Below are 71,881 nucleotides of genomic sequence, written 5' to 3'. Positions count from 1 at the left end.
ATGGCCACTGAACCAGCATGCACCGCTCGATGTGACGTCTGTGAAAACTACCTATAGCAAGCACTCAAACGATATCTGTATAGGTTGTGTGTCCTGATAACGCGAGAACGACGAAAGAAAATTGAACTTGGCGTTCCATAAAGGTGTATCCACACGACGGACCGGGCCGCGGACCGATTGATCACGTGATGCGCTGCCCGCGGGCCGCCCGGCTGCAATGGGCATCCACACGGCGGACCAAAAGAGCAGACGACAGAGCGAACGGGCCGGTCTAACCCTCGACCCCACAGCTCCGCCAAAGGCATGCAGCGAGCTGCTTTGAGGCTATTTGTAAGGAGCTAAGATGGAGGTTGAACGAAAGAGACGTTTGGCTATGCTAGCCACCCTAGTTTGGCCACGGTGGCCCTGGCGTTGACTATTGAGGACGAGGAGGACTTAAGTGAACCGAAAGAGGCATGGGGACATCTTTAGATAATTATTTGAGTAGTCGTCGCGACTATTGTCCCACAGAGCGGGGAATTGCTCCATGAGCGCGATGAAGTAAAAAGTTGCATCGTCCTACAACAAAAGGTTCGTCTTCTTCGTCTTCAACAGTTGGCGCCAAAAGAGAACGACTTTGGCTTTGGATTCCAATCCAAACAACAAAAGTCAGCTTGTTGCCAGACTTAGCGCTTGAATTATACTAAAAACGCCGCGGTCCGCCGCCAAGGTGCGGGCGAGAAAGTCGCTTGGCATTTCTCAGAAGCGCGGGCCGCGGACCGCCGGCGGACCTCAAAGAACGGTGACGTAAGATCACGTGACGCGCTGCCCGCGGACCGAAACAGCAATTTGGTCCGTCGTGTGGATACACCTTAAAGATGTGGCGAACATATTTTTTTTTTGTAATAAATGAATACACTGTAGGTTTGAAGATGTAGTTGTCCCCCACACTAGTTGACAATAAAACAGTGAATTATAAAGAAGCAATTTAACTTGTGCGGGAAAGAGGTATCAAATGCGTCCAATTATGTTAGTAATTTGCGCTATTTTTGTTAGCAAGTAGTTTACATGAGCGTCCCATAGCATGTCGGCGGAAAATATGATACCGAGACACCTGAAATTATCTGCCTCTTCTATACGACGTGAATTAAGGAAGATTTCTGGATGTGTAGGAACGGGCTTGTTTTGGGGTCTGAATATAACCGCCTTTGTTTTTCTTTCATTTACTTGCATAGCATTAGCTGCCGACCAGTTCTCGAGTGTTTTCATTGTATTATTACATCGATCTATAAGTTCATGAATGTCATGGCCAGAGAAAAATATGCTAGTGTCATCCGCATATACTATAAATTTGGCTGTGGGGCTAATATTTACAATATCGTTAAGATAAACGTTGCAGAGTAGTGGCCCTAATAGGCTGCCCTGTGGCACACCACAAAGTACTGGTTGCGCCTTTGAGCGCATATTGTTAATCTGGACAACCTGTTTTCGATTAGATAAGTAAGATTTTAGAAGCAATAAAACCCGTCCTCGGATACCGTAGCAGTTCAGCTTTTCAAGCAAAATGTCATGATTTACTAAGTCAAAAGCCTTTGAAAAATCTGCAAATGCACCAAGAACGATGGCTTTGTTTTCGAATTGTGTGGGTATATATTCTTTTTGTTCAAGTAATGCTAGTTCACTTGATTTGTTTTTACAAAAGCCGAATTGGTGCGGCGTCAACAAGTTATACTTATCAATAAATCCCGAAAGTCTCGAGTGCAAAAGTTTTTCAAATACCCTTGAAAAAACTGGCAGGATGGAAATTGCCGTATAATTTCCCAGATCATTTCTATTGAACTTGAAGTTCCGTTTTTTGAAAGGAGGTACAAATATGTTCGCTGTTTCCATATGACTATGTCAGGCACGTAAATGTTTTTTTTTGTTTTTTTCTAGGCTACACGCCTGTGGTCGGGCGGCGCAAGGCTTGTGAGTATACGCCAAGCGGCTCAAAAAGGATCACGATCCTACAGAGATTTTATGTACACCTAGCGAAGTGCTTTTGCAATTGAGGACGCATATCATCACCTTCGTCGCACGTAACCTTAACATTTTATCCTGTTTTGTTGTTCGTTTCTTTGATTCTTGTGTGAGAAATAGTGAGCAATTTCTTCTGTATTTTCTACTGCCTGTTGAATAAAAATTAACTCAAAAGAATTACAAGCATTGCATATTTTTTGTGTATGTATCCCTTTTGTTGCTTTGCTAGGTTTTTGCTGCTTTGCTGCTGGTCTCGCGTTTCAGTGCAGTCTTGTGTGCGTTTCAACGCACATTAACCAGCATTGAAACGCAAAAACCAGTCGCAAAGCAGCAGATACCTGGCAAAACAACACGCAAAACAAGCAAAAAAAAGAAAGAGAGTTACAATAGTTATTTTAAACTCTAGGTGGCGTAAGCTACCGCTCATTCATCCAAGCACAATTGCGCCGTAGTGCGGTTTCGTTTTTGTTTTCGCTGTGCCGCCTTGTTGATTTTCGTCCAGCCTCCGGATAATGTCCGGATACCAGGGGATTCACTTGGCGCTAGACCTGTGCGCCGCCGCGCCGCGCCGCCGCCGCCGCCTGTTTTGCTCTCGCCGCCTAGAGTAGGGTGCCTAGATGTCTGTCTGTCTCAGGGTGAAGACATCCATTGTTGTCCGGAATGTGCCAGCGCGTGACGCTCTCGCGCACTCGGTGCGTGACTTGGGCGGTAAGATGGCGTCTATGCATCAGCCAGAGCTACGCGCTCGAGCTGAGTGACACCGGATTGCGCGCACTTCAAAATGAATAAAAAAACGATTGGGCGGAAAAATGGCTGAGATGTCACCACTCAAGCAAAAGCGCGCGTGTGTATGAAGGCACTCTAGCCTAGAGCACTATATAGCTCCTACGGAGCAGAGTAGCGCAATCCTTTGAACCCCGTGTTTTGCCGACAACATGGCCGACAGAGCGGCTCGGCGCGAGTCACGTGGTACTCAGGGTTCCAGGAGGCGGCCCGCCCTATGGGAGAATACATGGAGATCGACATAACGCGGCTGATTAAAAAACTAACGGCGAGTTCACATTTTTCAAAACTAGCCTGTCGTGAAGTTAGTAAAGCGCTAAACACTTTATCAAAGTTTTAATAATATCGGATGCGTGTGCAAATTTTGAGAAGGCAATTTCCAAGGCAATGGCGTTTGGAGCAGACGATTTTTGCTCGCAGCGGAGATGGGCTTTTCGGGTTGGCCGGAGCGGGTCACGTGAATGGTGTGACGTCGCCGTGTCGTCTGCTGCATGACGCCGCTCAGGCAATTTTTAAAAAAAAGTTACGTCCTTGTATGGCACAGAACTTATCGCATATTATTCTAAAATGTTTCATTATTATGTCAAAAATGGTTTCCATTCCGCACATCCCCACAAAACTGAAGAAACAACGATTTTCTCACGTTCTCCTTGCATTTCTGACCGCAGTTGGAACCCTCCGGGCGTTCGCCGCTAGTCGCCGAGAGACGGCGTTCTAGATTGCGCTACTCTGCTCCGAAGGAGCTATATAGTGCTCTATCGCCGCCCTGCGCCACCGCCGGAATCCCCAGAGCCAACACGCCGCCGCCGCCGCCGCACAATAAATTCGGCGCGCCGCCGGCGCCGCCATCTTTTCTTTTCTTTTTTTTTTTTTTGGGGGGGGGGGGGGGGGGGGTATTGGTGTTTTTTTTTTTTTACCTCTGTATGAGTTTTACCTACTATATGATGCATAAAAATGAATAGATACAATGGTGTCTGTATGCTTTTTTCCCTTTCATTTTTACTCCTGTAAATATATCAATAAATGTAGAAGTTCCATAGAAAACGGAGACGCGGAACGATAAAAAAACGAACAAAACAACAAGTCTCAAACACAGTTTGTAGTTTATTTGAACAACGAACGTTGTTACATATACCTCGAGACCCTCACCACCAAAAAAGAAACACCTCCTCTTCACTAGGTCACCGAGAGCCGTATATTCAGACAGAACCAGGGACGCCGGAAGTATATCGTGAGTGGGGGGGCTAAAGCAATTGGCTAAAGCCATGTTCCTTTTTGTCGTTTTTTGTATGATGTACTTTTTTTTTTTTTTTTTTTTTTTTATTAAAAAGAATTTAAATATTACGATCTGAGTTTCGTTTGAGAGAAAGAGAAGGACTGCGGAATATCTTACCTTGAGAATCTCCGCTTCCTAGGCATGTACGCTTTGGGGCTGGTAGGAAGAAGCTGGTGATCTTCTTTGGATGGCCAGATATTGCATGTAATGCTGGAGTCGAAGAGACACTGACTGACGCTGACTGCATACGCCTCTGACGGGTTGGACCCTCCCGATGTCGTTGGGAGGGTAGGATGAGCCCCGATGATCTTGGAGCTTGGTGGCGGGCACGTTGTTGAATGATGCTCTGACTCGCTGCTTCTCGTAAACTTCAACGTTTATCTAAACGCATTCAACTTGGACGACCACCTCTCTGGTTCCGAGTCTAAGACGAACTCCGCTAATTTCATTTCTCGCTTTTCGCATCACAACTCTAACTTTCCCTCGCTCTCGAAGGAAGAGCCAATAATTTCAAACCTGAAGATCATCACGTGCTCTCGACCGGACCAGTCGCCGGCAAGGACATCTTGAGACCTTCCTAAACGAAAACAACCGTCAAAGCTCGCCAAATATGACAGAAAGCGTCCGGTCCGAGGCGACAATCTGGCGCCACACATGTCTCGTCGCAGTATCCCCCACGCTACGACAACAGCAACACCAACAAAACTATAATCCCCGGGCTCTAGAGGCCCCCATACTAAGCCCCAGTTGGCCCCCGCGCGCCACTCCCCGGCCTTGCCACGGGCAGATCGGGTCCAGCTTGCTCTAAACCCTCGTAGCCGCCGTGCTGATAAACGACAAACATTGGATTATTATTAAAAAAAAAAAAAAAAAAAAAAGCACGCTCTTGAAGTTAATTGTTTTTGTCTAAAATCTCTACGTGCGACAAGACTGTGCCTTGCTGCTCCGTGGCTTGCACCTAACATGGACGCACGTGATGCCTTCGTGACGAGCGCCTGGCTGGCGTTATATCCCCGAACTATTCTTATGAGGGCAAGGGGGCTGAGCCCCCCCATAAGAATACTTGGGGGGGCTCTGGCCCCCCCTGCCCCCCCCTCTTCCGGCGTCCCTGGACAGAACCCATATGATTCATGATTCAGGCATATCTAAATAATTCACACCAACCAGCCACCCTGATGACCTCGCTTGAGGGCTGACCAGCCACATGCGATAACAGGCAACTCCAGCTCCAGCACAGCCCTTACAATTCTTAGAAAACCCATAAAACAAGACCTTATAGACACACACACACAAAAAAAAAAAAAAACCGCTTCATATCACTGTCCAATGACAAGGACGGTGTGCTTACACAATTACCAGAGGTCAAAATACGCATGGTCTCCCTCAGAACTCTCCTACCACTGCTGATTGTTGGGCGAGTTGGTATTGCCGTGAGAAAACATGATTGCGCTTAAGACATAGACAGAAGAAGAACACCACAGAGCGCTTACTTTCAACTGATTTAATCCAAGAGCCTCAGCGTCAGGGACGCCGGAAGAGGGGGGGCAGGGGGGGCCAGAGCCCCCCCAAGTATTCTTATGGGGGGGCTCAGCCCCCTTGCCCTCATAAGAATAGTTCGGGGATATAACGCCAGCCAGGCGCTCGTCACGAAGGCATCACGTGCGTCCATGTTAGGTGCAAGCCACGGAGCAGCAAGGCACAGTCTTGTCGCACGTAGAGATTTTAGACAAAAACAATTAACTTCAAGAGCGTGCTTTTTTTTTTTTTTTTTTTTTTTAATAATAATCCAATGTTTGTCGTTTATCAGCACGGCGGCTACGAGGGTTTAGAGCAAGCTGGACCCGATCTGCCCGTGGCAAGGCCGGGGAGTGGCGCGCGGGGGCCAACTGGGGCTTAGTATGGGGGCCTCTAGAGCCCGGGGATTATAGTTTTGTTGGTGTTGCTGTTGTCGTAGCGTGGGGGATACTACGACGAGACATGTGTGGCGCCAGATTGTCGCCTCGGACCGGACGCTTTCTGTCATATTTGACGAGCTTTGACGGTTGTTTTCGTTTAGGAAGGTCTCAAGATGTCCTTGCCGGCGACTGGTCCGGTCGAGAGCACGTGATGATCTTCAGGTTTGAAATTATTGGCTCTTCCTTCGAGAGCGAGGGAAAGTTAGAGTTGTGATGCGAAAAGCGAGAAATGAAATTAGCGGAGTTCGTCTTAGACTCGGAACCAGAGAGGTGGTCGTCCAAGTTGAATGCGTTTAGATAAACGTTGAAGTTTACGAGAAGCAGCGAGTCAGAGCATCATTCAACAACGTGCCCGCCACCAAGCTCCAAGATCATCGGGGCTCATCCTACCCTCCCAACGACATCGGGAGGGTCCAACCCGTCAGAGGCGTATGCAGTCAGCGTCAGTCAGTGTCTCTTCGACTCCAGCATTACATGCAATGTCTGGCCATCCAAAGAAGATCACCAGCTTCTTCCTACCAGCCCCAAAGCGTACATGCCTAGGAAGCGGAGATTCTCAAGGTAAGATATTCCGCAGTCCTTCTCTTTCTCTCAAACGAAACTCAGATCGTAATATTTAAATTCTTTTTAGTAAAAAAAAAAAAAAAAAAAAAAAAAAAGTACATCATACAAAAAACGACAAAAAGGAACATGGCTTTAGCCAATTGCTTTAGCCCCCCCACTCACGATATACTTCCGGCGTCCCTGCTCAGCGTAGATACACACTGCGTCACCGCACCACATCTCAACCAATCCGTGGCCCCGCCGCGGACCGCAAATACACTATCTCTTTTTCTGCAAAGTCAATTGAAACCACGCATGACTGCAGGTGAAAACCATTATTTGCTTCTTCCACTGCTCTCGCTAGGCACAAAGATAAGACTGTCAGAGAGATAATTGAGGCGGACGCCATCAATAGTTCCGGCACGTGTTGTACACGTATTTTTTTCTGGCACCCCTGAGCACCACCCGAAAAGGAGGCTGACCTTTCTAATTTGTGCTGAGCTTTGAAAACTAAATTTACACAGATCCTCTCTGCCGCTGATATAAAGTTATGAAAGATTCCAAGGTAGTTGGGCACACACAAAACATTCTTTACAACCGGCTTTTTTTCCCACAGGAGCCGGATTAAACGTACGTTCCTCCTTCTACCTTGAGCACAACTGTAACAATCCCATCCTGGTGTAATTGTTAAAATGGTTGTGAACGAAAATTGGGCTTGGCAAAAGGTCTTGACGGTTTTTATCCAGAAATGCCCGACAGAAGTGGAGCAACAGTCCATTGTCACTCAAAAACTCTGAGCAATTGATTGAAATATTGAATCCGCATCATGGAAGAAGGTGCGATGTGACAACTGTAGACATCAAGAACTACTCTATGGATAAGTCGGAGCTCTTAATAAGGGTAAGGAGGTGGTGTGATTATAATCTAGTAAAGTTGCAGTCTGCCACTGGAATTGATGTAGATAGTTTTATCAGCATTCTGGAGTTTCATTTAGAGTCCACTGCCGTAGACTTTGATGGTTCTCTTTTTATTCAAAAACAGGGTGTGTGTATCGGGTCGTGAATTGCTCCAATGTTGTATGAGATTTTTTTTTTTTTTTAAACGAGACTTTTGTACACGTTGACACGGTTGTGCGGTCCTTGTCGATTGGACCGCACTACTCTGCCATCGCAACAGTCGAATTACGTACTTATAGACCTACTGTTGCACACGGAAAAGGGCCTGTGCTGGAGGTACGGCAAGGAATCAGCCAAGCCTCTATTGGCAGCTGACAGCTGTCACTTGAAAATAGTTAAGAGTGGTGTAATTGCGTCTGCGATGGATAACGCCTGTAAAGAATCCCGTATGTTTTGGGTTGGTGAGGCAGTTGAGTTGCAAAAGATGCGTCGTTTGGAAGCGGGCCTTCACCACGATGTAATTGTTAGAGTTGTGCTCAAGGTGCTAAAGGTTTAATCCGGCTCCTGTGGAAAAACCGGTTGTGAAGAATGTTGTGTGTGTGTGCGCCAATTACTACCATTGAATCTCTCATAAGTTTATATCAGTGGCAAATAGGTTCGGTGTAAATTTATTTTTCAAAGCTCAGCACAAATTAGAAAGGTCAACCCCCTTTCTGGTGGTCTTCAGGGGCGCCAGAAAAAAACATAAGAACCCAGATGTAACTTTTCGAGCAGGAGTGGTGTACGGGACCCTCTCATTTCGTCGAAACTCGTTTCGTGGAATACGTATCGCAGACAACTTTTCATGGGCACACGTTTCACGGACACACGTTTTGTCGACACGATCGTTTCATCGACAATCGTTAAGCGAAATGCACGCTGTGGGGGCATCTCGTCACGAGTGTATCATATTAGTAAGGGTTCTGATGGAGTTGCCTGTAATCGCATGTGGCTGGTCAGTCATCAAGCGGGGTCGTCTGGGTGGCAGGTTGGTGTGACCATGAATCATTTGGATCTGTCTGAATGTCCGGCTTTCAGTGACCTACACTCTAAAAAAAGGGTGCATTCTCACACCCTTTGTCCCATATAAGACACCCCAAAACTTCAGACGTCGATCTGACAATACTAACTTTCACGAGAGGCTTAAAAGCCATGTGGTACAACTTATTATCAATCAATCAATCAATCAATCAATCGTTTTATTTTTCAAGTCAAATACAAATTCGACTTGAACGGTCCGCTGGCACAAAAGGCAGACAGGTTGCCTGACGAGGTGCCAGCGGCCGGTAATTAAAATAGCTGATGTATGTTTTGCTAACTACAAAAAAAAATATATATATATAATAATCGGTGTTTTCTTGGCCCTACTGCAAAACCTCAGTGTTTTCTTTCTGTCGTCTTTGATACGTACTTCAGATATTTAATAAGTTAGATCGCTCCGTTATCAAGCCCCTCGTAAAATGTATGGCCGTCTGTGCGCTGTGCGTCGAACTTAAGTTTTGGGGTGCGTTATATGGGACAAAAGGGTGTATGGTGATACCGTATATTTAAAGAGTTATTTTTTGGTGGGTGAGGGTCTTGACTCTTGACGTATATATAAGAGCGTTCGTTGTTCAAATAAACTATACCCGTTTTTTCAAGAAAAAAAGAAAGTTTTGAGCATTTATTTATTTATTAAAGTACCCTCAAGGCCCAAAGGCATTACAGAGGGGGAGAGCACATACATGAAACAAAGATGTCCGTATACGCGACGCAAAGTCTTACGAGATTTGGTTGTCGGAGAAAAAAGTGATGATTTTGGCGCTGGAACGTGCACGTCTTTATTATATAGTAGAATCCAGCAACATATATCTTAATTCTCCACATAAAGGTGGAAACTAGTAATGGTTCGTGAAGAGTCGGACTCTTTTTACTAGAGTTCTTGACGTGAAAACGGGTAGTTGTGTTTGAGACTTGTTGTCTTGTCCGTTATTTTTATCGTTCCGTGTCTCCCGTTACTATGGAAGTTCTTCACCAGCTCGCCTGTTAAACGGAATGAACGGTTTTGTAGACTGCAAAACGATTTAATGAAAACTTTGTGAAATAATTTGATGCAAGAGGGCTATATTCGCGTCCGTTTTCAGGCTTCTTTCAAACGTATTTTATTTTGATCCACACGCCTGGCTTGTTCCTGTCACATCGTGTTTCTAGGGGTCCTCCTTTCTCGTTTTCACGCGGAGATCCAGCGTCGGGGGTCGAAGTCGAGCCCCCATCCGGTCGAGTCGGGGAGCCTCTCCTTACGGGTCTTTGCGCCAGCGTATTTGCTTACACTCCCGAGTTCAAAATCCTTGCGCCCTCGCACATTTTGTTAATGTTGTCACGATCCTCTCGTTATGCGTCTAGCCATCGTGGAGGGCGGCGTCGGCGTGATGCGCTTGTAATCGGAGGATCTGCCGCGGTGCAAGGCGAGTTGGTTGAAATCGACGTCAATCGCTGCATGTTCGTAAAAAAAAAAAAAAAAAAAAAAAAAGAAGAGCTATCGTGCGGCAGCTTGGCGGCAATCCGGTGTGCCTTGCGGGGTAAACCCGGAAATGTTGTAGGTTTGATTGTTCACGTTGGACGTTGGTGATGACTAATTAAGTGACAACGTACGGTCCGTGGAAAAGCAGGCCAAGTTTCGAGGTAGGAAAGCCGTTCGTGTACCATACCCTGTCCCTGACGCTGTATGGAGCTGGTCGATGTTTTGCATCGTAGGAGGAACGCTTCATGCCGTGAAGGTAAGCGAGGTTCGCGTTTGCAGCGTCGCAGTTCGCGCGGACGTCGCCGACCTCGTCGGGAAGCGGGGAAAATTCCATTGGTCGACGTGGGACAGTGTTGAACAGGAGTTCGAACGGTGATGTCTGGAGTCCGGCGTACGGCTGCTGGTTCACTTGAAAGCTGGTTGCCTGGAGGTAATCGCTCCAATGGTCGATGTCGCCGTTGACGTTCTTTCGCGCAGACATGGAAGGATTTTTCCGTTGGCGCGTTCAACAAAGCCGTTAGCTTCGGGAGTGTAAAGTACAGTGCTAATCACACTTGTCTATAACGCGCGAGCGTGCGGCTTTCTCCAGGGAGCGCTAGGCTGGTGGCATTCGCGGAAACAAAGCTAGTCACGTGGCGCAACATGGAACGGCCCGCTCGAGGGGTGTCCTGCCCACTCTATCAGCTTGATAAGCGATAAAAGTAATGTTCTTTATGATATATTTTTGTTTTTTGATGACGACATCGTTGATACGCCTTCATGCTTGTATATTGTTCAAGCAATGATGTTTGTAAAAAGCGTGCGAGCAGCCTTCCGCGTTCGCCGCCAGCTGATAGAGTGGGCAGCACACCCCTCGAGCGGACAGTTTCATGTTGGGCCACGTGACTAGCTTAGTTTCCGCGTATTCCACCAGTCTAGCGCTCCCCGGAGAAAGCCGCACGCTCGCGCGTTATAGACAAGTGTGATTAGCACTGTACTGTTAGGGGGGGTGGTTCTCATTTGAACCGGTTCGCATTTCTACCTTCTCGTTTTTACTTTCTCATTTCAACCCAGCGCAAAACAACTTTCGCGTTTCTCCCTTTCTCATTTAAACCGTTCTCAAAACAAACTTTCCGGTTTTGACCCTTCTCAAAACAACTTTTCTCATTTTAACCTTTCTCATTTCAAATTTTCTCAAAATATACTTTCTGGTTTTGACCATTGTCAGAAAGACTTTTCTCATTTCAACCTCTCTCATTTCGAACCCAAATTAATCCAACATCATGATCTCGCAATCTTTCTGCGGTATTAATGGCGAATTGGGGTAATTAATTGCCTTCGAGCCCTTGCTTGTGGCACCGGCGACCAAAAACGCGCCAGCGGCGCATCACGTGACGCTCTCCACCTGAATGTAAAGCACAATGAACTGGCGTTTTTATTTGACTGGGTCGCGAGTGATCTCTGTTAACTTCTTCGATCATTCTATGGTACTATGAGCACGCTGCATACGTCAACAACATAAATTACGACTCTTTGAGATGTGTGTAAACAGAAGAGGCTTCACAAAACTTTTCAAAATATTAGCATTACCACAGTCCGTACAGCTGACAGAATATAAAAATATAAAATCAATGAAAGGGCAGATGTATAAATCGGTGTGGTGCTGCCCGCACGCGCGTCAAATTTTAATAAACTTCGTTTGGATTTTCGATTAACTGTTGCCACGGAGGCTTGCCAGCGTCGCTTTCCATATTCTGTTTACCGTTAGTCGAAAGTTTTAGGGAGGCACTCACTTGATCGAATGACGTTTTAGCGAACGCCCACGTTTCATCGAACGACACTTTAGCGAATAGTCGGACGCCGCGAAGCGGCGTTTTCGGGTGGGCCAAGTGAGTTCATATTTTTGTAATGAGTTGCCGCAGACTGTCGCCGCGAAGCGGCGTAAAGCGCAGCGCGACGGATGGGTTAACGCGCGCCCCCGTTATTCGCTAAAACGACCATTCGCTCAAATGTCGCCGTTCGCTAAAATGTCATTCGCTCTTGTGATATGGACCCAAAGTTTTAGTAGGTCGTTCCCATGACTCCGATAACGATACCCGATACTCCGCCACCGCCTCCCTTGCGCATGCACAGTATCGTTATCGGGGGTATCGGAACAATTTACTAAAACTCTCTAGTACCTTTTTTTGGAATCCTCAGTCTTCTCATTGCACCCACCCTCCTTGAAATTGTAATGCGTGTTCAAGTTTCAAACTGCATCACTATGCATACTTTTTTTTTTTTTCAGCGGTGTAATAACTTGTTATTACAGAGTTGTAAAATAAAGTGATTTATGATGCAGCCCGTGTCTCAGAGCAAACATACCTTGCTCAGGCTGGATAAATTCTTCCAAAAATGTTGACTTTCTTTGAAACATAAATTATCTTTCCCTTCGTTGTTTTTGCTATCTTGTCTCAGAGCACAAAAGGGTGCCTGTCTCGATGTCTTCGTTTGCCACTCGAACCTGCTATTTGCCGCCTCAGCGAGCCTTGTTTCGTTTGGCTCCCTATCCCGATTCGGATGTTACGATACCGGATACAGTCTGGCAGACAAGCTGCCCGACCTCTCAGAGCTCGGGAAAACTGCTGCTGGTAAATTGCCGGTACACGCCTGAGAAGCGCAACCCGAAAAGCTTGCACCCGCCAGCCTTTGACCACGCGAACGCCCTTGCCGAAGATATGAGAAAACTTTTTTCAGGGAAAATGACCACCCGAATTGGCCATTACAAGCAATAACACACGACTAGCACAATGATCCATCCGCTCCACATGACGACATCTTAACGACATACAGTGACAGAAGAGAAATGAAGTACCGAATCTGCGCTAGCACTTTTGAAACGATGTCACTATGTGACCACGTAGATACGTCAACAGACTCGGGGTGGCATGCAGGCACAAGGAAAATTGTTTCGTGTGCTATGCAACAGATGGTGCCGCTTCGCTTCATCTTCAACCTTCATCCTTCAACTGTTTTTCCTTCTTTCTAAACCTCAGTACGCTGTTCAAATGACAACGGGTTCAAATGAGAAAGGGTCGAAACGCGAAAGGTTAAAACGCGAAGGACGTTTTGCGAATGGGTTCAGACGAGAAGGGTTCTAATGAGAATGGGTTCAAATGAGACGGGTATAAATAAGAAAGGGTCTAAACGCGAAAGGTTAAAACGAGAAGGACGTTTTGCGAATGGGTTCAAACGAGAAGGGTTCAAATAAGAATGGGTTGTTTCGAGATACACCCGTTAGGGGTGCTCTGAATGTGCCTGTCGGCGAAGTACTGGAAGTACCGCGAAGCCAAACGAGAGGTTAGGACCCTGTCGTTGTCGGTGATCGAATAACGTGCTCGGTCGACTTGTACGGGGCGCGCGACAAGCGCGTGGTGAGGTGGAACGCGGTGATAAAATACCTGTTGTCGTCGGTCCTCGTCTTGCGGAGGATCTTGGGCCGCGGCTGCCAGTCGGCGACATATTCTCTTACAAACGAGACTAAATAAGACGCCGAAGTACCTCATTCTTCTAACGGACGTACTCATCACAGCGAAGGCAATATCCAGAAAGCGAAGGCTCTCCAGAAAAAAATAAAATAAAAAAGTGTGTTTCTTTTTATGGTATTTGCATCTTGTTTTCCAAATTCAAACGACTCTTTTCTCTCCCTCCCCTCACTCTCTAATTTACACCCCTCCCCTCCCTTCCCTCTTCCGCGCCCATAGAGATCATATACTAAATCCTCCGCGCCACGCTGGCCACGCCGCCAACGCCGCCGCCGATCCGTTGATCCCCGCGCCGTCAACACGCCGCCGCCGGAGGTACAAATACCGGCGCGCCGCCGCCGGCGATTTCTGACCGGCGCACAGGTCTACAGTTGGCGCTGCGAACTTTACCAGGGTTTACCAATTCGCGTGCCATGGGCACTTCTCTGGTATCGCAATCAGCAATTGACGGTAATACTTTTAAAGTACTCGCTAAAAGCAAAATAATGATCGCCAAAATGATTTGAAAAATAGACTTCGAGCATATCAGTGATAAAGATATTTCGGATCGGCCAAAGTTCGTCTCGGCTGGGCTTGGCTTGGCTGTGGTTCGGCTCATTACCATCATCATCGGTTTCATCATTATCAATAACAACATAAACGAACTGGAAAAACCATCCGAATGCAGCTCCGGAGTTCCCGGTTGGGCCGATAGGGGCGCTGCGTCGCTGGCTTCTCTCTTGTACGTCCATCCAAAGAGCAGATTCGTAGGTCTACCCAGCCGACTCCGACCAAACTGTTATGCTCATATTCGCCGCTATGATTTTCAGCGCAGGTGACGTGTATATGATCTTCGCTACCGAAAGCGAAGCGCTCTGGGCTCTTCCGACCAATCAGTAAGAGCGAAGGGAAACGACCGTTTTTGTCTTTTTTGTTTTGTTTGCGTTCGCTCGTCACTCCAAGCTTTCAAACCGTTCCGCGCGTGCTAAAATCGAAAGTGCGGATTATACGGCAGTATGCAGTACGGTGCGACGCTGCTGCGCGCTTATAATAATTAGAGATGTACGTCTCTAATTTGACAGAGATTCTGCCGAGTGTTTTGCGTGCCTCATGACGGCGTATTACGGAGTCTACAGCGCGGCGAAGTAACCTCGGAGTGCTCATTCTTCCGCTTTCCAACAGACGACAGGTGAACTTCTATATCAATTTTTTTTTTTTTTTGTCAGCGTTCGAAACTCGACTTTTCCATCAGAGCATCGAAATGGATTGCGTATGCAAATCGCCAGGACTTTGGAAGCCTGCCCGGGCTGCCCGGCTTGCCGACGAGCAAGCTGCGCCAGCGTCGTTTGTGCAGCGAGCACTTCGGTGCTACCGTGTTTGCAAGTTGTGGGAAGATTCGTTTGTGGAAAAACGCGTGCCCCACCGTTCTTGTTACGAATCCGTTGCTGCAAGTACTTGCTCCTCTGGGTGAGTTGCTGTCAGAGCAATCTTCAGTTAATTTGACAGCTTCGTGTTTATATGTTAGGATAGAGTACCGATAAAGCACCTACAGTCAGAGATGTAGACACTCCAAAACAGTAGTTTCTTTCTTTCTTAATTGCATTGCCTATTGGCGAGTTTGTTTATGGTTTATTTATCGTTTATTCTTATGCAGCTCACCTGCAAGCCTTTTCCTTTATTTCGGCGTTGATTTGTTTGTTTGGGTATTCAGAAGTTTAGTTTGTAGGTGTTGTTTATAGAGCATTTAGATAATTCGATGATAAGTGCTTTTCTCTTAGTTTGTACATTAATGTAATTAATTTCGTTTTACATGTTTGACAACTTTACTGTGTTTACTGCCTACTACAGTTCTTGGTTCCCCTTTGAGGGCGGTGGACTGCCAACGGAGTTTGTAGATGCGTGTTTGAAGTACCGCAACTCATTTGAATGGGGTTCAATAAAAAAATACATTTCAATGAACGTGCTGTTTCTGTTTGATTGCACTGGTAATATCACGTGAAGCGCACTTGTTGTGAAGTATATCGCGCGCGGCTCGTCTGCTAGACCGGTGCCGTGCTGGCCGCTCACAGCGGCCGGCGCGGCACCAGCCTAGCAAACAAACAAAAAAAAACAAAAAAAGAACCCCGGGGGGGGGGGGGGGGGGGAAGGGGGAAAGGAGGAGGAGGACGGAGGGCGCACGCCAACGGCAGCGGTGGCGCCATCTGGCAGCCTTTCGAGACCAATTTTAATCTCCGACCAGACGTATGTTCGCCTTTCTGCCACTAGCGCCTCGTGGCGCTAGTTTTTCCTTACCATGGTGGAGGCTACAGCTGCACTCGGCTGGAAAAACTCTCAGGAGCGTCGTGTGGGATGCTGCAGTAGGCTGCCTTCTGCGGAAGCAGAGATCGAGATGCTGCATTGATAGCATTTAGTAGCATGTCGCGGTAAACGGCTTCTCGCTTTTGTGTCCCGGTTATGATCTCTACTTAGACGCCAAGCCGTGCCGCGCCTACGATGACATTGGAGCGGGCAAACCATCCCTAAAACCACACTGCCTGTTGAACACTTGGGCCGAACACAGCTGCACCGCTTCGCCAAAGTGTCGTCACGCTCAAAGCGTAAGTGTGCCCGAGTATGAAATTTCTTTCGTAGGGTAGCCACTTTCACGACACCTTAACCTGAACTTTCTCGCTAGTCTGAGGCACGATCGATCTTGTTGACGCGCGGACGTACGCGAGGTACGCAAACTCTTTAGCCGTGCGTCTACTCAAACAAACCTCCTCCTGTCACTTAAATGAGAAATATTTATTCGGGAGGTCAGCGAACTCAAATTCGGACAGGGTTGGGCAGGATAAAGGCATTCGCCTGCATCGTTCTACCCCTACGTACCTCCTTAATCATCGTCTTGTATACATATGCACCTCACAATCACAGTGGCCGCGGCGCCCGCTGACCTCCATGCTACGGCCGCTGTTGCCTTTCTGCGGCGCCACGGCTGAGCATACGCGGAGAGCAAGTCATCTGCTTCTTGTGCAGGAGTTGCGGTGGCGTCAAAACGACGCCGAACACTGATTAGCTTTGACTGAAAGGATAGTGGGTAGAAGACCTCAATGCTAGACGCCTCGAAGTCTACCAACTATTTTTTTCAATCAGCCAATAAGAGCTCGGCGTTTCGACATAATCAGAACCCTTGTGCAAAAAACAGACGACTTGCTCTCCTCATAAGGATTACTACTACTAAGTAACTAGCAGCTTAAAAAACCTGCAACGAATCCCGCACTCTTATGATCGCAGCCAATGAGATTACGGCACTGAATGATAAGAACGTCAAAAAATAAATCGCGAAGCAAAAAATGGCGAAAGTGATGAGTAGAGCCCTGCATATCCGCGGATATCCGCAGATATTTGCAGTGAACGGGCGGATGTAGATAAAAATATGACAAGTTTGGCGGATTGCGGATCGGATGCGGATGTCAGGGGCTGTGGATACGGATATCTGCGGATCCGGATCTAAATTTTTGCCCGGTGGTATTCAGTCCGTCGACTGACGTTTCATCTACAGATCGTTTTGTCGACATGCGACGTTTGATCTAAAGGCTTCTCGTGTTCGTCTCATTGAAAAGCTGAGACGTTTCGTCGCACACAACCCTGCTGTTTTCGTAATAAACTTTTTGCATCTCGCTGGATTACAGGGGGAAGGGGGGTATGGTTTGGTTAAGCTCGCCTTAGTGAATCACTTGCTAGCTTTTAGCAGCTTAGTGAAGAAATGCATCGTCAACAAAACGTCGCAGGGCATGTGCCCACAAAACCTACAGCGTCGACGAACCGTGTGTCCATGAAATGTATGTCTATGAAAAGTTATCCACGAAACGTATTTCCACAAAACGTGTTTCGTAGAAACAATAGGGATCCTAAGAAAGATCTGATTCTCGCTGAAGAACGCTTCAGTTAGTGCGTTTCCTCTCGTCAAAAATGATATTTATAGAAAATGTAAAGATTGTAGGGCATCAATCGTCCCGAGAAAGCTAGTACATTGGCAGGGAAAGAGCGGAAACTTTTTCCGGGCAAAGAAAACCTCAAACATACAAGTCACAAGAAAGTACAAGAAACATCCCCCTCTCTGCAAAGAGTAGTGTATTCATGATTCCGAAAACAAACGAAGTGCCTCGACATCCTTTTCATGCTCTTCTTCTGGGCAGAGTGTCGCGGACTCCTAGGACGATCACATAACTGAGATCATTTTTCCTTCGACTCGCAGTGTTTCGGGAAGGTTGATCGGTTTTAATATAAATAACAATGAAACAAATAATAATAAAATGACATCCCCTTTGAATGGTCACCCGAAGATTTCTTCGTACAAAGATAAGCAAACAGCTTAAAAAGTGCTGTTTTTATTATCTTTTTTTCCTTCTCGCTTGATGTTATGATATACAATTGCCTGGACTGTGAGTCGGATCTGGTTCCACATTTTGGAGATGCGGATCGGATACGGATAGAATAATGTAAAAAGTTTTCGTATGTGGTTCGGATGCGGATACAAAGTCTGCGGATGCGGATAATAAAACTGTTATTCGCGCAGGGCTCTAGTGATGAACCATGCTCTGCATGCCCTGCATGCCCTGCAAAAATTTCAAAAATGTTTTTAAAAAATTCATTTTATAATTTTGAGGTTTCCGGTTTTACAAAGTAATTATACACCCTAACACTAAATTTCATAACCATGCGCAAAATGGTTACGTTGATATAAAATATTTTCAACACATTGTGAGGCAGTAACAAAGTAAAGGAGTTCAATGTTTGAATGCATTTTTCTCAGTTCCGCTTTTTGCTGCAAATTGCATACGAAGGAATCTTTTGTTCGAAGGTAAAATTATTCAAATACCACAATCAAGATGTTTCTGAAATGAAATGTACTGGGGAATTGGGCTATCTACTTTATTTTGTTTTAAGTTTAAAGGGATACTACAACGAAATTTCGGTGCTCATTTTTTGGTCTATTTGTGTTCAAAGAAGCACCATCAAATCGAACATACCAATATCTTGTTAAAAAAGTCGCGAAAAGGAATTTTAAAACGAACTAAACGTTTAGCAAAGAGCACCTGGTGGATGTCGCTAACGCCTCGGTTGTAATGCCCGTCTAGCAACCTTGGCAGCTAGTGACGGAGGTTGTCTCGCCTCCGTCCAGGACGAGAGAAGAGGGGCAGGAGGAACTCCCCTCTTCCCGAGAATGCCTTTTATGTGTCACAGAAGTCGCTATTGTCCCCCTACAAGATTAGAGGAGATTAACCCGTCACTCAAAATTTGTACAAAAGCAGCCGCTTCGGTGGCTGGAACGACTAGGCCATCCTGTCGACGTCAGCCTCGCCGTAGCTTTGCTCGTCTTGAGACGACCTACGTCACGATTGCGTTGGATGTCACGTGGTCTCCGCTGGGCCTTCTCTGAGCGCTTACCAGAGTGGGCTGTTTATAACGAAAAATACAGCCACCAGGCTCAAAATACAAACGTGCGATTGCCATTTACGGATATTTTGGGTCATATTCAACCTATTTTTGAACACGACGGGAATACTTCAAATTTCGTTGAAGTATCCCTTTAAAGTCCTCATTGAGAAAAAACGATGTTTTCAAAAATTGACATAGGACAGATTTGCATATCATATTTTGAGGTAATCACTCTTCCTGAAATATTTACATTTGAGTTATAAATTTAGATAGCCCGAAGTCCCACATCCCCCACTTTATATTCAAGCAGTCAAAATTGTGCTTAATAGCTTCATTTGCATATCATAGATTTCTTAATGAAGAGTGACTCATCTTCTTATGCAGGTATGTAAAGTTGTTTTGATTTCATTTTGATCACTTGAGTATTTCAGAGGTTCAATCTCTAGCCAGTGTCCCTCCTTAAAGGGATACTTCAATGAAATTTGAAATATTCCCGTCGTGTTCAAAAATAGGTTGAATATGATCCACAATATCCGTAAATGACAATTGCACGTTTGTATTTTGATCCTGGTGACTGTATTTTTCGTTATAAACGGCCCACTCTGGCAAGCGCTCGGAGAAGGCCCAGCATAGAGCACGTGACATCCAACGCAATCGTGACGTAGGTCGTCTCAAGACGAGCAAAGCTACGGCGAGGCTGACGTCGAAAGGATGGCCTAGTCGTTCCAGCCACCGAAGCGGCTGCTTTTGTACGAATTTTGAGTGATGGGTTAATCTTCTATAATCTTCTAGGGGGACAATAGCGACTTCTGCGACACACAAAAGGGATTCTCCGGAAGAGGGGAGTTCCTCCTTCCCCCCTTCTCTCGTCGTGGCCGGAGACGAGACAACCTCCGTCACTAGCTGTCAAGGTTCCTAGACGAGCATTACAAACGAGGCGTTAGCGACATCCACCAGGTGCTCTTTGCTAATCGTTTAATTCGTTTTAAAATTCTTTTTCGAGACTTTTTTAACAAGATATTGGTATGTTCCATGTGATACTGCTCTTTTGAACACATATAGACCAAAAAATGAGCGCCGAAATTTCGTTGTAGTATCCCTTTAAGCTGCCAGTGGGCATCGTCCATGACTGCGTCCATTTTGATCGTGACACGTCTTCTTTCCGTCGTGCTTCAGGTGACCTGCCAAGATGGCGATTGCTAGACCCCCGGGTCTGGACTTCGACCACAATTGGCCCGAGAGCGCCGAGTGTCTGATGCTGGACTTCGGCCCCTTCGAGACTGTGCACCGCTGGAGACAGATGCCCAACTGTGATGAATTCGTCGGAGCGAGGTACGAAGAGCGTCCGGAAGGATTAGCCTGCAGTTGTATCGCTTGGTTACGGTCACTGACAAGGTGAGAATGTCGGGGAGTAGTCTTGGTTGTCCGGCCTCTGGCGCAAGATTACTACCTTCGACAATGGCATCTCGTGTGCCTCGAGCTCCTGCGCATGGCCAGGGCGTGACCCAAGGCTTGGGGCACGTGCTGGAGGTCGGGCGGTCGAAAGATACACCCCGCTGTTGTCACTCTGTTGGCGACCGTTGCAAGTAGGCAACGAGACAGCGGTGCCACGGTGCGGCTACTAGAGGAAGCATTTCTCACAGGCTACCGCTGGAACGGCACAGACATCCCGCGTAGCGGCCAACCTTTTTGGTCAATCTTGGCTCACCCGAGCGCGGCGCTATACACCAACTCATGTTTACAAACAAACCGGAGCGCCCCTAGCGGACGCCACCGGCGCCGCGCATGCGCGGCGGATGGTGGGCAAGAAGCACGCCGTCGCCCATAAACAAACCATTGAATTGCGTTGTTGTCGGTGTCGGTGGGAGTCCCCGCGCTCTTTTTCGCGTTGGAATTGTTGATTCTACGTCCTCCTAACAATGTCCGACTACTTGAGCGGCTTCAGCAAAACTAACGAGGCAAAACTTTGCGTGAATAATGTGACGTGCGGCGATTCATTTCACTTGGACGCCGCAGAATGGGCGCTAAAGCCTGACTCCCACGATGAGATTCTGCTCGCTATTTACAGTCGCGACGTCACTCGGACTGCAAAAGCGTGGACCGTAGCTGAGATGGTGGACATCGATACTAAAAAACCGCAAGTAGAACCGGAATTACAAGTCGGTGATGGCCACTGGTAACAATGATCAACAACTTATTGTATCTGTTTACACTTAGCCGACTTACCCCAACCAACCTTCAAAAGTGTTTTGAGGCCTGCACTTAGTTCTTATCGCAATTACCGGGTTAACATTTGGTTTACGGGCCGCTGTCGTTTGAACGAACTGACGACAAAAAGCAGCCAAGTTTGAAAGAGCAGACGACAGTTCGAACGCACGCGCAATGGAGTACGGGCAAGAAGCACCGTGTCCCGTGTAAACAAACCATTCGAATGTCACGTTGTCGGCGTCTCTGTGAGTCTGCATACTCTTTTTCGCGTTGGAGTCGTCGATTCTACGTCCTCATCGCAATGTCTTACCACTTCAATCGCCCGAGCGAAATTATAAAGGCTCGTTACGCCGCTAAACTTTGTGTAAATAATTTGACGTGCGGCGATTCATTCGCATGAACGCTGCAGAATGGACGCCAAAACCATGATGAGATTCTTGTAGCTATTTTCGGTCGCGACGTCGCTCGTGCTGCAAAAGTGCAAAAAGGTAGCGGCGATGATCGACGTCGATACTGAAAATCGGAAGCGGGAACAGACCAAGCGTAACAAGTAGGTGATGGCCACCGGTACCAATAATTAAGATCTTGTATCAACTGTTTACACCGAGCCTACTTAAGTCTTTTGAGGCCCGCAATTACTTCTTATTGCAATCACCGGGTCAAAGTTTGGTCTACGAGCCGCTTTTGTTTGAACGAGCAGACGACAAAAAGCAGACAACTTTGAAAGAGCAGACGAAAGTTCGAACGATCAGGCGGCCGTGTGAATTTGAAGACGCACTGAATCCGTGGGTAGTCTGGACAACTTGGGGGTTTTCTCTCGTTCATGTTGGAACAAAGCAAATACATCTGGTGACCACAAATTGTGGCCCGCACATGCAATCGTAGTTCGACAGCGTCTGGTTTGCCCTTTTCACGGCTGCTATTCACGTTCTCGGACGAACGGAGGGGGCAGAAACACATGAAAACTGATCTTCAAACCTTTCCAGATTCTCTTGGTAAAGCCCCCATCGCAGCATTTTGACGAGAAGGCAGGTTTTTTGTCTCGTTTCTTCCAAAGGAACACAGGAATGCATGTCTCGCACGGCGACTTCTGCCCACCGCCCCAGACCGGAAGTGCGTCCGGCGCGCCACCACCGCGGCGTGACGTAGGAGAGTTGAGTTGGTGTATACGAAACATTCGATGAACAGTTGATGCTCACATTTGTTTTAAGCGAGACCTGGAAATTGAGAACACAGATACCCTCCATGTGCCGGTGAAAAGCGCCGCAATCATCTCTATCCCAGTACCTCTACTCGAACAGCCAGCGAGCGAAGAGCAATCTGGTAATAAGGAGAAAGAAAAATACTTCTCACGCAGATTTTATAAATTACTGGCACCGATGCATGTCGTCTCGTAGTGATTTTTAGACCGTGGAATGCACAAATGCTTCGTAGGGGCATTTTCCAGTGCAGATGAGCAAAATACATGGCGGTCTGGTACCGTCGGTGCCGCTTACAACTGTGGGATACACGATCGAACTTGAACTCCAAGCAACTCCTGTGGGTCGAATAACATATAACACGTAGGCATGGTAGGTTTTGAATGACAAGGTGCCAAACCTTTACTCTGGATTGAGATCGAGAAATGTGGCCACGGGAAGGCGCACACATGGCCAAGACGCTGCAGGCACATTAGGATAGGTTGGAGCAAGCGGTGCTTCGCTGAGTGACGTAACGTGGACGCTTTCACTGGTGGTGCTGCCAACCAGCTGCCAAAGCAGAAAGGCGTGCCCCCATATAGGTGTCGCATGCTCCCAATATGTAGTGGTCATATTTTCTGGTTAGGTCTTTTTGGGATACGGGTACAGTGCCTCTCAAAATTAACGCCGCCACTCAGTCACCCAAATTATAATTTATTGCCCGCTACTTAAACCTAAATTTGTTACCGCAGCACCTGGAATGTCAACCCCAGGCTGGGTTATGGCTGGGGAGTCACAACCTCACCATGTAGTTAGGCAGGTAGACCCCGGAATAGCACAAAAAGAACCAAAGACATATAACCTCGTGGCGGCTCTAAGTTTGGCGAGCGCTGTACCTTTGTAGTGACTCTAGGCATGAAATCCAGCACAAGTATCACCTTATCGCTTGTGTCTCAAACTTGTTTGAGTTCCGACCTCCGAAAAGTTGAAGGCCAATGTGGAAGGGGGGGGGGGGGGGGGGGTCAGGGGCAGGCAGGCAATATTTTGCTATTTTCAGACGAAAAACACACAAAAAGCCCAAAAAACACCAATGTTGTTTTACATTGCAATGTAGCCAATGCTCTTTCCATTGCAATGTAGCCGATGCTCTCAACAACACCCCGGAGGCTTTTTAGAGAAAAACAAACTCGTGCTGTGCTTTTTGTATGCTGGCCGTTTTGCCAGTGCCGTATTTAGCTTTGATTTGCATATAAGACTATTTTGGGCCCGCGCCTGATGTGATTATGGGACGTAAAATGCAAATGTACTGGCAGTTTTTAATAGAATGAGAGCGAGCGCACTGTCATTGCCCTGTCGCACAGTTTATTAGCCTCGACAGGCATGGAAAAAGTTATCTCTTCCTACGGCTGTTTTTGCTTTTCTGACGATTTTCATAGCAGCATTATAAGGAAATGCATGTATTTTAATGGTATTTCTGGATGGCTAGAAAGAAGCATTAACTCATAGCTTTGTCTTGGGCAGTTGCTGTTGCTAAGCGAGAGTTCATGCAGCCGATATGCCTCTTTGGTCAAAGCTCGCACCTGCAGCCTAGTAATGGTATTGATGTTGAAAATTTGATTTACGTGAGAAAAGGCCGAGAAGCAAATATTTAGACGAAGCTGTACTCAGTCTAAAAAAAGAGAGAACATTTCAAAATGTGTGAGCGTGCCGTATGAGCAGAGCTCCTCGCAAGCAAAAAGGAGTCGACGATATGAAACTATTATTTATGATGCTCGAGGTATGGGGAACAGGGGCCCGCAGCTGCGGGATGCTTGCAGACCACGTCTCTGAGAGTCACGGGCCGCGCGTTTGAGACTTTGGTTTTATCGTCTCTGCTCGCATGGGCTGGGTAAACTAGGGATGTTTAATACTTCTATGGGTGTCCCAATTGTACCATATAGCATACAATGTAACTTTTTGTATTTAACAGATATTGAATGTATTGCTCGGTGCACCATGTTCAAAAGAACTGGTGCCAACTGTCAGAAAGCTACGTTTGAGGATTTATCTGGTGAAATGTTGACCGCCATCGGGAAGGAGAGGGAGAAGCTTCTTTGAATGAACTTGGGGGCAAAAGAAAATCCACATTGGGTACAAAAGGGAAGTTGTGGAATCTCAATCTAGCTCACTGCAGCTCAGCAGAGCCAACAGGATATAGCTTTTGTGCTTGACCTACACTTGCTCGGGCATGCGCTCACGTATCTTCACACCGGAACCTCCTAAACCAGCATATTTCTAAAAATAATAAATCCTAGATTTAAAAAAAAAAAAAAAAATAAACAGCTATTATTTTGTTTGTCGCGTCTTTTAGGTTCAGCTTTAGAGCACTCTTATCCTTGCTTTGGGGGCAAGGTTAACAGGCTGCTATGGTATAATTACAGAAACTAAGATGCTTAATAAAATTCTATTGCAAGTTCTCATAAGTTTTTTTAGTTGAAGCCCTTCCTCTTTTCCTTGTCATTCTGTTACGGTGCCCGGCAGGAGAAGCAAGCACACGGTGGTGGCCTACAAAGACGCCATCTATGTGTTTGGGGGCGACAACGGCAAGCAGATGCTCAACGACCTGCTGCGCTTCGACGTCCGAGACAAGTCTTGGGGAAGGTGAGCTTCATGGCCAACGTGCCGCTGATGCTTATGGCTCTTCGTTAATCCAGTGTGGCTTCCTAGCGTAGACAAGAGCTGCTAAGTGAGCTGTCTTTGGAGTGACAACACGTCAGCCATCTTGGTGCTCACGGTCATGGTTGCCAGTTGTCTCATGCTTTTCCGTCCTCCAGAAATGTCGAAAGAGTCGGCGACAGAGCGAGGCAGTATCACCCATGCCTCCTGGTATCGTTTCTAAATCTCAGGAAGTCGCTTTTTCGAATCGTAACAATTGCCGGTCATGCCCCCTCTGCACTAAACACCAAAATGGCGGCGCCCGCCAATACGTGCGGCTGATTTAGGAGCCCTAGTGCAAACAGATTGTCGTGACAGAAGATTCGTGACGCTTGTGCAGGGCGTTCACCACGGGCTCCCCTCCTGCACCACGCTACCACCACTCGGCGGTTGTCCACGAGAAGAGCATGTTTGTTTTTGGTAAGTCTTGGAATGCATTCGGGCTTTCGTTGAGTGCACCGTTTCAGTTTGCTTGAAGCCATTAACTCTTTAGGCGCCACTGCCGTACGTGTACGGCGGTGATTACTCATTTGAAAGTTTCCACCTAAACGCGAAATGCTCGCACCTCGGACTGTTACATGTTTTGGGAACTTTCGTTGTTTTGTTTCCATGACCTCGAGATGGCCCCTTTGTGTGTCACTGCTGGGCTGCTTTGGTGATATGGCAATCGGTGCGTCGGCTTGTCCGATTCAACCTTCCAACGGTTCTCAGAATTGAATTTAGAGGATGAGAGCTCATCCTCCGACAAAGAAGTTTTGTAAAGTTCCTCCGGTTGAAAATCTGAGGTCGTCGGAATCTCAGTGTCGTAAAAGTGGATTTGAAGTGGATGCTCCAAATTGAATCCAAATAGAAGAAAGACAACAACTTTTTGTTTACTATTTTTGTTCAATGCTTCTCAACCTGGACAGCTTGTAAGCACTGTATAAGCTTCCTCTAGATAATTTAAAAAAAAAAGTGTATTGACTTATTCTTTGTACTTTCTGCTTAAAAAAACAAACAAAAAAGCCCCAAGTGTCATAGTATGTTGTTTATTTTTAAGGAAAAAAAAGAAAGCTTTACCTTGAAAGGGTTAAATTTAATTTGATTTGGAAGTGTGTATTGTCAAAAACATTCTACGCTTCATACTGAATCTTTATCAAAATCAGCTGTTGGGCTACCTAGTTGGTCTTGCATTTTGCGATGTCGCGCAAAGGCAAAACAGGAAGGAGACAGATATAGGAAAGAATGCTAGTGTTCTTTCCTATCTCTGTCTTTTTCCTGTTGTGTCTTTGTGCTACATTTTAAATATGAAATTTTATGCCCAGTGGTTCTTGTTTTTAAGCCTTCCTAGGTTCTCACCAAAATGAAAAATCAACCCAGTGTCCCAATGTCAATTGACCGTGTCGTCAAAGTTGTCTCGGAAAGGAAAAAATGCGGAGCTCTCCTCGAACAAACAACAGATTGTCGCTTCTTTGCGCTGTCCTACCAATAAACTGCGGCGACAGTCGAGGCACTGTACACTCTGCTTTGCGCGTGCTACCTACACACCACCGTTTTTTACCTTTAAAAATTTGGCAAAGGTGCAAAGATCACATTGTGTGTGATGTCACAATTTCCCCGCTAAATTTAGTGGAAAAATAGGTCTTTCCGGACAGTCTCACGAGTCTCCCCGTCAGTCCCACAGATCACCGCGCGATTCGGGGAATTGCGGGGTCGTTCCGACGTGCGTTTGGTCCGGCTTGTGAGCTCTGTACACCCCGGAAGCGGCTCACTTCTCTCTTATCACTGCGAGCTCACAACACAGAGAAAAAGGAGCGAATACCTTGTGAAGTCCATATATACCCTGCTTCGTTATCGTTCCGCTTTCTTTTGCATTCTGAAATCACAAGGTGCTAAACAAACACGAATTGCTCCTTCTATTTATGGGCGGTCCTTCACGTTCCATACATCGAATTGCCGCAGTGCGTCAAAAACACGACGGGAAGCGCCGCATATTTCTGGAATGTTTCATTGTACCATCGTGACTTCCTTGCAGAACTATACTTTTCTACTCACACACCTGCTACACTGTTGAAAGTTAATGGCTTACAGACAAAATAGGAAGCTCTGGAGACTTGCTCTACTAAGAGGTGACATACCCCAGCATTACAACTAAACATCCCTGTTTCAACCGGTACAGTAGGAAAGCTAGACATAAACGCCACGAATGCACGTGCGCCACAGGGTTCCCTCGGAGAGGCTGGTTACCCACATGTAGTATAATCACCGATTGGGTGAGATCGGCAACAGCATTTTTTTTCGGGTGCCTGGCCTCCATTACATGGTTGATGCCTTCCTCTATGCTTTGGCTGTGCGCACATGCTCGAAGTTTGAGGGAGGCCGAAGTGCCGTCGAAGGTAAGAAACTTGCACCAGAGGCAGGACAGGTGAAAGGCCTCTCTGCCTATTTCACCCTGCCAGTGTCCATAGAGATTACAACTGCTCGTTAGGACTGACTGGAACTTACCGTGCTCACAAAATTCTTGAGCAGACTGGCTTCTGCAACCGGAGAAAAGTGCCCACGCATGTTCCTTGTCTCACTCTACCCTGTTGGTGCGGTGTGGCCCCTCTCGCTTTTGTGCCATCAAAGTGTAATCGTTTGATTCATTCCTCTCCAGGGGGCTACACCGGGGACATTCACTCCAACTCCAACCTGGCCAACAAGAATGACCTGTTTGAGTACAACTTCACCACCGGCCAGTGGATTGAGTGGAAGTTTGAGGGCCGGTACGTCCCTTTCGGGTGTTCTCTGTTGAGGATTGCACCCAGAAACCTACGACGCTTTCCACAAGAAAGTGCTAGTATCAATGAATAAATAAATAATACGTAAAAAAAAAGAAAAAATATTTGCTATGCGACACATGGAGAGAGCTTCGGGCGAAACAAAGCTTGCAAAAGCCTAATTTTGAGTGACCTTTCTGTGATTCGAACGTGTTTGTGTAGTTGCTGTGATAACCGATTCTGTGTAAAAAAGAAAGGTCCTTTGTAGCAAACATCTACAGCAGGGGTTCTCAAACTTTTTTGTCTCCGGGAACCCGAGCAAGCCTCGAAAATTTCCAAGGAAGTTGTTGCTGATTGACGATACTGGGCAATAAAGACGTTTAGATAGTTAATTGCAATGACAAAATAAGACAAAATTAAGAATACAAACGGAATAAGAAGTCAATCTTGTCAACTTGGGGCACAATGTAAAACATATATACATATTAGTGTGGAGGGTGAGGTTGCTTTGCCGGCCACAGCAGCTCAATCCGTGGCTCAGTCGCGCTTAGGGCCAGCCTCATATCGGCTGTTAGGTCCAGCCGATTTCTGCGTTTGTTCTTCAGATAGGCCAGGGTGAACTTGCAGGCATGTGTGGTAGCAAAAGGAAACAGCTTATCTATTGCCTTATTAAAAAGGCAGGAGAACTGTGATGCACTCTACATCCAAAATATAGCGACATTAGTGCCAAACGTCTCTTTGAGGGCAGCGCTTTCCCTGAGCTCAAGAAACTCATTCTTGAGCTCAACACTCTCCCTGTTGAAAGTGGCGAGCGAGTCGACATGAAAAGGTGACACAAGCCACTGAACATTGCACGCCTCTGGAAAGTAAATCAGCCAAATGGGCTCTGGGAGTACTGAGGTGGGCCATGATGACAGATTTGTCCAGAGCAGACGGGGTGTTGCTTGATTCATGATAGCACTACCTGCACTGCTTTTGAAAGGGTTGTGATCTCCTCTGCTCGTGGAGCTTATTCAGCTCTGCAGCTTACTGCAAAATGCCCGAATCTGGTCTGCGGCACTCACTAATGTCACTTGGTTGCCCTGCAAGCTCTGGTTGAGCCTGTTGAGGTGTTCAAACATGTCGGTCAGGCGTGCCAATCTCAGCAGAAAAGAGCTGCGTAGAAATGGCTCTACTAATACTGGATCCTCAGAAAGTTTGCAGCCAGCTCCTCTCGTAGGTCAAAGCCCCTGCTCATGACATTCCCCCGTGATAACCAGCACACTTCCGTGTGCAACTGCAGGTGTTCATGAGATGCACACATCTTTTTGCACAGGGCCTTGGAAAGGTGTATGGCTTTGGGTTTGGCTTTGACTGTATTGAAAATTTTTACAATGTGGTTCATGACCACCAACAGCTCACTGCTAAGCTCTTTTGAAGCTAGAGGGCTTCCCTGTGAATCATGTAGTGGGTGAACAAACCGATGCTTTTAACTTGTCTGATCAATCCTATCGGTCCCTTCATGTGCCTAATTATGGCTTTTGCACCATCAGTACGAACAGCGATGCATCTGTTCCAGCTGAGTTCTCCACTTGCAAAAAACTCATTTAGTGCGCCAAGGATGTCCTCTTCCGTGGTGATGGTCTTTAGCTCAAGACAGCAAATAAACTCCCGCACAGTCGCATTGTCTGAGAGGTACCTCACGAATGCCATCAGTTGGGGACTACCAGAAACGCAACTCTCGTCCACGGCAATAGCAAACTTCGGGGAGTTTCTGGCACGTTCAATCACTTGGCTCTCCAAGTCTGAAGCCATTTCACGAATCTGTCGGCAAACAGTGTCATTCGAGCACGGTATCTGGAGCACCTTCTTTAAACGCTCCTCTCCTATCGCAGTCTTGGTTACATCTTGAATGTAAGGCACAATCAGATCCTTGCAAATCAAGCGAGGCTTCACTTGCTTTGGAATTCTGTAGCTTGGCAGGTATGTTAACTTTGTTTTGCTGAACAATGATACTGACTCCCAAAACTAGAAATGCCCATGTCAAAACCCTCAATTCGAATTCTTGCAAAATTTTCTCACCTATCTGGGTGAATCTAGTCCCTAAGTTTCCTGTTGGTGTTTTTTCTTTGAAGAGAAGTTCGTTGTCCTGCCCTTGTATGCTGGCTGGTTCATTGCGAGATGACGCAAAAGCTTCGCTGGATTCATCCATCTATTGGCTGGAGCTTCGCGCAAATAACGCACTGGGGATTTCCTCCAGTTTCCATAAATCCACACTAAACATAACTGTCGCAATATGCTTAGTTTTGCTTTCTTGCTCATCATACGTCAGTAGTAAATTCGCAGAGAGTGAAGCTAGACTGAACTGCTCCAGAGACGCGTGCGAGCAGCGTCGTCTGCTTTTCGCAAGGTGCGAGGTACTCCCGGTGCTGTCCATTGCCTCAGTGCTTCCTGCGTTCTGCCAATCCGCACTCGCCTTTTTAGCGTGCTCTGTGCACCCAGCACTCCTTTGCCATCTACCGAGAGGCAACACAAGCACAATTATAGGCGCTTGTAGAATGCGCAACGCCCTCCCTTGACGCGATCATGAAATGGCGGCACGGATAGCTGACACGGCATGGCGGCGCACGGCAGAACAGTCAGAACATGTTTCCTTCGCATGCCGCAGACGCGAAATGAGTAGCGTCTGTGCGGGGAGCGGTCTAGTGTACTGTGGATAAGAGCGCATATCGACCAAGCAGCAAGCAGTTATGTAAGCTTTGGAAAGGTTAAACTACGGGGATAAAAGGGGGGAGGGGGGCAGGGGGTCGCAGTTTGGGTTCTTGCGGAGCCCATGACACCAGCTCGCGGAGCCCCTTTGTTTCGTGGAACCCAGTTTGAGAACCCCTGATCTACAGGGTAGCGATGAAACATTGTTTAGGGGTTTATCGTGTATAAACGTGAACCTGGTGATGACCAGAGCCGCTAAATAATTTATGCTTTGGAGTAACATCATTGAGGCCATATTGTTGCATAGGTTGCTCTTGCCGGTTGTCAGCAGTTTTTGTTGACTTGTTTAACGAAAGGGCTCCAAGGCTCTTTCTGCCCTCCTGGTCGTTAAAAAGCACCACAGGGGAGAATAACCGCATTGTCAGTGTCCTCTAGTACTAGAGTGTGCGTGGTGCAACGGAGTGAGAGCATCTTGCATAACAAGCAGACGTCGCGTGACGTGACTGGACGAATGTCTACCACGACGGCTTAAATGATGGTGGAAAAGTGCCGATACCGAAAGGCTGTGCTTAGAGTGACTCTAGTAGTAACGGCCTGCTAATAAATTACCACTCTTTAGGTAGCAGCGGAGGGTTAATATAATAATCTAGAGGGGAAGTTCCTTTGCATTTCAACCACTTTGGAATGGTGGGGCATAAACGCTGACATCAGTGGTCCTGATGGGGCCATAATGCTGGCGACACTTTGATATACACAAAGAAGCCGGAAAGCATCACTTGCAAGGTCCGTATCTAGTACTTTTCTATTCTGCTCGGAAACGCCAGCGTCGGGCAAAGTATAAAAATAAATAATGTTGACGAGCACTCGAACAGCTTCAACTCGCACCGGCAAAACAAACACGCCTAACCTATCGTCTGCTTTCTTTCTCCGCTTCTTTGTCACTCTCTTTCTCGTTCTTTCTCTCAGGGCCAGCAACGTAGCGCTTACGACATAGAGGTAGGAAGCTTCTGGATCTGACATGACACCATCAAAGGTGAAGCCACGAGTGTGGAGGGACACGCCCCCAACGGTGATTAAAACCAAGACACGCTATTGGACAAAAAGGAGAACTGACTGAACAGCTGTTTTGGTCACCCTTGGGGCTCCCCGAGGGGGAAAAAAACAGCTGTTGAGTCTGCTCTCCTTTTTGTCCAATAGCGTCTTTTGGTTGTGGTCATCGTTGGGGGCATGTCCCTCCACACTTCTGGCTTCACCTCTGGTGGTGTCATGTCGCCTTGAGCAGCTTCCTACCTTCATGGTTTACGATTTGCCGTTTTCCAGCTCTCTTTTTACCCCCCTGCGTAGCAGTAGAGCTTTTTGTATACGGCTAAACCAACCATGGTTGCCTGGCGCCCGTCGCCCGCTTGCAGCATGCCGGTGCCACGATCCGCGCATGGAGCAGCGGTGTACGACGGCCGGCTGTGGATCTTTGCCGGCTACGACGGCAACGCCCGCCTCAACGACATGTGGTCCATGTCCCTCTTGGGAGACTCCCGGACCTGGGAAGAGGCGAGTGCTGTCACCCTCACGTTTTTTTTAGAATACTTCATCTCTGCAGCACCCTGTCTCATTGGGAGTCATTCCCTGATCTCTGAACTTGTAATCTGTGTAGAAAAGAGGTGGTTCCCCATTACATCTGTCCACAGCTGCCCTGTTTTAAGAGCAAAGCTGCTTCGAATGTGAGCAGTGCGACGACACTGTTAGCCCGGACATGATGTCGGCGTCTTTTTGCGCTTCGTTTGGAAAGGGTATTGGCAGACATGAAAATTAACTGATTAGCACTCTCACTGCACTAATCATAGTTTTTGTGAAAGCCTTTCAACTCTAAAAAAATAAAACAAATACAAAGGACTGGTTTTTGCTTAATGAAGAGTGGTCGTGGAGTGTGCTTTCAAGTGTTTGCTCGGGAGGCAAGTCATTTGTCTTCCTCTTGCTAAAGATTTCAAATACACTTCTGAATTTTAATGGGTGGTGTGGGTACAACTATTGCTTAACCTACGGTATGTATCTTTTACTTTCAAGTACCCTCTACTAGATAGGGTTCCCTGTTTTCAGATCCAAAAAAATCTGATAAATACTTGCCAGTAAATTTTTTGTCAATTTGGATTTGTCCAAAAATGTCAAAATGTTGAAATCACAGTGAAAAAAATGAAACGCAAAAAAGCCGGTGTTTTACAACTAAACTTCACGAGAGCACAGGGTTTGTGGACCTGAGGGGATACACTTTAGTTTCTTTTGAAATCTTAAACTACTGACAAAAGGGGTTTGCCTTTTAGCTCGTCAAAGTGTTTCAGCATAGCAGGTCATGGCACCCGAATTTCGTTTATTTTATTTTAAATATTTTTTTAAAAATAGGAAACACAATAATATAATCTTTGAATATCAGGAAAGCGGGTATCTAATAAAAAATAAGCTTCAATAAACCCCGAAGTTCCAGCCAAAAATAAACTCAGAAAAACACGCCCCTAATTTCGTAAGAAGTGAACTCCGAAAACACGAATTTTAGTTATAAATAGGGTTCTGCGTTTTCAGATAAACCAGAAAAACTCAGAAAAACACCAACCGGGAAAAATTTTTCAATTCAGATTTATTTGATGAACTCCAAATTTCAATGTACCAATGCTAGAAAAAAAGACAAAAAAGACGGTATTTTAAGTTTGGTCAGTGCGCAGGGTCAATGATTCGGAGAAAATGTCACCCCAGTTATCTCTCAAATCTTGGACCGTTGACAAAGGGGATTTTACCGCTTATCTCGTCAAAGTTCATTCGGAACAACATGTTATTGTACTTTCGGATCATGACAAAGGCCACTGTTCCGGTTGGGCGATACTATTTGCACTTCTTAGAGGTTGAGTCTTTGTAACATTGAAAGCTATGAACCATAGATACATCATAGAAGGGGGAAAAGGAGGTGGGCAGTTGAAGCTTTCATATTACACCCTTCACCACTGTACTCTGCACAACCGCGGGGTAGGTTGATTGATAGGATGGGATGATTACGAGCTTCCCAGCAACTACCTCCGGGAGTTTATTGACTTTAAGGTACCGACATTTATCGAAGCAACACCTGCGTGCAACTTTTGCTGCGAGACAAATTAGTATTGCCAATGGAAATGGCGCCGACGTCAAATCCGGCTCAAGAAATATTTATTGACACAAGCACATTCTCTCGAGCCGAGCACACATACATTTACACCCCGGTATTTTTTATATTTATTTTTGAAAAATGGAAAGCAGTGCAAAAATTTAGCTCCGAGTTTCGGAGAATTGGGAATCGAATAAAAAGAAACTCTGCTAAACTTTGAATGTTTGTCAAAAAATAAACTCCGAAAAACGCCCCCCGAATTTGACAAGAAATAAACTCCGAAAACGCAGAATCCTACCACTATACTACAGTCGTAGTATAGAGGGTAGGATGAGGTAGGTTGTGGGAAAATATAGGCACATCTCGATCGTATTTGATGATTCGGGAGACGCACAGAGTGTGACATTGTCAGGGTGTCTAGAGACCGGGAAAACCGGGAATTGTCAGGGAAATTTTAATTGTCCGGGAAAAATCAGGGAATTGTCAGGGACATTGTCAAAAAGCGAGCCCAGTCAGGGAAAATGAGCCAGAAAGGCCGTCGAGTTCCCTGAGTAAAGACTTGAGGACTTGGGGGTAGAAAAATCGGCAATAAATTCTGCTTAGAGCGGAGCGGGGGCTCTTCTCACCCGATGTAGAGTGTGCTACTCGGTGCTACCCGATGCAAAGGGACAGTTGATGAATCCAGTCCAAGCCATGCATTGGGTTGGATTGAGGGCGCGACTCTGGGCTAGATTTAGTAACAAAAGGGGAAAGTCGCAGACCGCAATCCAAGCCGAAAGTATCCGAAAGTGTGCATCTGACGGCCATGCTGCCATTCGGGTATTGACGTGTGTGGTTGAGCGTAGTGTTTTCGTCGTGTTTCCAGAAGTGGCCTCTTCACTGACGATGTTGGTGGCAACATAGTACTTGTTTAATCCTGACTGGACGAACCCTCGGAATATGCAAGTTGGATAAGCTGGTGCAAAATGATCCTCACAATGCTCAATGTGCCACAATACGTTTTCTTTGAGCAACATGGGAAACACGGCTGTTTCCAGGCATGCATCGAGCAAAAAGCATCTTGCTGTTTTGAATTCTTAGTCAAGCTTGTCCCAATCTGGAACTTTTGTCATTTTTTACGGCAGCAATGAACGTTTCGGCTGGATGTAGCAGATACCGCGCATGTGCCCCTGAGGAGGCCTGCAGCCACCGCAAGTGTGAAGACTTTAATGAGCGGCTTTCTACTGAAGAGCGCTGTGACAAAGGCCGAGATAATTTGGTGCTGAAATTCACTAGCGATTCACGGATCCTTTCGTTCTACAGCAGCATCGGCCTCACTCTTCCCTCTTATGTTTCCCGCGTGGGAAGTCGCTGCAAAACTTCAGTTAGGGAAGGACAAGGTAGGATATACCACCTGCCATGGTATTGCGCCCTACTTTCGGAATAAGCTGCTATCAAGCCTCGCCAGTGTGCATTTCGTAGTTGTTTTGCTTGACGAGTCTCTCAACAAAGTGACTCGGAAGCAACAGATGGATGTGCTTGTCCAATATTGGGACAACACTACCAATGGCACTGTGAAGGCGCAGTACCTCACTTCATGCTTCCTGGGCCACACCTGTGCGGACGCGGATGCCTCTACAGTGGTCAGGGAATTTCACCTGAAATTGTCAGGGAAAACCTGGAAAAGCCAGGGAATTTCAAAGTAATAATTTGCTAGGCACCTTGATTGTGAGGCGACGTGACTCGGCGACGTCGTGCGGCATCGTGGTGGGTGTCGAGCGACATTACACAAAGTCATGTGAAGTTCAGTTTGTACGCAACGGTGTACACATAGGGGGAGCTGAGTACCGCAATATCCCGAGACCTAAAATTGAAAGCAAATTAAGGGAAAATAAGAAGTGGGCTAACTTTCCGTGTGCAATTAGAGAGAGTTGAAAAGATGGTAGTTTCATAAATTTGTAATCGCAGGGAAGGGCGGTGAACTAAAGGGGAACTGTTCTTTCCAGTGAGCAATGTTCGCTCATCTCCCGCCATGGCTAAGTAGCACCTTTTCTGCTGAGGCCACCATTGGCCAGGGCCCTGCAATTACTAGATCTGGGCGGGCTAAATGTGGGCTATCTTTCTGTATTTCTAAAGAAATAGCAAATCGTGCCAAAAATAGGGGGCGGGTTATCTTTTGGGGGTGGGGCATCTCGGGATTTTATAGTATGTTGAAGGGGATGGCAGTTAATCTTTTATATTGTAAAAATAACTCACACTTTGACCACCTGTCTTGTTCTAGACACGCCCGACATGATCAAGGTATGCTTTGCCTTGATCTTTGCCTAATGCAACAAAACTGGGGTATCAGAACAAAACCCTTTCTCGAGTGGTGGGGCTCTAATGCATCCTTGCGTGCATCCAGGTTCCCCAGCGGGGGGACTGCCCCCCCACCTGCTGCAACTTCCCAGTGGCCGTGGCCCGGGACAGCATGTTCGTCTTCTCCGGCCAGAGCGGGGCCAAGATCACCAACAGCCTGTTCCAGTTCCACTTCAAGGACAAATTGTGAGCACCAGCTAGGCTCACTTGGCGCCAACCCGAAGCGCCTTTCTTATGAGAACGTACCTTGTAAAGGCTTATTGCAGCGTAACTAAAGACACACATATGCATTTGAGTTTGACCATGTGCCTTGCCAGTGCTTGCAATGAAGGAGCAGACTGACACAGACTTGTACGTAACTTAAATGCTCGAGTTAATCTATGTTAACTACTTTTGAAAGTACCTCGGTATTTTATAGATATAGTTTCAGAAGTCAGTATTTAGTACTCTAACTTAAATACATCTTTGAGCAACTTGTACTCATTTCTTAAGTTCCTCGTCGGTTACTTCGACCTTTTTAATGCAGGGTTGCGTTCTTACCAAAGCCTAACTCTGGTCTCCTAGCAAAGTGTGCCACTGCGGCCTCTAAGAAAGTCGACGGCATATTGTTTCCACCGCCTTTGCTTTTCTTGAATTCCGGTTTTGTCGTCTTTTGTGGCAACCAGAAGATGGCTCTCCCGTCTGCTTTCAGCTGGAGCAGAATATCGACGGAGCACATTTTACGCGGGGCGCCGGCTCCCCCGACGAGGCGCTACGGGCACACGATGGTCGCCTTCGATCGCCACCTCTACGTCTTCGGCGGGACGGCCGACAGCACGCTACCCAACGACCTCCACTGGTGGGTGTCTCTGCTTCGGGCATCTGTGCTTGCGGTCAGACGTCGTTCGTAATTGGGCTTCCTCATTTTCGGGCTTTATTTTGTTTCGGTTGGAGAGTGTTTTTTCGGGGCTAATCCCTTTTTCTACGGGTTCCGCGTTTTTCGGCGTCGATTTTGACATCCGACAAAGAATCAAAGGTTTACGTCGAAGAAAATGGGGCGTGGGCTTCCCTGACCTTTAGAGAGCGTGAGGATGACCCGAATTACCCGGAAGACGTCCCGGTACTGACGAGGGAAGGGAATGGGACGATGGGTATGGCTCTCAAGGAAGAAACGGCCTGGCGGACAAATCGGTGGGACTGTGTCTTGGACGAACAAAAAATAAACCTGTAGATAAAGATTAATTTCGGTGAATGGTTTTTTTCTTGTTTGATTAGAGATTTTTGGGTTTCTCCCTATTTTGATTACAAGGGCTCAAGGGTTACCTTTTGGCATTTATTGGTTCTCACCGGAAACGTGGAACCCTGTATATAACCGGGGTTTTACGTGCGTACCAACTAACCAACAATTGATGCTTTTCAGTGGTCAGATTTTATTTCCAAAGAAATAGTATAAAGAAAGGGCCAATGCACGGTTTTGCTTTTATTTGTCTAGTGGGAGCACTTACAGTGCTGTAAGTTGCTCAGGTTTAGAAGCATCAAATAGAAATATTGTGTGTGAAAATTTGTCACCTTTGTTTCATTCGGTTTGATTTTAATACGTCCTCTTCCGCAACATTCCGACAGTTTCAGTTTCCTAACCGGAGGTACTTTATAAAGCTCCTCTTTCGGATGGTAAGGTCTCATCCTCTAAATTAAATTCTGAGAAGCGTTAAAAAACTGAATCTGAAGAGTCGGCACTTCAGTCGGGACTACCACCAGGGCGGCTGATGTACAAAGCGACCATCTCGCGCATATCATGTATGCGGAGCATCTAATTTAGAAACTAATAAATAGCCCCAGAGAAGGGAAACACAGTGCAAATATAACGCTTATAGTTTTCCAAAGATGCAACAAATAGCAGCACACCTCTCGCATTGCTTATAGTTTCGCATTTAGGCGGGCACTCTCAAATGTGTAATTGCCGCCATAACGACCGTCAAAGGGTTAATTAGGAAAATTCAATGTTTTGAATTCATCTCAGCATCAGTGATGAAATTGTGAGAGCTGAGGAGAGCTAGTGCTGACTCAACATCTGTAGGTTGAGACTGTAGACGGAGACACAAAAACACAGTTTTTGCTTGATTTTACGGCGGACTTTCTCGGTAGATACGAGTCAGTTCAAGATCGGTGTTTGTTTGGTATTTTGTTGCTCGTGTGAGCGTAAGCTAATGTCACCTCTATTAAAATTGCCTCGGGGGATCACTCTCGATCCAGTCGAGTGTTTCTCTTCTAACACGACAAACCCACCTCTCAAAAAAACACCTTTTTGGAAAGCTGCACTCCTCTGGCTGCATCTTTGCGAGACCTAATCTTGTGATGTTCGCTCCTGGCGAAGCCATGGGTGCATTTATAAAGTCCTCGCAACACGTCCCTTTATAATCGACACATTCTCTGAATTTTATTTGCGCATTTTTCGAATTCACGGACTTGGAACGACGAGCGGGGGCCGGTAGGCATCCTTCCCGGTAGAAGTGCAGCGTGGGTGGACAGCGTGATCAATTAGTGTCGGTCTGCTCTTCTTCTCCCTTTCAGTTTTGACCTGGACTCGCAGACGTGGTCCATCATCCAGCCGTCTGCAGACAGCCAGGTTACCCTTTCTTGACATCTCACAGACTCCGGTTCACACGTTTGCGTTCGAGTGTGGTTGAGTGCGCAATGACCACCTGCGATTGCTTGCATTGAGAGAACGCTTGAGAGCCTGTATTATGGAGTGTTTCCCACCACCGGTTTAAGGGCCACATTTGCAATGTGAGCTGCGAGGAGGTGCCGAAAGTGTCAGATCATCTGCAAACCCCTCCGCCATTCCACCCGCTTTCCTCTTTGCCACGCGAAACCGGAGCGCATGCACACTTGTGGCTGGGGTTCTGTGTTTGGTGCTAATAAATCGCGAAAATTAACCCCCAAGACAGTTTTATCAAGATCGATGAAAACCAAACAAAACTGAATTGGAGCTGTCCTTGACTAGGAAACGCCAAAGCTACGCAAGATGAAAATTTATGTTTACAGTTTCATTTTATATTAAACCTAAATGGAACCCAATGAACTTCCCGCGAGGCTGTGTCATTTTTCAGAAACCAGATCCCCTATCCTATTTTCGTTTCTTTACGGCCCATATACGACATCAAAGTATTCAGATTATAGCCGACGCTCTCCAAAGGTTGGGAAAAATCACAATCCCGTTTCTTATTTTCTTGAGCGTAAATCCCGATAAATGCCGGCTGTTTTTCTCACCCCAGAATTTGACACTGAAAAGCATTGAATGTAGGCCAGAAAAAAAAACCCGAAAAAACACCCCCGACTCAGAAGGAAAATAAACCCCGAAAACACGTAACCCTACTTACGACCCATCTCCGACAGAGGCGTCCGCCATTAAGTTTGAAACGCTCCCTGTGGTCTATAAACAGACCCTCTCTTTAATACAGGCTCTCTACTTAACACGCACATTTTGAACCCGCACTGAAGGAACGATGCATAATATATCGGAAGATTTGGCGGATTGGAAGTGTCTTAGGGCCACCCAATAGATGGTGCCAGTGTATTCTCGTTGTAAGCAGTCGTGATTGGTTGCAATGCACTCTGTTGCATGTGATTGCAAGGCCGAGCCTTAATGGTGTTTCTCCGAAGGTAGCACGAAAGAGCGCTCTTCGCCGGACAATAGGTCACCTTTGCGTGTTCGTCCCCGAGTAATTGCTTTATGTGCCATAAAACATGGAATTTACAGGCATTGGGCTAATTGAGTGGCTTCAAGACAAAAGTGCCAATTTACATATTTATGGTTCGTGGGCTCGAATTCCCGCCGAGCTTCCTGCAGTTTGATGGAGGCTTACTGCGAAGACCACACCTTGTAACGAAGGTTTTGGTTGCGCGTTTAAGGATTCGCGGGTGGTCGTATTTAGACGTCGCTCGTTGCCTGGGGCGTGCCGTGTGCCTTCTGTGGTTTGGTTTAAAAACCGCCAAAATTTTGGGATACGGTACTTTTTTTAGTTTATTGGCTACGAATGCAGTGCTGCTGTTCTTCCAGGTTACTATATTTATTCATATGTAGGTTTCCTTTTTCGGCACTGTCTTTTGAAATTTGGATCAACATCGTCGCCTATGAAGGTCGACCCATAATACGTAGTGAGCGAAATTTTTGAGCCCTTTGACTTAACCGAGATGCTCTGCCGCGTCAGATGCTGCTTTGGGCACACTGGTGCAAGGCGATGATGCGAGCGGCACAGAGCGAGTGCCACGGCATGGAGGCAGGTGGTCGACAGGGCTCAAATTGTACTAGAGAAAATACAGTCTAATCTCGTTAATTTAAATTCGAGGGGGACCAAAAATTTGCTCGAATAAAGCAGAGTTTGAATTACCGGGAGTTTCCTTCCATAGAGACACATAGGATGGGACCTGCATGTTAGTTTGAATTAAGAGAGTTTGAATTAATGAGATTCGACTGTACCAATATCTTTTATCTGTCAATGTTGCAAAGAACATGAACCTTCTAACAACATGTGTCTACGATTGTATTGAATAAATACTTGGTGGAATCGTTTTATGATTTTGATTCTTGACCCTGTTTGCAAAAATGAAGATAGGAAAACCTAAGTATTTCTTATGCCGGCCATTGTACATTAAAGGGTGGTTTTTGCAGTTTTCAGATGGACGATTTTTTGCTAAATCTAAGCAGCATGTTCCCTGTTTGTTTTTAGCATCATTAAATGCCAGAAAATATTAACAACCTTCGATTAACGTTGGTCATGTGGAACGTCCAGCATATACGACGTCTGAGATGGAACTCCCGTTATCCCTGTGGCTCGCGACTGCCCTCTGCATAGTGCTCGCCCAACGAGCTTGCAGAAAAGTAAGAAGACGGCAAGCTTTTCTCGCGGCATATGCTAGCGTGTGCAGCTGCATCAGTGACGGAGGGCACATTGTAGCTACCAACCCTGCAGTGTAGTGTCCTCATTGGCCCATTTAGTCGCCAGTTGATAATCCTGGTGGCAGCACGGTGGCTTAGGCGAATACAGCACACCACTCTTCCTCTGTGGGTCGCTCTGCCGCCAGCCAGGCGACAAAAACCATAGCGGTCTTGGGTCGAGACGCCCCAACAACCGCAACACTCCAATTTGCTCTTACTCTTTGCCGGAACTTCTACGACCAGCTGCCAGGATCGCGACGTCCGACAGCTCCTCGACGTTATTCGTTGCCGCTTCGTGGGCCATTTTCGATGCTCCGGCGGTATAGATAGGGCACCAAACGCACCGGTCAGACGCACGCCAACAAACGCCGGATGTTTCCGCAGGTCCCCTCCGGACGGCTGTTCCATGCTGCGGCCGTGGTCGGGGATGCCATGTACGTGTTTGGGGGCACGGTGGACAACAATGTGCGGAGCCGGGAGATGTTCCGCTTCCAGTTCTCCTGCTACCCCAAGTGCACCCTCCACGACGACTTTGGGCGCCTGCTCGAGACACAGCAGTTCTGCGACGTCCAGTTCCTCCTTGGAAGGGTAAGCCTCCCCCCTCGTTTTCGTCCCCCTGTTTCGTATGCAAATGTGTGAGTGTGTCTAAACCTGCCAATGTATGGTGCAATCCACTCGTAACGATGTACTGCTTATGATGATTGTTTCTATAGTTTCTAGACCAGAAACGCTCGGTTTCTAGTACAGACATAATGGTAATCGGTTGTAACGATTGAATTTTTGGGTTTTCTTATGATTGTTATAGGCGGAAAGCCCTGTAGTATCTGTGTGTCTTTTTTTTGTTGGGCTGGGACTAGGCTTGGAAACAGCTTTACCTCCCTGCTTTAGTGTGCTTCTCACGTTTGCAGCAACTTAGCACTCGGTTGTGGCTAGGATTCTGTGTTTTCTGGGTTTTTTTTTTCTTCATATTCCGGGTGTTTCTTTGGGCTTCATTTTTTCCCACAGATTCGGTGCCTTTCGCTACCAGCTTTTGGTGTCTGACAAAATGTTGTGGTTTATCGGGGTTTATGTCGAATGAAATAGTTCAGAAGCACAGGATCTCCCAACCTCCGGGGAACTATAGTCACTCGTGTTCCAGAGAAAAAAGAAAAAAAAAGGAGACCTCGCAAGTCGAATATTCCTCGTACCATAACAAAATGCAGACGTGGCAAAAGAAACTTCCGTTGGTTTTCTGTCGTCTTCGCTGTAACCGGGCTCGAACATACTCGTTTGCATTTCGCATGCGTCAATTCGCGTAATTTGTTTTGGCATTCCTTTGTTCCCCGTGTCCTAACCAGGAAGAGGTCCCAGTGCCGGCCCACGTCGGCTTTGTGGCCGCAAGGTCTGCATGGCTCCGGGACAAGATTCGCAAGGCTCGGGAAAAGCAGGAAGCCCAGGCTCTCGTCGACGTAAGTGCGATGCCCCTACTATACTTGGAGACAACTTTCATTGACAATGAACCCAAAGTTACGGGTGTCTGTGCTCTCGTGCCTCAGAAAGCCAAAGCTTTGTGCGCCCACGCCCTTGCACCCCTCGAGCACCGACCAGAGACTCGCATGTACCCTCATCGTTTCTTCTTTAAAGGGCAACTCCGCTTCATTTTTGGTTTTGAAAAAACAATGCAGTCCTCTTCAGTATCGCCTAGGAAGACCACACGTGAAATCTTACGACGCAGTTCTGTCTAAATGTTTCTTAAACGGTCCGGCAAACTTTGCAACTCGCCAAGTTGCCGAAATCGGCTGACTTGAGCGGGCGAATTCAGGCGCAACCAACAGCGCAGTCAAGGCTACGGCATGGGCGGAGCCAACATTGGTGAGCTAAACGCCATCTACATGGCCATGACGTCAGCAACGTTGCCTCTCGGCGCTCAGCAGTGTCCACGTGATTGGCGTATTGCGCCTGCGCAGCGCGTTTCTTGGGAGCCGTCCGGCCGCCCGCCGTGGTCCCGCCGTTACCGCCGTCTTCCGCGTCACAACCACCGTCGTCGTCTCACCGATTGTGATTATTGTCTCTCGGAGTTTCATCCACACTACGGACACCACATGCGCGCACACTTATGCCGCAGTTGTGCAGACGTGGCGAAGAGTGCGGTGCAGGCGACACTCGCGCCTGCCACACGCCCGCCCCAATCTTGCCCGTCGTTGGGCCGAGGATCACGTGACATCTCGTACCACGTGATGGCCATGTATTTGGCGGCCCGAGGCCAATGTTGCTGGACGGAGCCGAAGTTTCGGTTTCGATTTCCGCTCGTGTTTGAAATCAGATTTAAAATTATATATCCCATTTTTCGCGAAGCAAACGACGTAGTGTGTTTTACTAGGGCTTTTTAATTCGAAATCAATCATTATCCCAAAATCTTCGGAATTGAGCGGAGTTGCCCTTTAATGCCATTCAGTGGCCGCAGGCAATTCGGCTAGACCCACGGAGTTAGGAAGCTTCTGGAGGCGACATGAGGCCACCAGAGGTGAAGCAAGAAGTGCAAAGGGACATGCGCTCAACAATGACCAAAACCGAGAGACTCTATTAGACAATGAGGGGAGCTGACTCAACAGCTGTTTTGGTCGCCCTCGGGGCCCCCTGAGGGTGACCAAAAGAGCTGCTGAGTCAGCTCTCCTTTTCATCCAATAGCATCTCTTGGTTCTGGTCGTGGTTGGGGGCACGTCCCTTCATTCTTCTTGCTTCACCTCTAGTGGCCTCGTGTCGCCTTCAGAAGCTTTTTTTCCTCCATGGCCCAGCTGTTCTCGCGCAGTCTGCACTTCTTTGGAAATGCCAGGAAAAGTTGTTCCCGTGTATAACCTTTTTGCATAATCGGCGCCTTAGCCCTGTTGAGTGCGCTTCCCACTGAGCACGCGTGCACTGTAAGGAATTACTCGCGGAGGATGCGAGCTGTGCGGGTATCGCTTCGCCCGCAGTGCACGGATGTTCGGTGAAAAGTGCACTCAGCGGGGCTGACCAGCGGCGATTAACACTTCGGATTGCAGTTCTCCTCGAAGCGAATATTGAATAGCGTATTATTAGAAACTACTATTAGAAAATTTTAATATTTGCACAATACTGCTTAACAGTATTTCGGAGGTCAGCTCCGTGAACAAATCCCCTCCCCCTCGCAGGTGGAGGGCAACCCCGAGCTGGCCCCCTGGGGCCCCATGGGGCCACCGATCCTGCAGGTGCGGCTGCCCGACGCAGTGCCCGAGGCCTTCGAGCTGGTGCTCACATACATCTACACGGATCGCATCGACCCTACCCGCAAGAGTGAGTGAGCCGCCGCCTCTCTCCGGAGCCTGGGGACAAAGGGAAGGGGTGGGGACGACGGCATAGGGATGGAGATTCCCTAACTGGGGCAGTTAGGGAAAGCCTGTCCTTACAGGTGGGAAAACTGGAGGGGGCGTAGGTGTTGAGTCAAAGCCATTCTTACTCTGTTTCACTTTACGACGGGTTGCGGCAGGCACTGCGAGTCGTTAAAGCTGATTCGTTGCCACATGAGGGTTACATGACCGTGAGGCGTGCATACTAACTAGTTCACAGCAGCGAATTTCGGCCGAAGAAAAACGTTTTTCCGTAGAATCTCCTCACCCAGTGAAGAGTGCACGTCCCAAGCATAGTCCATAGCTGGTGTATAGCCCACATGTAGAAAATTCTTGTACGTGGCAGATAGTGAAACGTGCCGGCTTTATTAGCGCACAAGGAACCTTGCATCATACAGAAATCATCATTAACATAATCTGTAATTCATAAAATATGTCGCATCTCCCATAACGAACGACCTTGAAGAAACAAATCCCCGTATAGTTTGGACCTGTAGGCACTCCGGATTGCGTGAGGTTTTCACCTTTAAACGTGTATAGTGTGCAGACTATAGCTCGGAAGGCACTTTGCATAATCCTCACCAGCCACACGCGCGTCACACTGTGACCATGGTGAGCTTGTGGCACTTTGCTGTCTTGGACACCTGCAAATTGGTGTATAATGTATTTATCTCTGTTTCTCTTTATCTTTTCTTTTCTATTTTCATATTCTTTTTCCCTGCCTGTGGTGATTTGCTGTTGAGTAGACTGGGAAAAATAAAGGGTTTGCGCTTACTTGCATATAACTTGTTTTTTCTCGTCTCTGTGTTGTTAATGTATAACACGGCAGCGTAGCTCAGTCAATATGAAGTAAGCATGCAGAGAGTGTTATGGTGTTCTTTTGAATGTTCAGCAAAAGGAAAAGGCATGGGAAAATTGTTCAAATTTGTGATGCTTCGGTTCAATGGCACACAGCGGTTTGTGACCGGGAGTGTAGCGCAAGTGCGTGGGGCTGAGGCGAAGTCCTTGTCCGATTGTTTGCCTCCCAGGTCGTGACCCCATGAGCGACCGAATTGTTCTCCTCATGATGGACGTCTACAGGCTCGCAGTTCAAGTGAGTCATTTTTCCTCAACTTTAAAAGGAGGAACTTTGTTCTACATAGTAATTCTTAAAATGTTTGCAAGGGGCACAGCTCAGTATACTTGCTATGTTTGTCTCCAAAAACTGTTTGTTCTGAAAATGAAAGCAGTGCATTTTTGTCGGTGTTATTTGCCCCTCGCATTATTGCCTACTAGGTGAGTGAAGAACAAAGAATGAAGTATGAATTTGATGCAGGGTGTACCTAGTTTGTAGAGTCTTAGTTATGCGAAACAAAAAACTAATTTGTCTTTGCATCCAGTTAAGGGCCTGCTCATAAAAGGTTTAAGGAAAATGTGTTGAAGCCAAAAATGCTGTTAGTGCATAACTACTTTAAAGGAACTGATGTGGTTAATAATTTATGAAGTCATTATAATCGAAATTCGGATTGAAACTCGCTATACAGTCTAAGCTCATTACAGCAGACATTTGGATATAACATACCAATTTGTGAAGTTCGTTTGGTTTCCCTCTACATACCATTGACTCAGCTTCATATCTGTAGAGCCCTGCATATCCGCAAATTATCCGCGGATATCCGCAGTAAACTGGCAGATGCGGATAAAATTTGGACGGATTTTGGCGGATTGCGGATCGGATGCGGATGTCAGGGGCTACAGATGTGGATATCCGTGGATCGGGATCTAAATTTTTGCCGGTGACATTCAGTCCGTCGACTGACGTTTCATCTACAGATTGTTTCGTCGACATGCGACGTTTGATCGAAAGGCTCCCCGTGTTCGTTTCATAGAAAAACCTGAGACGTTTCGTCGCACACAACCCTGCTATATTCATAACAAACTTTTTGCGTCTCGCCTGGATTTCAGGGGGGAGGGGGACACAGTTTGGTTAAGCACGCCTTAGTGAAGCAGGCGCTAGCTTTTAGCGGCTTAATGAAGAAATACGTTGTCGACAAAACGTCGCAGGGGCATGTACCCACAAAACGTACAGCGTCGACGAACCGTGTGTCCATGAAATGCATGTCCGTGAAAAGTTGTCCACGAAACGTATTTCCACAAAAACATGTTTCGAAGAAACGATAGGGATCCTTAGAAAGATCTGATCCTTACTAAAGATCACTTCAGTTAGTGCATGTCATCTCGTCAAAAATGCTATCTATAGAAAAAGTAAAAGTAAAGAATGCAGGGCATCAATCGTGTCGAGAAAGCTAGTTCTATGGCAGTGAAAGAGTGGAAAACTTTCTCGGGCAAAGAAAACCTCAAACGAACAAGTCACAAGAAAGTAGAAGACACCTCCCCCTCTCCGCAGAGGGTGGTGTGGTCATGATACCAAAAACAAAAGAAGTGCTTCGACAGCGAGCGCGACCCTGTGGCGTCACGGTTTGCAAAGTTTCGGAATCAGCGGCGCACGCACATAGGCAGCCCTTAAATTGCCTCTTTCTTTTTTGTATGCTTAGAGTTCTAGTCAAGAAAGTCTGGTAGTTCATATTCATCCGCTTACGACGCCAGGGCACCAGCAATGCCAGCGGCTGCCGCGCGCATTCTCTGTAACCGCCCCAAACAAAAGAAAAGTTTTTTTTCAATATATATATTTGGGCGCCTGCAAGCTGCGATCTTTTTCGAACAACATGTTAGTCGATCCGATTAGGCCTTGGACACTGACTTAGCGGCGCATCTGCCCGCTGGCTGACACGAAACACCGTGAGACTCGAGGCGGCCACAAAGGCTCGGTAACATCACAGAAAGGATTTTGTCTTCCTAGCACTTCTTCTCCTTCTCTCTTTCTGAACTTTTTTAAAATTTTTTTATGACCTTTTTTTTTAGGCGTTCAGACTTCAGGGGAGAGTTACGGGGACACAGGTGAAAGTTTTCGATTCCACGTGCGGCGGGGGAAGAACGTGGTCGGCATGATTTCCGCTGATTTAATCGTAACCTCTGGTGGTTAGCAAGAACATTGACATGGTTCCACATTTTGCGGATGCGGTTCAGATACGGATACAAAGTATGCAGATGCGGATACAATAATGCAAAAAGTTTGCGGATGCGGCTCGGATGCTGATACAAAGTCTGCGGATGTGGATCGGATGTGGATACTCAAACTGTTATCCGCGCAGGGCTGTACATATCTGCATACAACATACTCCTTTTACAACAAACCGAAATCTTGGTCAAAATCAAGGTCTGGTATAATGAGGTTAGACTGTGCTACCGAGGCAGGTTGCGGCATAGCTTGTGGGTTTTGTGAGAATGATAGCAGAGAAGTTTCATTCGTTGTTAACTGCCTTACTTTTAGCCATTTTGACTTCTACAGTATCGGCATCGTTTGGTGGCCTTTCAAACAACATTGCTTCAGGTGCCAAGCCTCTATGAAAGTAGCGCCACTTTCTTATTTATTTATTTATTTATTTACAATATCGAAAGTCCTTTCAGGCTGTCTCTAGAGTGTGCGCATGTATCTTAGGAAAACATTATGCCCTAATACCCCAAGTCGTAGCCCACCCAACTGCCACCTAAAATACATAAAGGAAACGGGGGTGGGCCATGTCTCTGTTGGTAAACACAAAATGTTATAAAGAAAAAATTTTTCACATATTTAGTGTGGCAGCACAAGAGACACATTAAACTTAGAACTCAAATTAGTTTTACTGTGTTATGCAAGAAATGTTCATGAAAGAATGTTTGACTATTGCAAAGTCCGTTGCTTGCATATGCTCGATGAACACCGCCGATCGGCATACAGCGCAAACGTTTGTTTTTTGAAAGTATGTTTGTAACACTGCTATGTTCTCTTAGTAAAAAAAAACAAGAAGAGTCAACAAGGTTCAACGAGCGAGAGAAAGAAGCAACTGAGAGCGATGCTGGGGAAACGGGAAGAACGATGATTGCGTTGGCAAATACTGCCACGTGTGTTGCCGAGCGAGTGCGTGCGTGGCCGAGTGGTTAGCATGCTTGGCTGTCACACGAAGGATCCTGTTTCGATACCAGGGAGCGGAAACTTCTTTTATGTACTCTTTGTACTTGGCATTCTCGTATGGTCAAGAGCCTTCTCGTCCGATCCAGTTACGAATGTTCTACGAGTCGAACGTTCTAGGCTGAATGTTTCAGAGAAACACGCGGGTACAAAAGGTGCTCCGCGTGGCGAGCCGGAGTCAGTCTCGCCCCAGAGCTCGATCCTGCAATTTCGCCGACATCGACGCCCGCGATGCTCTGTTGTTTTCTTCTGTTCCCTTTTTGCTTTGGGCACAGGTTCGCCCCATTAAACATTTAATTCCTTCAGTTATCGTCGCCTCATTAATTGTCATTCGTGACAATACCTTGGCATTGGGCCAATTTGGGCGCCTTGTCAGTCACAAAGAACATGCTCTTGTGCAACTGTCTTCTAATGCGAAAGCATTATCTGTCTCATGAAGCAAAGCCGGCAAGAACGGCAACTAAATTCCCATTGGCTGGGCGGTGTCTGTAGCAGTGAAACGGCACGTAAATTCCCAATGGCTGGGCGTTGTCTGTAGCAGCGAAATGGCACCTAGATTCCCATTGTCTGCGAAAAATTTCTCAGGGAGGTTCCTGTAAACAAAGTAAATTAATGGCTGCGAAAAGGAAGTTTTATACATTTTGGTCTGGGTCGGAGTTGAACCCAGGCCTCTGGGGTGCAAGACGAGCACGCTTCCCCGACACCACGGCGGCTTCACGGTTTCGGCTGACTAAAGCTGTGCCTAGTGCATGCATCATGCTTTTGCATTCCCACACCTAAGCAGTCTTAAGTGTCTCTGCCTAATCTTTTGGTGCACACATGTGTACGTCCGTGCATGGCGTGCTACCAACGCGGGCTGAGGCGGTCTTGCTGCGTGCCTGGACGGCACCACGAACACGGAGCTCAAAATGGGACGTTTTACAAACCTCTGTGTGCGGCCTTCCAGCAAATCTTTATTTATCCGTTGGCTTTGTCTCAAGCATTGCCCAACCTTAGCAACCGTGATCGCGTCGTTCCGGGAGAAGGAGCGGGTTTGACGCGACCTTTTTTCGGTGGAGACAGACTTTGACCTTACACTCTGCAGTTATATTCCAGGATATGGGGCGTTCCCTCACCTCGCGATCCCTGAATGGGCAAAGTAAAGCAAAGGAAGGAAAGACATTTCACTTTGTTTACTCATTTCCTCCCTAATTTCCACGACCCCAAAGTAGGAGTACGAAAGAAAAATGATGGAGAAAACAAAAGGAAACTTTGTTTTGCTTGCAAAAAAAGTTTGTTCGGATAAAAAAAGAAAAAGTCGGAAAGGTAGCACAAGCAGTAACACAAGCTTCTGTTACCTTTCTGACTTTTCTTTTTTTATTTGAACAAACTTTTTTGCAAGCAAAACAAATTTACATTTTGTTATCTCCATCGTTTTTCCTTCGTACGCATGTAGTACTTCGGGGTCGCAGAAATTGGGGAGGAAATGTGTAAACAAAGTGAAATGTCTTTCCCTCTTTAGTTTCACTTCATCATGGACGTCTTCTAACCGTAATCTCTGTGGCCGCGTCATTCGGGTAGGATGAATGTTGGCAGTTTGTGGAGCCTGCGTTGGGGTATTTGTAAGGGTAAGCGATCACTCTGTTGTTTTTTTTTAAATCGATTTTTGCTAAAAACGGGGGTGGGCGATGACTCCGGATACTACGGTACATTAGTCGACGCTACAATTGTACTCATTATCGGAAGGCTCTTTCTGGTGAAACATAAATGTCGATACAAAAGCCACCCTACCGACACTACTACAGATTTGATTTAGTAAGAAAATAAATCTGTTACTGTCGAGACCGGTTTTATTTTTTCAAAATTCGGCGTACTTTGTTCGGTATTTATTTTAAAATTCAATTTCCATTTTTTTTTTTTTTGGGTGTATATATATCCACACAAAATTTTACCGTCGTTTATCGGTGAATATGAAATAAACACCAACGGACACCGGATCAGATAATCCTTGTAGCTCTGATATTTGTGATCACTCAAAGAATAACGGCACAGATACGTTGAAAAATAAATGGACACTTTTGGCAAATGTGTGCAACTGTAAAAAAAACAAGAAAAAAACAACAACAGAAGTACAGACAAGTCAGATATGAAGCCTATGCCCCAAAAACATGGAAATTCGCTTTCTGTGCATCAACATTATGTGATCTTATTATAGTAAACACACATGTACTTTCCTAGGTTCGCGTTAATCTGCACCCTTTCTTTTCTGTTAATACGACTCTGAGCTTCGAGAATAATGCTGGGCACTGGCAGGCTGAGGAGGTGAAGCGCTGCCTGAGCTACAATTGGCCAATCAACCAAATCTGACCACCGAAAGAGACATGGTGCGACATTTTGAAGCACAACATATTTCGTGTATTCACTAAACTCTGGCTGTAGAGCTTGCATTAAATCAGTCTCCCTTACAATAACTTTGAAAACAGGCTCATTCATGGCAAAGTCAAAGGGCATTTCGGACTTCACGTTCCGATCGATGATGCGCACATTAAACCATAATGTCGTGATGGCATCCGTGTATCCGATACATTTGGATACGTTTCAATAGACACTGTCGTTCCACTTTTTCGCCACGGCTCTGCGGTTCGACTGAAAGGTCAAAGTGGCCTTTTTCGGTTAACACCAAATTTTAGAAAAATTGATTCGACATACTTTTATTTGTTTTTATCGTTTTAAATCGAAAACGCCGAACCTAAAAGCTGACCCTTTTCAGTTAAACCCAAATTTCCGAAAATGAATTCGGCCTACTTTTATTGGTTTTTATTGGTTTAAACCAAAACCCCAAACCGTAGTTATAACGAAGTAGGTTATAGCCAAATAGGAGTGAAGCAATCACGATTTACCATTCCTGCTTGCACTTTTTCAATGCATTTGTGTCTGTTTTTAGCGAAGGAAACTAAGCAGCTCCTGTGCATATAGCAAAGAGAAATTTCGTGATAATTTAAAAAAACAGTAAAATTCTGAGTTTATGAAGTCTCAGACCTCTGCACTTTCCTGCTGCGGCCGAGCAGCCATCCAGAATGGCCCGCAGACGATGCTGAAAAGGCCGCTGGCGGCAGCTCCTGCATCGTTGGCCGCTTCCCGCTCCTTATGAAGCAGCTTTTCCGCGTCTCACACGGAGAAGCCAAAGTGGCATGCCGACGGGGGCAATTAGAGCGCTAGCGACAACGTACCGGCGGAGATGACCGGGGAGAGTCTAGATTTAAAAGGAGGGAGCAACTCCAACCATTGGAACATTTGCAATTTAACCACAGACGCCTCCTGGGCAGATTGGCGCAAGTACGCCTAAATTTGGTTGTCGCGTGGCCAATGTGGCCAGGAAACTGGGCGGAGATGCGGACACGTTTGCAGAAGGTGAACGCTTTCGAGTTCTCCTTGGAGGCTGCAGCTCGTTTTGTAACCGCGGCCCACAAACCATGTCACCGCCATCGAGCAGTTGCCCCCTCTGTTAAATCCAGACTCTGTACCGAAGAAAGACGAGCTTGAGTGCAAACTCGGTGCCATGCTTGCTTTCTTTGTTTGCTTTGTGTTCCGTGTCGGCGTCGCTGTTCGGTGTGGTCGCTCTTGCGCAAAAGTTCAAATCGCTCAAACACCGATTTGGCAAAACATTGCCACTCAACGATGGAGAGTCCCGGCACCTCCGGCACCTCGACGGGGAATACGAAGGCAATCTCCTGGGAACAAAAGCTTGCCATCCTCCGACTAATGAGAGCAAAGTATGAGCGAAAAACTTTAGCTAGCCAAAATATTTGTTTCACCTTAGCAGGGCAAATTTTTAAACCTGTAAACAGCAATAATAATGCGTGTCTCATCCTATTAAAGGGTTTTTCCGGCAAAAACCCGAAGTTCTTAACAAATATACAACGAATAAGAGATGTTGTTCAAATACGTAACTGGCCGGATGTCGCTCCAAGATTCCGGGAGTCGCTCGAACTTTGTATATAAACATTACATATTATCTTTTAACGCTCATAACACTCCCAACGTATCATTCGTTCATGATGCGCGCTATGACGCCCGGTATGACGCTCGTTCGTGACAATTATACCATAGAAAGCTTCTCATAAAGCACGTTCTGCATTAAAACACAAAAAGCATTGAGGGGCTCTACAGGCGCACGGGCTCGCCTGCCACGTGTCGTCGGAGGGGGGCATTGGAGATTTCTGCCCGGTGCAGTGTCAATGCCACAAACATCGTTGGCATGTCCCTATAATGGCCGTCATCATAAAACAAGACCCCGGCTCCTCACTTACGAAATGAGTGCTCCCACAAATGTTTGCAGTTCCACATGCGGCGCCTGGAGCACCTGTGCGTCCAGTACCTGGAGGCCGCCATCAACCACCGCAACGTGCTCGTGGCGCTCCAGAATGCCTCGGACCTGCGTCTGGATTTCATCAAGGTTCGACTTCTGCTTGCGCTTTTAGGTGTCTGTAAGCGTAGGCACATCTGGCAGTCGCCTGGTGGACATCCTGGGTCGGCATTTTAATGGCAAACGTTTCCTTCAGATCTAGGTTGTTTTGTGCTTTTTAAAGAGTCGGTAAGCAGTCAAACTGCATAGGTACCTTGACCACTCTCTCGTATACGTACACTGTGCCATCTCGCATTGACATACAGTATAGACCACTTACAACGTAACCGCTTATAGTGCAGGACCGGGTATAACGCGGTTTTTTTAAACCACCGGTTCGCCTCCCATAGAACTCCATGTATTTACATACCGCTTAAAATGCAGGCGCGCGAAGGAAAATACCGGTTATAGTGCGGTTTCTGGCACAGCCCGCCGGCCGCGCCGACTACCGGAGCAGCGAGCGCGCTTCCCTGTGCGACACTAGATAACGGCGCTGATGGCGCGAGCAGCAAGCGGCACTCGCGTGGCAGTTGCTCCAGAGCCGAGTTGCTCGAAGAAGCGGGAAGAAGCGAAAGCCTTCAGTTGCCATAGCGACGGAGGGACGCACGCACGTGTCGTTCACGTGCGTGCGTCCCTCCGCTGCGTTGGAAACAAACAACCGCAGCGACAGACCAATCGCAGGTCGAGGAGAAGGGTTGCGCGCGTTACCACGTTACATGCCGGTCACGCGTCGGGTGCTCCTATCCGCAAACACGGCGTCGGTTGTGATCGTCGTCGTAGACGGCGTTCATCTCATCGTTCCGCGTAAAAGCGCTATCCTTGACTGTGAATTTTCGTTGTGTGTCGCTATGATAACCCAGCACGTACTAGAAGGGAAGATCCACCTACTCGTGCGGCGATGTCGTGGCGGCGCTCTCAAGACGGCAAAAACGCCCGTGTCATCGTGTTTGTTTACTTCTGGGACCGGACATTTCATCGAACGCCGTTTCGTCGAACGCCGTTTCATCGAAGCCGTTTCATCGAATGCCGTTTTATCGAATGCCGTTTTATCGAACACCGTTTCATCGAATGCCGTTTTATCGAACGCCGTCTTATCGAACGCCAGGGTGACATTCCCGCTTCCTGAAGCTGGTCGGAGGTGCTCATCCCGGGTTCTGGAAGTTTCTGACTTACATCGCCGCAGAACATCAACTTATGGAAGACAAGCTGGAGGCGATGCTGAGTTCCCAAGAGCCTCCTCGCCAGAAGAAGGCCATAGCGGCAAGAAACGAGAAGGTCCGCCTTTTTTATGAGAACAGACGGAGCATGGCTGTGGGGCACTTTTTGAGAGCAATTGCTCATCATTTGAAACGGCGAATGGCTGTCGCCCGAACACATGAACCCCCGAAAGTTTTAAAATAAAATTTGAAGTGACGTACTTGCTTTTGACTTCATTGAGTCTTAGAACTAAAAAAAAAACCAAAAAAAAACAATGTTTTGTTGTAGTTTTATTAATAGCACCTCAGCTTTAGCTACTGCAAGCTTCGGGCAGTAAAAAAAAAGTATCAATAGCAAGACATGAGAGGCTAGGAGGCTCACATGGCTAAAGTTGTTGAGCCTGCACAAAACCTAAGTCGCCTTCTGGCCTCCATGAGTTGGAGTGCGCTCTTACCGGGAGTGCGACTTTTTATTTATTTGTTACAACACCCTCAAGGCACATCGGGTAATACAGAAGGGGTGAACAGATAAGCACAATATGCGAAACAAACATAAAAATCGGTACAAATATCCTCATGGGTTACTTGCATCAAAATAAATTGTAACAGCTACAAGTTTGGACATCAATAAACCTGACTATGAAATGGGTGAATGACAGGAAAATGCACTCGATCCGCGCATAAAAGAGCATCTTTCACATTTTTTTTTATATAAAAGACATTCGATGAAACGGCCGTCAGCGATTCGATGAAACGGCGTTCGATGAAACGGCGTTCGATGAAACGTCCATTTTTTCGATGAAACGGCGTTCGACGAAACGGCGTTCGATGAAATGTCCGGCAACCGTTTACTTCGACTACAGTGGTGATTTCTAAGCATTCGTGTCCTCGAACATCGCCCGGATTTCTTATTTGGCGCATTTCATGCGTGCGCTCAAGTTCAAGGTATTACTGGCGCGTACCGTGTGAAGGATGCGAATTTTCACGCGTTTTCATCTCCGGAGAAAAGTGATTAGGGTTAGCAATCCTGAACGCTCTCAACGTCCGTCCGCAACCCGCGACGCCGTTAAATAGCTGCGCCAGGCAAAAGCTGCTCATTTCTTTCAAAATGTGTAACACACTTGAGACAGAACTGTACTAGTCAGATGAAATAACGACTTTCCTCAAACTAAGCTTTATTTTTCATCTAACATAAAATAAATTCTTTTCACAAGTGTAAGTTGTCTCATGGCATGTATTTTGGCCTGAAAAATTGATGTTTTGGTTATAGTGCGGTATCGCTTATAGTGCGGATTTTCTCGACTCCCGCGACATACGTTATATGCGGTCTACACTGTATCTACTCTCGTTTCATGGTATCGCCATCAGCTGAATGAGCTTGTGCTCGCATCATAGTTTTTTTGTTTTGTTTTTTTGGCTGGTAGTTTTGTTTTGTGTTGGGTTTGTGTGAAGTGCTTGATTGCTTTTTCTGCTTCGTGTTTGCGTTGGTGCACCCAAGCAAAGGCCGTCTGGTCCTTTTGGGGCACCAGAGAAATAAACATTATTATTATTATTATGAAGCTTCCTACCTAATGAGCTATTAAACTACTGTGGAACCGTTTGTATTCGTAGCCCCTGTGTTTTGCAAACCAGTCGTGGCAGACCTATACTACTGTGTCTTTCGGAGTTTGCGGGTTTCAACGTAATTTTTTTTTGCGCCAAGAATTCTCGCGTGCCTTTAAACCTCTGTGAATTTGTTAATTTGCCGGAATGAAAGGGGCAAATTAGTGCTCGATGTTTCTTCTTTAACCAGATTTATCAGCTCTCTTTACAAGAGTAGAAAGGCAGGCAAAGATGGAAGTTCTTTTTATAAAAGAATTTTTTGATAAATCGGTGCTGCTCATTCTACAGAACAGAAATCATAAGGAATGAAAGTGTGAAAACAGTTTGAGCAAAGCAGGGAGGGATGACAGTGTTTAGTGGTGCTGCCTGCAGGAGTTCTGCCTCAAGTTCATAGTGAAGGAGAGCACGTACAACCAGATAGTGATGAGCAAAGAGTTTGAGACCATCGCCCAGCCCCTGATGGTGGAGATCATCCGCAGGAGGCAGATGCCCTCCGTGCGCTCTCTCCAGGAGCCGCTCTTCGACTACACAGGTGGGTCCTTGCTTCTGACACGTAAGCAGCCTTTGCCCGTTCACATGTCTCACTTTTTTTTTTTTTTATATGAAAATGTGGCAAATGGATTTAGCTGGGCAGGATATGTCTATAGGTCAACTTCATTGCAAATTTCAGTGCTTGACACCCATATGTTATGCAAGTAAACTCATTAGACATGCCAACCCTCTGTTGGCGTTAATACCGAAGTGTGTACATTTCGTATTTCCACTGATCCAGGACATTTGAATACCGGCATTTCTCACAGTTATTAATTCTGCCACATTTTTGGGGGTAACTTTAACCTACCAGTTTTCGAACGGCCACAGCTGCTGAACCAGATAAAATTGAAGATGGTGGGGCCACTTCCACCATGTTCTTGAAGCTCTCACCATGCTGCGCGACATTGTGCGGTTATCCAGTGGCTTATATTTATTTGTATAGAAAGAGTAAAAAAGCCTTTCGGTTTTGAATGCAATTGATAGCGATAGTCATTGAAAATCGAAGCAATTCTTTAATTATTATGCTCTTTGCATTGGAGCTGGTGCAAGCTGGGTACCCCATTGGAAGTTCAGCCCTTTGAAACAGCACTACCCTTTTTTGTTAATTCTTAATCTTCCAAAATTTTGGCTCTTCCGCAAGTTGGAGCGATCACGTTTGTGAGTTTAACGTGGACCCGTGACGTGAGGTGCATGTGTCTGTCTAGGCACGACCTTGGAGCAGGACATGGAGAGCTTCCTGCGGGAGGTGGGGCGGGAGTTCTGCGACATCACCCTTCTGCTGGACGGGCAGCCCATCCCCGCCCACAAGTCAGTGCTGGTGGCCCGCTGCAGCTACTTCGAGGCCATGTTCCGCTCCTTCATGCCTGAGCACAACACCGTCAATGTGAGCACCAGCCGGGCCCCTTCCTTGTTGTCAGTCGTACGCCACCTAACGGTATCTGCGTGTTACCAGAGCTCATCTCTGGTCACGTACCACATGTATCCGATCCTAACGCACCCTCGATTATTATGGGCACCCAGTTTTTATGTCAAAAGATTGCGATTCTAAGGTACTCCCAAGTTTGGTTTCATATCCGATTCCAACGCGCAGGCTCTTTTTTGGCGTATTTTTTTCAAAAGAAGATGCACATCTGAATTGGGTAAGTATAGTAGTACTTTATTGTCCAAGAAGTGTGGTCTGGGTTTGTTCTTTATTTATTTATTGTTTTCATATAGTATGGAACAGCTCAGCATGGGGAATCAATGGCTGTTAGGACCTCGCGCACCACGTCCAAGATCCAGTCATCGGTTCCACAATTCAGGGGCGTCGATTCCATAAACAGTAACGCCGCCAAAGAGTCGGAAAGAAGTTTGGATGTTCAGAACTCGTAGAGTAGTCTGTCCGGCAACTGGCCGACTCCATCGGCGCGTAGCCCCCCGAGCGACGGAGCCACTCGAGAAAACCGAGGCGGAGGCACAGCTTCAAGGAACACCGGGAAAAGGCCAAACCAGAGTGCAAAACTAATGCCTTCGCAGGACGTGGAACCATCCACCTCCTATTCACTATATCGAGGCGCTGCTTTACCCACTGTAGTCGCTGACAGCATGAGAGCAGTGGGGCTTGTCTTTCGAAGGCCCGAGCTCCAGCACGTGCTCGACGCCTTTCACCACGCTCTGGCCGCGCGCGTGTGTCAGAGATGCACTAGACGCCCAAGCGCCGTCGTCAAAGGTGCCGAGGTCGCGCCGGAGGCGGGCCAACCGAAGCTCTTCCTTGTCGTTTTTGCCCCGTCAGTGACTGCGGTAGAAGAGTTGCAGGCATGAACAACGGACCGCCGAAGATTTATTTCACTTGGAGTGCACCATTTTCGCCGAGACTGCTGGCCGACGAGTTGGAGCGCACTTTGCGCGTTTTGGATATTATCTTGCCGATCGCTCGTCCGAGAGCCTCTACTAGGTTTAATATTTGTCTCGTTTTTATGTCCTCGAGGTTTAATGTTTAGCGATAAAATTTACGATAATTTTCGAAGGTTTTTTACTCAATGTAGGTATCTCTCATGTAAGCCACCAATTAGCATTACAAGCAAAAAAAACGGGAAAAATTGTGTGGATTCGGGGCGGAATACCCGAGACTACGAAAAACTTCGAAATGTTTGTGTGTCTCCCTTTTGGTTTCCCCGAGCCTCTGGTATTCTGTCATCAATTGGCAGCTTTTAGGTGTGTCACGACTTCTGGCTGAAATTGCGGGAGTTTCTCTTTTATCGACTCTTGCTCTTAGATGGAAAGCAAGGAACGGCCAAAAAGTCGTTCGAAACAAAGTACTGTCTTGAACTGCGGGAGTGCACGAACGGTTCCTAGTGATTGCCATTGTTCGCAGTTCTCCTTTGTGTTGTAACCTGTGTCACACCGGTCTTTTGTGCCTTGCAACTGGCTGATCGCAGATTGCCATTGGGGAGATGATTCCGTCCCTGCAGTCTTTCAACACGCTGTTGAGGTACATCTACTACGGAGATGTGACGATGCCTCCCGAAGACTCCCTGTATCCTTGCACATTCATGCTTTCTCATGATCTCCGCCTTTTTCCTAAGTTCATTTCCCTAAGCACCGCGGTGGTCGTTTGGTGCACAGGTACATAGCGAGGGTTGAGAAGACGGGTGAGCTGGTGGCACTGTAGCATTTTTTAAACATCAATGACGGGGATGGGTGAGAGAACGAGGGATAGATACTTGACAGACAGTCTTTTTTGGGATAGCTAGAATTTATAATGTAATATATTGCTTCGTTTTGACGTGTTTATAATGAACACAACCTCTCTTTCTAGAATTCTCGTGTAAGGAAGTAGGTCTCTGCCAAAATGTAAATTGGAAAAACGGAAGCTCGCTTTCTTATTCGGCACTGACCTTGTTTATTCGTCATGACATTCTAGTTTCTATTGTGGTTGGGAGATAGAATGCAACGTATTGAACAGTTTATCAGTCGAGGAGTTTATTTTTGGAGCGTCCCGCATGACGACGTGAATCGAAAGGAAAGGAGAAAGCTTGCCTACATTGGAGGAAACACCTTGGGAAGTTTAGGCTATTTTAGAGCACAGCTCTTAGGGGCCCGTTTCCGGCTTGAGTGGCGTCGCCGTCGGCGTAACCGCGAGGTCACGTGACCACCCCCCCCCCCCCCCCCTGCAAAGTCACGTGACCCCCCCTCAGGTCACGTAACCCCCCTGAGGACACGTGACCCCCCTGATGTCTCGTGACCACCTGAGGTCACGTAACCTCCCCTAAGGTCACGTGACCCTCGAGGTCACGTGACCACTCCGAGGTCATGTGACCCCTTGAGGTCACAAGACCCCCTAAGGCCACGTGACCTCCCCCCCCCGAGGTCACGTGATCCCCCTGACGTCACACAACCCACCCCTGAGGACCCCTGAGGTGTGACCTCGAGGAGTGACCTATCCCTCAGCACGCTTCCATCCTTCTCCTCAAGAGCTGCGCTCTAACCGGCATTACAGAGAATTGTAAACGGCTTTCATTTTTTTTTGCTCTATTCTTATTCATCCTACTAGATTTTCACTGAGAGATCAGCGCCCCAGCCATGCCCCTATTTTAAAGTGTGGCACGATGCTCCATAAATATTTTTGATCTTTGGTTCTTTTGTGACACAAAATAATGTGACATATATAGTTAGCTTTGGAACACAGTTAGTACAGACACAGCAGCGACCTTTTTTTGCATTTTATTTGAACTGGGCATTGGCATGCGTAAAAGTTTACCGCTTCGATTGGTGATATGAATGAGCCGTTTGACCATGGTAGCAGTTTGACGGCAGCTTTTGATTTCTAAGAGAAAAACGAGTGATAGCTCGCTCACAGTAACTGTCACGTTACAATTACATTAGAAGTGTAGCAACTACCCAGAAGTTTGGAGTAAGGTTAGGGTACCGAGTGAAATCTAGAAAAAACAAATTTACGCTGTGTGTCATCTTAACAAATTTTGTGCGAGCGTTCCATTGGGGTTTTATCGTTAGGAGCTGCATAGCTTAAAATCTTCGCAGTCCTGCGGCGTGCGTGGGACGAGGACCTATACAATACATAATTGTTCCAGAATCCTCGAGGTCAGGGACATAGCCATGGGGGGAATCTTACAAGGCTTCGTCCTTCCCTCATTCAAAATGTAGTCGGCTCTATATGGAAAGCGCCGTTCTTCACTCCCAACTACAGAAACACTGAAAAGAAAAGAAAACAAAAATTTATGAAATGTTTAGACGGGACACATAGGGTATGTCACATTTTGCAATGTCATGGCGGAATCGACACTTCATTGACACATTGTGATTTCATGAGCAACTCAATCATCCATGTAACGTTGGCATGGCAATGTACGTGGAGCGTACAAAGACAGGCCTGCTCAATGTGCCTAGGCGATTCAGTTGCTCAGGTTTCCTCGCTGATACTCCTTGACGTAGCAAACCTGAAAAGGTACCTGTTCTCGGCGCCTTACTTCTATGGGTTCACCAACAACCGGCTTCAAGCCTTTTGCAAGGAAAACCTGGAGATGAATGTCACCTTCGAAAACGTCATTCAGGTCTGTGTCTTCACTCTTCGAGATGGTTTGGTGGAAAGCAAACTCCGGAATGGTTGGGCATTATTTTACGGGGATGGTCGTCCACTGCAGAGAAATTTCTGTGGAAATGTCCCGCATACTTGCAGTGTTCAAATGGTCGGAGGGCCAGCGTATGGAAGTGCAAGCTTCAAATTTGATGCCACCTTCCTTTATGACAGTATTCCGCAGTGTGGAAGACCAAACAGAGTACAAAAATGGCAGAGGCTGGTATAAAGAACTTGAAAAGGAATATCGTCGGGAGTCTCTTGAAATGGCAGCTTACCTTTAACTAAGAGTTTCTTGGTGAAACATGGGCTGACGTTCTCGGGCTCCAAGAGAGATTCCTTTTGAGTTCTCTTTACAGTGCATCACTGCCGTAATTTTGTTCTGTCTGATGACAAGTTGTTCAGTTTGTCTTTTTTTTTTTATTGTCGAGCTTCGTTTCTTTAATAAAGGCAGGAGTAAAAACTTGCAAAAGATGATAGACTACAATAAGCTGCACATAATGCATGCAGGTATCTCGTAGCACTTGTTTGTTTTTTTGCTGTCTCAGTACGGAATCCTACCTTTGCTCGGGAGGTGAGCAGACGAGGGTTGTGGTGTTTTTGGCTGAACTGAAAGCTCACTGCGCTCACTCTTTTTCTTCTCCACAGATCCTAGAGGCAGCTGACAAGATCCAAGCCACAGACATGAAGAAGCATGCCTTGAGCCTCATTGTCCACCACTATCCAAAAGTGAGCGTCCACTTTGTTCCGTCGAGCTTATTGAGAGGATGGAATTGAGTTCAGTCTGTTTCTGCTTTGGTGCATAAAGCTGCCTCCACTGCTGAAGCGCGTATCAGGCCATGCAGCATTGGAGGTTGGATTGTATCGCGTCAAGGAACTGTTAACTAAAATTTGGCAAATGTGCAAACAGGTGGGAAAGAGCTGCTTCAGGGCAAGTACTATTTCAGCATCTAGGAAAGATGAGTGCATCGCGTAGATCAGCAAGAGATGCTAGCATGAAACTTGCGCTAGCACTTTTACGCAAAGGCTCAAACTAAAAAAATAATCACTCGGTAACGATAACTGCAGTGAAGCGTAAAACCCTTTCGGTTTTTCAGGGTTCCGGTTTTCAAAATAATAGTTCCTGATTTACCGTTTCCCAGTAAACTGTTTACACCGGCTCGAGAAAAATAACCAAAGAAAGCCTTTGGAACATGCTTTGGTCACAAAAATAAGTCTCGTTAAAAAAATATTGGAAGTGCTTGTTTTCCCAAATGGGTCTACTTGGGAACTGAATGAGCTTTGTGGAGTGAAGGGTGTATTTAACCCTTAGTCTGAAATTGTAAACCAGAGACTCCCCCCACCCTATATATTTTGTGAACCGGAAGGATTAAACCCTCTTCTAATAATTTGTCAGAAATTTCGTACAGCCATAAATTTTTCAGTTGGCGGGAGCAAAATTTATTTATTTAGTGAAAAACTCCAATTACCACTTTTCGTTCATACCCCGTCGTCCGCCGTAGTCGACAAAATTGTCCCAATGAAATAACTCGTTTGTATCGGGTGCCCTCTTCTTAAGGGGGGAGGCTGGTCTTTAACTTCGCGTTTTTTATCTTTCAGTTATCTTGCTGAAATTTACTATACTGATGTATTTCTCAGTGGTGATTTCAAACATGCAATTAGTTTTCAGATAGCTTTACTGCATCCTGAGTTATCAATAAATTAGTCATTTTAATTAGGTCCTCTTTACGGGTCGTTAGCATAAAATTCTTCAGAATATATTGGAAATTTTTATAGAATTGCATTTTCCCAGACATGTTTTGTGCGGTGATGCTATTTTTGTTGCTTTTTATCTCATGCAATAATTTTAATTAATTAGTCTCAAAAAGATATAACCTCCCGTTTTGTGCAACTTGGTTGCAGATGTGTTTTACCAATGTAATATAATTAGATTAGACTTAAAATAGCATCACCGCACAAAACATGTCTTGGTGAATGCAATCCTATAAAAATTTGTGATATATTGTGAACAATTTTATGCTAAAGGCCCGTAAGGATGACCTAATGAAAATTACAATTTTGTTAATAACTCGGGATCTAGTAAAGCTATCTGAAAACTAGTTGCATATTTGAAATCACCACTGAGAAATACATCAGTATTCTAAATTTCAGCAGGATCAATGAAAAATAAAAAAACAAAAAGTTAAAGACCAGCCTCCCCCCTTAAAAAGTTCTTCTCGGTCATTGGCGAAACACCCCGTACGCCATCGCCTGTTTACACATTCACCGCGGCATTACCTCAGGGCTGTTAGTCTGTGCTAATAATAGCACTGACCTTGTTGATGCAGTGCGCTGACTTTATAGCATTAGCGATACAGTGCTGTAAACTCTGATCAATTCACTGTGAAACCCCACTTTTCCGGACTTTTTCGTTGAGTCCACAAGCACCTTCCTCGCCTACTCTACAATACTAAAGCATGCCAAATATGGTAATACAGAACGTCCCCTGCCCATGCACACGTCTTGCACACAAAGCGTATTGGCAGATGGAAGCGCAATAAGGAGCTCGAAATTGTACCCTATGGGAGGTGACATTTTCACAGTTTGTTTATTTTTATCAATTGTAATGAGGAAGTAGGCATGCGGGAGAGGAGACTTTGGGTTAGAAGCGAATTTCAAGTGAAAAGTGGTTTTGGCCAAATATTTTCTAATTGAAGATTAGATGGTTTCGCTAAGCCTTTTACTATTGCACCATGCTTAAACGAAAACCCAGCTGAACTCGTGAAGGTTGCTCCTAAGCTTCCATTTGTCCATTTCTACACTTTAATCTAACAATATTTTTCAACTTTGGCCTGAGAGAGCCCAGTGTCTACATTGAGAAAGCAAGGAAACGACGCTTTTGTCATAGAATTAAACCTATGAGATGCCGAGCTATATCTACTCGACGGGATTTATAAATACTCTTGATCTACGCAAGTATCTTTTCTTTAATCACAAATGAGTAACGCAGGTTGTCTGGGTATCTCTGCCTAACACTTACAGGGTATTTCTGCGAAAACTTTCAAAAATCCCTAAAAATATGCATATGCTGTTCGAGATAAAAGGAAACCCTTTGTGTAAACAAACTAACAGCCTTGGTGGACGTCGAAAATTGCAAAGACACACTTATTAGCAAAATAATTAACTAGAATTTACAAATTAACTTTTTAATTAGTGAAAATAGACATACAGTTCCAGTTAGAAACTTGCTGAACATCATTGAAAACCACTAAATGCACCCTTTATATAATAAAAAAAAGGCAGGGGCAGCAGTTTACGGTGTTCTGTAAAAACACTCCATTTGGACGCGTTTCTAGGTTTCGGTTTCTTATCAGGGCGCATCCCTGTGCCCGCGGTCCTGCTCCCCGGTGACCAATACGTGCCACACATGGTGCGCCATGCTTCCCTCCATTCGACGAGGAAGGCGAGGCGGTGACTTTGCACCACGCCCACCCGGGAGAAGGACTGCAGGCGCAGAGATGTGCTCCGATAAGAAACCGAAACCTTGAAACGCGTCCAAATCTAGCGTTTTTACAGAACGCCGTTAAATACTGCCCCTGCCTTATACCTTTCTAAAAAATATTGATTTAGTGGTCTTCGATGATGCTTGGCAAATGTCTCAGTGGGATCATGTGTTTATTTTTCACTACCATAATTAAAAATTTTATTCATAAATTTTAGTTAATTATCTCGCTAATTAGCATGTTTTTGCAATTCTCGACGTCCGCCAAGCGTGGTAGTTTGTTCCCGCAAAGAGTTCCTGTTTATCTCAAACACCATATTTTTTAAAAATTTTTGAAAGCTTTTGCAGAAACATTCTGTATAATAGCCAGCTTAATTTTAAAAATTTTACTGCCATGTAGATATGAACATTACAAAGTTTCCGTTTTAAAGTGGGAATGTGCACACACGTGCATGCACCATCAAGCTTTGAAAGTGCGCTTTTCTCCTAAACACGCGGCTGCAATATTTGTACTTTTTAATAGAGGTGTGCGAATATCAAAACCTTTCGAAGCTGTATAAACATATACACAACCCAATTTTTTTGGGAGATTGTGCGATTGCACCATGCAGCCGTTCTGACTTTGCGCCATCTCCAATGATGTGATTGCTGCGCCGATTGCGCCAAACTGCGCCAAGGGGCTAGCCCTGCTACATCCTGCTACATTTTGCCAAAATATGGGTAATCTGCGCCAAGCCTGCGCCAGAGGACGAATTTTGGTCGCCTTTCAAAGCCGAATTTAAACTGAGTACCGTAATTGAGCTTGCATGTGTTATGTGGCGCAAGCGGCCGCCCGACACAAAGTACCCTGCATCAATTGTCCATCCGGTCTTGCATAGTTTTCCCGTCGTCGCGTTTCGCGCTCTCGTCTCATGGGTCTCGTCTTCGTCTTTTTTAATATTTTTAACGATAGACGTGGGTTTGCGCGGACGCTCCGATGCTAGCGTGCGGGTACCAGCCATGCCGTCATGCTGTTAAGTTAAACGAAACCATGTTTTTGCGCGGCGGGAGTTACTTTGTGAGCTGAAGCACTCACTCCTGAAAGCAACGGCCGTTGGAAAACTATATTTGGTCTCTGCCTTCCTGTCACCGTGGTCGCGCGACGTAGTAGGATGTTGCTGTCCCCACGTCGTGCAGATATGGCGCTTTCTAAAATGAAACTAAATAACGCCGCATGTTTATCAACATTCCTGTTCTTGTTTAAATCATACGTTACTATAAAAGTCCCTTTTTAACTCCAAGACTGCTGTGTTGAAGTATTGATTACCTAGGGTTCTCTCGCTAGGCTTGCTTTCGAGAGGGACCCAGGCACGTGAAAAATCTGCCGTAAAAGGAAGTTGGTGAAGAGGAGCTAAAACAAAGACGACAATGTATGCATGCTGAACCCGCACTGCGCGCTTGTTTTTCTCGAGTTACATTCATTGCACTAAGCGCTCCAAAAACTTTTTACCCTGGCTCGCGGAGTCTTGCATCAATGCGCTCAGGTTCTTTCTCTTGTGTGTGTGTGTGTGTTTAGCTTGTACCTTGTTTGCCGTAAAGCCCCTCTTTCCTGGGAAAAATGGTGCCATTCATTGTTGTGAAAATGCTCAAGACCACGCCACGCGCCACTTATGGGAAGAACATAACAATTGAAATCCAGCTCAGTACTGCGCTGTGCCGCCATGATCTTCCCAAGGGCTGCACGTTGCACGTGCCTCATGCATCGATGCACCTTGCGCTACTTTTGAAAAATGAAGGGGCTTTAGTTTGCCGGCCTGGCAAGCACGCGCCGCTCTACTGTTTTTTGTCGTATGATCGACAGATACATTTTGCATACAAATTTGGGAATCTGTTGGCGATGGAGCGGAGTGGCATAGGTTTCGGTTTCGATCGAACAGCCGTTGTCTCCGCTCGCGCGACGAAGCACGCGCAACTGCAAGCCTGCTGAAGTTACCCTCACGTGCATGCGAACAAGACTGCGTGACAGAGGCACCAGCCGGGACGCTTGCAATCCATTGTTTCACGTTTGCTTACTTTTGACGAAAATCTGGCACGTCGGGAACCAGTAAGGTTTTTCGGAATTGCTCGGCAGTGCCTACACCGCTGTACACTTGTGGGATGTCTCAGCAGTAAAACCACAAGCAGCGAGTACCGTCACAAGTCACATCAGAACACAACACGACACAAAGTTCCTTTCGTTTGTACAGCACTTAAAAACTAATATTTTTCTTTTTCTAAGAATAGCTGCTCCAAAAGCCACTTTTGCTGCTCCAAAACACTGTTTTGGTTGCTCCAAAGGCCACATTTGCTGCTCCGAAAGGTGCTCCAAAATGGCTTACGCCAATCACATCACTGCATCTCTTTCCGTGTGCACTAGTTCTGCCGATACAGGGTGACACAAAAAAGCAATAAATTAAGAATACATTTTCTTTTTTTTTTGGCAGAGGGAGCAAGTTTTACTTTTATCAGTGAAAACGGGTAGAAATAAATAAAAGGAATACCGGCACACTGATGAACCGGAAAATCAAGCAGAAAATAACACGAGCCAGATATCGCCGATAGCCGAGGTCAGACCTAAATCCATATCCGAATCTATGGAAGTCAGAGTGGTCCGTTGCGTTTGTGCTCACGACGATGCACGTGCCGTTGCAAACTTCATCAAATCTATCGCAGCGTTTGTGCCATGACTACTTCGCCAACTCCGGAATCCAGACATCATGGCAAGCAGAGGACAGATCGCGCTACCGCAAATAACTTTCCAGTGCTTCATATAAACAAAAAGAAAAAGGAGCTTAGGTTGGCTTTTTGGGTTCGCCAAGCTCGAAACAATATTGCACAGTCCAAAAACAAGACAGGGAACTCGACCATGAGTTGATACTAATTGGCGAGTTCTGCCTTATTCGGAGTTTCCGAAGTATTTGAAGAACTCAAATACTTCGAACAGCGAAAGTGTGGAGCGAATCGAATTGAATAGCAAGCATTATTCGCGAAGTATTCGAAGTTTCGAATATTCGCACACCCCTACTTTTTATGTCTTGATCGCAACGTTTTAGTCATGTTGAGTGTGCTTCTTACCGAGCACCGATGCACTGTGGGGAAGCAGCAGCCTCAGAACCGAGCTCCGCGGTTGTTGCTTTCTTCTTGGAAAGTAGCGTGCTGAACGGGGCAAACCTGTTGCAATGAACACTTAAAGAATTATGAAAAGCGCAGCTCACCTCGATGGGAATATCGAATAGTGTGTTTTTGCATGCTACAGTATAGACCACTTACAACGTAACAGCTTATAGTGAGGACCGGGTATAACGCGGCTTTCTTAAACCACCGGTTCGCCTCCCATAGAACTCCATGTAATTACATACCGCTTAAAATGCAGGTGCGCGAAGGGAAATACCGGTTGTAGTGCGGTTTCTGTAACAGTCCGCCGACCACGGCGACCAACCGACACAGCGAGCACGCTTCCCTGTGCGACACTAGATAACGGCGCGAGCCGCAAGCGGCACTCGCGGGGCAAGGAGGTTGTTCGAAGAAGCGGGGAGAAGCAAAGAGAGGCTTCAGTTGCCATAGCGACGGAGGGACGCACGCACGTGTCGTTCACGTGCGTGCTGTGCATCCCTCCGCTCTGTGCGTTGGAAACAACCGCAACAACAGACCAATCGTAGGTCGAGGAGAAGTGTACGCGCGCGTTGCATGTCGGCCGCGGGCCGGCTGCTTCTATCCGCAAACATGGCGTCCGTTGTGATCGTCGACGTAGACAGTGTGGTGGACGCTCATCGTTCCCCGTAAAAGTGCTATCCTTGACTGTGAATTTTCAATGTTTGTCGCTATGATAACCCAGCACGTACTAGGAGGAAAGATCCACTTATTCGTGCGGCGATGTCGGCGGCACTCTCAAGACGGCAGAAACGCCCGTGTCGTCGTGTTTGTTTACTTCGACTACAGTGGTGCTTTCTAAGCATTTGTGTTTTCGAACATCGCCCGGATTTCTTATTTGGAGCATTTCATGCCTGTGCTCAAGTTGAAGGAAGGTATTACTGGCGCGTACCGTAGAAGGGATGCGAATTTTCACGCGTTTTCATCACCGGAGAAAAGTGATTAGGGTTAGCAATCCTGAACGCTCGCAACGTCCGTCCGCAACCCGCGACGCCAAATAAAGGCTGCGCCAGGCAAAAGTCGCTCATTTCTTTAAAAATGTTTGACACACTTGAGAGAGAAGTGTACTAGTCTGGTGAAATAGACTTTCCTCAAACTAGGCTTTATTTTTCATCTAACATAAAATAAATTGTTTTACAAAGGTAAGTTGTCTCATGGCATGTATTTTGGCCTGAAAAATTGATGTTTTGGTTATAGCGCAATACCGCTTATAGTGCGGACTTTCGCAACTCCCGCGACATACGTTATATACGGTCTACACTGTATATTCAAACATTTGCACAACATCTAAGAGAAAGTGTTTTTTTTTGTTTTCTTCCGCTCAGTGCTTAAAGTCTCCCGTAAGTTGAGGGGGGTCCCTACAAGTAGGTAGGGGGGGAGGGAGGGGGGGGGGGGGTTCTGACGAGATGTACTAGATGCACATAAAATAAACCCCACTGCTGACTCTACCCACGCTGTACTTGCAACCCTCAATTTGCTAATCCCCAAATGTCCGATTTCTAAAAACAAGCTATTTTATTGCAAGATATGCTTTTGATTTCACTCATGCGGGGGCTGTGGAGGGGGGTCTCAGACCATCCGTTAAAATCGGTGGGGGGTTCGAGACCCCCTAGACCCCCCAGACTTTAACCCCTGCTTCCGCTCCATTGGTACTGATTTTGTAAGCAAGATCCCACGAAAACTGGACATTTTGCTTCATTCAGACGAAATGACGGGATGGCAAGAACAAAGCCCTGTAACGGGTGCTGTCCCAGCAAAACGAGATGTCTGGTTGCCGTACCTATGTCCCCACCCCGCTGTTCAATTTTCGAAAAGTGCAAAGTGGATGATGATGTCTCACCTCCGTTCCACCGCAGGTGGCCCGTCTTCCGCGGCTCCAGGGCCTGAGCAGGGAGCTGCTGCTGGACATCCTGGAAGCCCTGGCAGACGACATGAGCGACTCAAAGCTGTGTCAGGATGTGTCATCTGCCAGCCTGTGCAGCGACTCGGCAGGATCCACAAGCTTAGTCTTCGACCCAAGTCCGTGCCACGAAGCGGGGTGCAAGTGAAGGTCGCCCGGCGCGGTCGAGCGGACTCGTGCGCTCGGTCCCGCCAGAGCCACCGTATAGGCTACGGCTGGTTTGTGCACTATCGAGTGCTTACGACCAATTGCGTTAAAACCTCTCGTGATCTCTTGCAGCTAAAGAACACACCGGTGCCATCTGTCAGGTGGTCGTGTAACACCAACAATTTCCTTACCTTTCTCACTTTTTTTTGCGGATTATTTTCCCTTTAGTGGCTCGAAAAGCTATCGACAATCTCGTAAGTACGGTCTTCTTTTTTCGGAAAATAGCGACATACCCCGAACGTTTGGGGTCCTTTGGTATATATTAGCAACAGCTTTATTTCGTGTTGACCCAAAACGCAGCCTGCTTTTAACTGTCTGCAAGGATGCCGATTTCTCAGGAAACCAAATTCCCGATCTCGTTTTCTTCTGTCGTCGGTACTGGGACGAATTCGCAGCGTTTGGGTCACGTGCACTATCACGGGGGATGGCAATCCTACGTCCCCCATCTTGTTTCCTTCAATGTATGCACCGACACATTCTGACTTTTTGTCCGGCACCGAAAATCGACACTGAAAAACACTGAATATGTGGTGAAAAAACAAACCCCCCAAAAATACGCCCCAAAAATCGAAGAACAGTGAACCCCGAAAGCACGGAACCCTAGTTACAAGTGACCGTTTCCCACAGATAGCACATACGTTCCATCTCGCAAATACATTCTCGGAAACGTTCGCTCCGGCGAGTTGCAGTTCAGGGCCCGCCTCGTAGATGACGCCAGCGTGCCGGCGTGCACTCTCTTCGCGAGAGATCGGCAAAACTCTGTCGTAAGTGGACGCAAGTGTTTGGACCAGCCTTCAGAGTGACGACACCTCGGCCATCTTGGTGCTCGGAAGTCCGAAGACTAATTCAAAATCACAAAAAACGCTTTTCCGTCTTTCAGAAACGTTGAAATGATCTACCTTGGAGCAACACCGTATCGCCCGAGCTTCCTTGTCTAAAGCTTGGGAAGCCGTATTTTTAGTCGTAAAGATCCCCGGCGGCTCTGCACTTAGGACCGGAATGGCGGCGCCCGTAAAAAAAAGCCATTACTTCGAGCGTAGCTTGTTCAGTGGCTCTGGGTACCGCAAAGATCGGGGAGGGACTGTCGTCTGCTTACCGTTTCTGCTGGGGATCTCCAGCAGTCTGCTTCTATGCGGAGCGCAAGTTCGTCTGCTTGCACAGGGGTTGCAATGATGTCTGAATGCCAAGCTCTTATTGGCTGAGTGAAATAAAACGAAAAAATACAGTGGGTAGGCCACTGTCCTTCCAATGAAAGCCAATTGGAACTCGGCATCGTTCCGATGTCACCACAACCCCTGTTCAAAAAGCAGACGACTTGCTCTCCGCATTGGTTTGGGAAGGATTATGGTGCTGGTCGGCGCCCTGTGTCCCTAATGGTCGGTGACTGCTGCCAAACGTCTGTTTTCGTCCGCTTTTGTCTGCCCTTTCGTTTACTGGAAGGGAGGACCCGTGGAGGCTTTACGGATATTATTTATACTATTTATTGTACATTCCATTGTGTCCTTCCTCATCAGTGTTTGTGTGCATAATTTACATTTCCCTATATTTTTTCATTGTTCTCTTTGAAAAGTCTAATAAGATAATAATAAAGAAAAATCTTCTCTATATTACAACTGACTCTATATTACAACTGAAGAAAAAATAAATGATGATGATGATGATACTTAAAGTATCATCATCATCATCATTTATTTTTTCTTTAGTGGCTCGAAATGAAACAAAACACTAAAAACAAACGCTTAAAAAAAATGTAATAATTAAAACACATTGCAACCTAGCTAGAAGTTAGAAAGAAGTAGGGTAATGGCTGCAGCAAATTTATTAGCGTTACTTATGGAAACTAGATATAGGATAGATATGAGGTAAACTGCAAAATAGCGTATTATCTGAACGACTTTATGTTCGTGGGCTCAATATTTCGCGAATCTTAAAAAGTGTGGGTTGCGGAATTTTTCGTGGGCTCTGAATTTAGCGATGTGGAGCGATATGCTATATACTGTGGAGCAATATATTTGCGAAACCAATTTTTTGCAATATGTATTTTTCTAGGTCGTGTCACAAAAATTAGGTCCTCCAAAAGTTACGTCATTTACAGTGCATGTAAACATGATTCTGATACAATTCATGACCGCATTAATTGGGTGGTAGTGTACTGGCAAAACTTCTCATTTACAGTAGAGACAGAAATCATTTTATTTGAAGGCAGCCATAACTTTCAGCCATAATGATGTTCACAAAAGCCATTTTTTATATGTAATGTCAGTGACGACACAGCATTATACTGATAACAAACGGCGGCTGTAAAGAACGTCTAGTGACTAAAGATTACATTTGGTGCAAGGCTTACCATATGTAAATATTAGCCTACTCAAGACAAAGGAACAATGTCCTATCTCGCAAAGCAGCTTGCTATAAAATCCTTCTGTAAATACTACTGCATCCATCCAAATGCAGAAATGCCAGTCAGAATTCTAATAAGCACCTTTACGATGTCTGATATGTGCACTGTCTGCTTTTCGAGGTTATGTTTGCACCAATTTTGTTCACTGGACTGGGTCTGTACCTGTCTAAAATAGGTACCGGTAAGTGTGCAGCTTCGTTATATATACACTGATTAACTAGAAGCCCCCCTGAAGCATGAGTGCACTTTGGTTGTATCTTTACTG

The 71,881-nt window shown here is 46.4% G+C and overlaps 1 protein-coding gene across 1 annotated transcript; it reads left to right on the top strand.

Annotated features, from left to right (window-relative positions):
* The first annotated feature begins 20,193 nt into the window (after nucleotides 1-20,193).
* On the top strand, nucleotides 20,194-70,825 carry LOC120839727 (leucine-zipper-like transcriptional regulator 1). The gene is made up of 19 exons (XM_040210086.1): nucleotides 20,194-20,288; nucleotides 24,758-24,919; nucleotides 25,314-25,393; nucleotides 27,609-27,717; nucleotides 31,809-31,947; nucleotides 35,907-36,046; nucleotides 36,552-36,698; nucleotides 38,411-38,465; nucleotides 41,163-41,366; nucleotides 42,116-42,226; nucleotides 43,928-44,069; nucleotides 45,151-45,215; nucleotides 52,489-52,605; nucleotides 55,725-55,884; nucleotides 56,591-56,769; nucleotides 58,304-58,401; nucleotides 60,331-60,436; nucleotides 61,108-61,188; nucleotides 68,965-70,825. Exons 1-19 carry the CDS (start codon nucleotides 20,194-20,196, stop codon nucleotides 69,154-69,156), a joined length of 2,382 nt encoding a protein of 793 aa, XP_040066020.1. The 3' UTR covers nucleotides 69,157-70,825.
* Nucleotides 70,826-71,881: the final 1,056 nt, after the last annotated feature.

Source organism: Ixodes scapularis, unplaced genomic scaffold, assembly GCF_016920785.2.
Source record: "Ixodes scapularis isolate PalLabHiFi unplaced genomic scaffold, ASM1692078v2 PGA_scaffold1__304_contigs__length_218370807, whole genome shotgun sequence".
Classification (NCBI taxonomy): Eukaryota; Metazoa; Arthropoda; class Arachnida; order Ixodida; family Ixodidae; genus Ixodes; species Ixodes scapularis.
The sequence above is the reverse complement of the archived record's forward strand: the minus strand, read 5'-3'. Positions and strand labels throughout refer to the sequence as shown.

What these genes read in the sequence shown, in the direction of transcription:
- LOC120839727 (XM_040210086.1), top strand. Translation starts at nt 20,194, where the DNA reads ATGCCCAACTGTGATGAATTCGTCGGAGCGAGGTACGAAGAGCGTCCG. An exon ending in CTACCCAACGACCTCCACTG is followed by an intron (nt 36,699 to 38,410) that starts GTGGGTGTCTCT and finishes TCTCCCTTTCAG; the next exon opens with TTTTGACCTGGACTCGCAGA. An exon ending in ATGCCTCCCGAAGACTCCCT is followed by an intron (nt 58,402 to 60,330) that starts GTATCCTTGCAC and finishes AAACCTGAAAAG; the next exon opens with GTACCTGTTCTCGGCGCCTT.